Source organism: Bubalus kerabau, chromosome 15 (assembly GCF_029407905.1).
Source record: "Bubalus kerabau isolate K-KA32 ecotype Philippines breed swamp buffalo chromosome 15, PCC_UOA_SB_1v2, whole genome shotgun sequence".
Lineage (NCBI taxonomy): Eukaryota > Metazoa > Chordata > Mammalia > Artiodactyla > Bovidae > Bubalus > Bubalus kerabau.
In genome coordinates this window covers 70559085-70631173 of record NC_073638.1, presented here as the reverse complement: position 1 = coordinate 70631173, position 72089 = coordinate 70559085, and positions in this window count along the sequence as shown.

The window sequence follows — 72089 nt, the reverse complement described above, 5'->3', positions numbered from 1 at the left end:
CAATATAACTATATGTTTATATATCATAGAGCTTTGGTTTCAGTAATAATATGAAGTTAATTTAGTCCAGTCCTCCAAGAAATACATGAATCATTTGTATCTTTGATATGGTTTTCGTATTTGTAAGTAAATGTTTCCACAAGTCAATATCCAAATGGTTGATATGAAACACAAACATGAAAATTTGGAAAAATAAATCTTTTTTTTTTAATCTAGTGTAGTCTAGTTTTCTTCATGTTAGTAAAGTCACATGTTCTTCAAATATATTTTTTGAAAAATCACATAGTGATTTCAAGCTATCACCATAGCAACTATTTGCATCAGAGTACTATTTTTTCCCAGAGCTATTTCTGTATCATTAAATCCTTGATAATGCTTTATTATTTGGTATCTGTTAAGTCCAAATGCATTTTAACATCTAATTTACTTAACGAATTATGTCTGAAAAAAGGGAAAACTTATAGAACAATAAACAACACTATTAATTACCTCATGAAACAGGAAACCACTATATTTCTCAGCAGCATTATGTCTTCAAACATAATGCTACCAAGTAATTAAGTATGAACATATTCCATTATTGGTATATGTATCCTATTTCAAATGTATTCATTATAATGAAGCCAAATGATAAACTGGGATAGTGAAATTGCAAAACTGCAGTTATTAGAGAGGCTCTTATCCTATTAAAGCAAAGCAAAGGAGATGGAAAAGAAAGGGAAAAACAATTGTCTAACTGTATGTAAGATAAAACATGTTGCTGTGGTAACCAGATGCCATTTGCTATAGTTTCTTCATTAGACGACTGAAGATGATTCCATGGAGAAGACAATACCACTTACATTTCAGATAGTAATTTGATGGAGTCATAGATTTCTATTCCATCCCTTGCATATTATTGGAGTGCTATTTTTACTTGAGAACTATCCATATTATTTTGTTATTTATAAAGGCTTAAAGGAGATATGGGATTTCCATAGACCTGAGACGATTGTGGTTGACTGTCAACTTTCACTCTTTTTTCCCATTCGGAAACAAAGATATAAGTAAGGAAAACCTTGCAAGACAGCAATAAAGTTGTCTCCATGGCCTTTAGGGATCCGTAAGTTTAATGTTCCATATCCTAGGTGAGTCATGTTATCTTATTTTTTTATCACTGCCATACACCTGTGCAATGGCGTATAGTATGCCCTGCTGAATCTGATGGTTTGGGTGGTAGTTGCAAAAATACTGAACTTATACTGTTTCACCTAAATTTATCTTCCAACCATATATCCTAGCTGCTCCATGGACCTACTGGATAGTCAAAGGTTGACTTAGTAATGGAAATAGGAAGTTACCACTTCTCACTATTTCTCAGACTCCTCCAACCACTTCTCCTGGTTACTCTTATGGCTACTGTGTCCTGATAGTTTCATTACAAATGCTACAGCCTGTTAAAGTAAAAAAAAAGTATATCAACTCTAATAAGGCTTTAATTTAGATAATTATTTTATATATTTATCAATAAATTCACCTTTTAAAATCACTGCTTCACTTGGATTCTGGAATAGAATTTGCTTTTCATATATTAAACTTTCACAAAATAAATAATTTAAACATGTGAACATATGTCCTTTACATACTTGATATATTTTTATTCTAATAGCAACACCTGGAAAAACCACTTATCCCTGTAGGCTTTTACATTTTGAAGCAGTTAAATTGTTGAAACATTTTCAGGGTTACAAATTTTTAGAAAACTATTGGAGGGATAAAATGAGCTTAATCTTGAGGCTATAGGGATCTTTCCAATAATATGTAAATACTAAATATTCTTAGGTGAGCATGCTTCTCTTCCTAAAGCACAATTATTTTCTTCTCTGATGCCATATGTGGCAACATGTCATTTAGAATTCAGTGACTTCCATGGGAGTTGCTAAAGCATGTTCAGTTTACACTGAGCTGCTGAAATCATCTTTGTCTCAGTCCAGTGGCTACTAAAATGACAGTGTTAAGCAGTACTGAAGAAAATAACTCTGAAAATAAAACTTTTAAATGAAGCTTTGCCACTGCCTCTAGCTTCATGCCTGCCTGAAGATCACTCAGGAGCTCAACTTGTGTTTCTCAAGCTTTCTTTTTTTTCTTTATTCTACCTTCATGGGCTTCATAATTTTAGTCCCTAATGTATATGTCAACCTAAAGATTCAGTTGTTGATTCCTGTTCACTTGACATCTTTATGACCCTCAATTACTGACCAACACTTCTTTGCTATCAGCATGGATTCCCTGCAAGGGTCTGAATAGCATGATTGCAGTTTTTTAATAAGCTTCACATTTCCCTTTTTCCCTAAGACTCATGAATTTGTAGAGCAATGCATTTTCACACTAAGTACTAAGAACCCATGGGAGACTGGTAAACAAATGCTTGTGAGTTTATGTGCATTTGTGGATTCAGGGAGTAGTTATAAAATATTACTCTTCAACTGGTAGTAAAAAGGAACAAAAGGGAGCTATAAAAGTGATCACTTTTCTCTACTTACTTCTCCTTCCATCTTCACGTATCATCTTAATACAACACACCCAGTAATACACACGTTGAACAGCTCTATTGATAGAGATACGAATAAAAGAGATGCAGAGCTGAACGTGCACATGGACTTGAATACATTGATATAAACCAGAGTTCAAAAAGAGGTGAGTTCTATTTTTTTCCCCCATTTTCTGAGTTCCCATCTTTGTACAAGATGACAGCATGTACTTTTCTGGAAAAAGCAGTGACATTTATTATTTAGTTAATTATGGCAAATGAATAACAATAATGGAATATTGTTAAATTACTCAATATGGGGACTCAAGCAGGGTAACAATAGATATAATGCGCTTATTTTAAAAAGATAGAGAAAAACAAGCTATTGAGAGAATTAAATCAAAGTGGCTGAGTGAACTCTGATGTCAATCAAACCTTAACATTAGAGTTTAGATTACAAGTTAGTTCCTGTCTAACTCGTAATACTTTTCAGCTGTATGATTTCTGGCATGTTATTTTATCTTCTCTGAACCTACTTTTCTCATTTTTAATATTGAAATAATAAAAATTACATTATCAGAAGACTTCTGAGAGTAGTATAAGGATAAAATACACATTAGACACCTAAAATGAGGGCATCAACATTAAAAATTGATAGTATCATCATATTTTTTATCATTGTTATTATTATTTGCATTATCATTGTGGCTTTGACCAGAAAAATTAGCTTTAAATATTGCATAGGGTAGTGGTTGAGAGTGAGGACTCATAAGTTAGACTGCTTTAATTTTCTCTTAAATATTTTTGACATGAATCATTTTAAAATCTTTATTGAATTTGTTACAGTATTGCTTGTTTTATGTGTTGGATTTTTGGCCGCAAGGCATGTAGTATCTTATCTCCCCAATCAGGGATTGAACCAGCAACCCCTACATTGGAGGTCAAAGTCTTAAACCACTGGATCACCTGAGAAGTCCCTAGACTGTCTGCTTTTAAATCACTCCTCAGCACAAAAAAGTTTAATGACCTTATATACTTCTCTTAATCTTCTAAACCTAACTAATCATATACCCATTTGGTAGACTTATAGTAAAGTTTGATAGAAACTATTTTCTGACACACAGTGGGAACCTAAGAGTGTTAGTTTTCATCTCATTATTATTATTGTTATTAATATGATTGCATAGGATATTATTTGAATATTTTCCCTTCTCTTACATCCTCTTATCTCAAATAGTACATTCCACAAATAAAGCAGTGGTAAAGGTATTCTCTACTGCTTGCCTGAGAGAAAATAACAAACAAATAGAGATTAATTTTAACTAAATTTTTAGTTTTTATTGTCTTTTTAAAAATTAATTTTATTGACATGTAAATACATCATCCAATGAGTTTTGACAAATTTATGTATCTTTGGAACCATCACCATAGATGTGGGAGTTTTTAAGTAAAATTTTGAAAGTAATGGCAGGACAATCATTTTTAGCAGAAAAATAACTTGAGATGCACAAATTTGAAACACTGGAATTCACTTTCTTAAATCTTACAGGATTTGGAACATTTTATTTTTGCCCTTCATAATAGGTATCAAAAATTGTCTGACCCACATTAGATAAACATTTTTTAGGCTATCTGGAGGAGTAAGAAGAATTGGAGGATGCACCCTGTGCCCTGCCTTCCAACCAAGATACAAGTGAGACATTAAGAGAGATGGTAACACGTGTGCGCCCGTGGGTGATTCATGTCGATGTTTGGCAAAAACCAGTACAATATTGTAAAGTAATTAGCTTCCAATTAAAATAAATTAATTAAAAAAAGAGAGAGAGAGATGGTAAAAACTCCGTGTAGGTTTGGAGGCTGTAAGAGCAGGGGGCACCAGGGAGAACCAGGAAGATAGCCAGCCTCACAGAGTGCCTGCATTCGCAGCATGGTATAAGAGCAGGAAAAGAGAGATGGCCACATTAGATACACAGGCAATGGGTCTGTGACATGTCAGCATTCCCTGAACTCCAGTGGGGTGTAAAACCATTGATGTGTTATCTGAATGATCAAGAAAAGCTGTACTTGAGAGAGAGCCAGAGCTGAGAGGCCTGTGGTCAGAGTTGTATCTATTTATCCGTGATTAAAGGCCAGATGGAACTTAGGTTGTCTCAGTGGATGAACAAATGTTTATTAAAGAGCCAGTACTTATTTCAGCATGGAGAGGTGGCAGTGACTGAGGTCCAGGTAGATATCTTCCTATCTAATGCTCTAGCAATCAAATAGCTCCCAAACAAGCTTTAGAATGAAAGACAGGATGAGTCAAGAGGAACAACTCCCAAATCATTGTGTCCTTGAATTGGTCAAACCTAAATTTTCAAATCCTGCTGGAATTGGGGATTAAAATAGAAATTAAGTTTTATTATGAGTGAATGATAGTTGCTCAGTCAGGCCTGACTCTTTGCAACGCCTGCCAGGCTCCTCTGTCCATGGAATTCTCCTGGCAAGATTACTGGGGTGGACTGCCATTTCCTTCTCCAAAGTTTTATTATAGGGGGAAATAATTGTATTTGTACACATGGTTTGAGGCATGAGATTTATTATACCTGATATATTGTTTGTAAATGGAAACACAATTCTAGGAAAGGAGAGGGTAGGGGCAAGAATAGGGTAGGTTTCTCTCAACTCTGGGAAGCTTTTTTGTATCCTAAAGTCCTGGGTAAAAGGTAGAGTATTTTTAAAGTGGCAAGAGGAATGCTTTGCTTTGTTCATTACACAGTATAATATTTTTGTGCCCATCATCCAGTTTGACTTTGCTGATTGCATTTCATGTACTCATCACATGGCAAACATTAATTTTCTGGCCACTGTTAACCCTGGGTTTCTATCCCTGCTCCTTTTTTCCTTTTTTTTTTTTTTTTCCAGTTCATATATCTGTCTATCCATTAAACCGAAATTGTTGATGAAAGACTTTTAAACAAAGACAGAATCATTCTTCCAGAATGGCTCCTTTGAATATCAGTGTTTTGGAAATAAGCACTTAGACTTAAAGGTTAATTACACCAGAAAAGACTCACTCAGGATTGTAAAATTTCAGAGGATACATAGTCAAAGAAGAAACATACAAATAATACTAAAATTCTTATTTACTCAAGTGAATAAGGTAAACAATACCTTCTAAGCTTTCTTCTGTTTAGTAAAATAATGATTTTGTATTGTGGCTTAGGGGTTTAGAATGTGTCATCCCAAAATATGCTACCTTGGAATATTGATTACTTTGAAATAAAGGTACTTGAGAAACAGCCAGTATAATAAGTATTTCATGACGTTTGGCAAAGGTAGACTTTAAAACTGATTTTGACACAGAAGAGTTGTAAAATCTTTTATTAAGTCAACCACAAAATGCTTCAGTTTCATCCTTGATAAAATAGTGAAAATGATACCCACCTTCCAGAAAGTCAAATGGTTGTCTTCCAAAATATATGTCCATGATCTAATTTCTAGTGTCTGTATAAGAGTGTGGAAAAGAAAGATTTTATACACATAAAAGAGGAAGTGGCAGTATGACTACAGAAGCAGAGATTGGAGTGATTGGACCGTGAACCAAGGAATGAGGGCAACTACCAGAGCTTAACAGGCAAAGAGTATATTCTTCTCTATAGCCTCAAGAGGTGTAAGACCCTGCTGAAAACTTGAGACTTAGTCTATCACTTCAGTTCAGTTCAGTTCAGTTGCTCAGTCATGTCCGACTCTTTGCAACTCCATGAATTGAAGCACACCAGGCCTCCCTGTCCATCACCAACTCCGGGAGTTCACCCAAACTCATGTCCATTGAGTCGGTGATGCCATCCAGCCATCTCATCCTCTGTCATCCACCTCTCCTCCTGCCTCCAATCCCTCCCAGCATCAGAGTCTTTTCCAATGAGTCGACTCTTCGCATGAGGTGGCCAAAGTACTGGAGTTTCAGCTTTAGCATCAGTCCTTCCAAAGAACACCCAGGACTGATCTCCTTTAGAATGGACTGGTTGGATCTCCTTGCACTCCAAGGGACTCTCAAGAGTCTTCTCCAAAACCACACTTCAAAAGCATCAATTCTTCGGCGCTCAGCTTTCTTCACAGTCCAACTTTCACATCCATACATGACCACTGGAAAAACCATAGCCTTGACTAGACATTACTTTGTTGCCAAAGTAACATCTCTGCTTTTCAATATGCTATCTAGGTTGGTCATAACTTATCTTCGAAGGAGTAAATGTCTTTTAATTTCATGGCTGCAATCAGCATCTGCAGTGATTTTGGAGCCCAAAAAATAAAGTCTGACACTGTTTCCACTGTTTCCCCACCTATTTCCCATGGAGTGATGGGACCAGATGCCATGATCTTCGTTTTCTGAATGTTGAGCTTTAAGCCAACTTTTTCTCTCTCCTCTTTCACTTTCATCAAGAGGCTTTTTAGTTCCTCTTCACTTTCTGCCATAAAGGTACTCTATAGAGCTGTGAAAATAAAATTCTGCTGCTTTAAGCCACTCAGATTGTAGTACTCTGTTATAGCAGCCCTATGAAACTAATACACAGAGTTGCTATGAGGATTGAATGAGACAATGGAGAATTCTTGGAAAAGCAAGTCTTAGCAATGATATACATACAAGACACATATATAATTCCCTGATGGCTCAATTGCTAAAGAACCTGCCTGCAAAGCTAAAGAGTTTCTGCCATTCAGGAGACCCAGATTCGACCCTTGGGTCGGGAAGATCCTCTGGAGAAGGAAATGGCAACCCCTCCAGTATTCTTGCCTGGAGAATTCCAAGGACAGAGGAGCCTGGTGGGCTACAGTCCATGCCATCACAAACAGTAGGACACGACTGAGCAACTAACACACACACACACATACACATAGATTCAAAGGGCTCCCCTGGTGGTACAGTGGTGAAGAACCCACCTGCCAATGCAGGAGATGCAAAAGACACAAGTTTAGTCCCTGGCCTGGGAAGATCCCATGGAGTAGGAAATAGCAACCTGCTCCAGTATTCTTGCCTAGGAAATACCAGAGACAGAGGAGACGTGGGCTACAAAGAGTAGACACAACTGCTTAACTGAGCAGGCACATATATACAAAAACAATTCCAATAGTTTTTCACTGGTTTTGTTTACACTACCATGACTAAAAGGTTTATTTCTATGCTTCATCCAGTTTATTTTCATCTATCAGTCTGTTACTGCTTGCTTTGCAGCTTTTTAAAAAAATTTAATTGGTGGAAAATTGCTTTACAGCTTGTGTTGGTTTCTGCCTATAACAATGATAATCAGTCATAATTTTATCTATTTGTCCCATTCCTTTTGAGCCTCCCTTCTCTCCCCCAATCCCACCACTCAGGTCATCACAGAGTACTAGGCTGGGGTCCCTGTTTTGCACAGCAACTTCTTTCTAGCTGTCCATTTTACACATGATATTGTAAATATGTCAGTGCTACTTTCTCAGTTCATCCCACTGTAACCTTCCCCTGCTCTGTAAAGAAGCCCATTCTCTACTAGGTTTATCAGCACCACTTTCTGGATTCCATGAAACTGAAAGTGTTAGTTACTCAGTCATGTCTGCCTCTTTGTGACTGTAGCCCAACAGGCTTCTCCTCTGTCCGTGGAATTCTCCAGGCAAGAATTCTGGAGTGTATAGAAATTCCCTTCTCCAGGGGATATTCTTGACCCAGGGATCGAACCCAGGTCTCCTGCATTGCAGATTCTTCTCAGTCTGAGACACCAAAGAAGCACCTAGATTCCATATCTATATCTATATATAAATATGCATTAATATATGATGATTGCTTTCTTTTTCTGACTTACTTCACTGTGTATGAGAGGCTCTAGATTCATCCACCTCAATAGAACTGACTCAAATTCATTCCTTTTTATGGCTGGATGATATTCGATTGTATATATGTATTACTTCTTCACTATCCATTCATCTGCTGATGGAAATTTAAGTTGTTTTCTTTTGTTTATTTGTTTTTTTTTGCTGTTTCTGTTTTTCAGTTCAGTTCAGTGGCTCAGATCAGTTCAGTTCAGTCGCTCAATCATGTCCGACTCTTTAGGACCCCATGAATCGCAACACACCAGGCTTCCCTGTCCATCACCATCTCCCAGAGTAGACTCAAACTCACGTCCATCAACTCAGTGATGCCATCCAGCTATCTCATCCTCCATCGTCCTCTTCTCCTCCTGCCCCCACCCCTCCCAGCATCAGAGTCTCTTCCAATGAGTCAACTCTTCTCGAGGTGGCCAAACTACTGGAGTTTCAGCTTTAGCATCATTCCCTCCAAAGAACACCCAGGGCTGATCTCCTTTAGAATGGAAAAACCATAGCTTTGACTAGACGGACCTTTGTTGGCAAAGTAATGTCTCTGCTTTTTAATATGCTGTCTAGGTTGGTCATAACTTATCTTCCAAGGAGTAAGCGTCTTTTAATTTCATGGCTGCATTACCCATCTGCAGTGATTTTGGAGCCCCCAAAAAAATAATGTCTGCCACTGTTTCCACTGTTTCTCCATCTATTTGCCATGAAATGATGGGACCGGATACCATGATCTTAGTTTTCTGAATGTAGAGCTTTAAGCTAATGTTTTCAATCTTCTCTTTCATTTTCTTCAAGAGCCTCTTTAGTTCTTCTTTGCTTTCTACCATAAAGGTGGTGTAATCTGCATATCTGAGGTTATTGATATTTCTCCCAGCAATCTTAATTCCAGCTTGTGCTTCATTCAAGCCCAGCATTTCTCATGATGTACTCTGCATGTAAGTTAAATTAGCAGGGTGACAATATACAGTCTTGACATACTCCTTTTCCTTTTTGGAACCAGTCTGTTGTTTCATGTCCAGTTCTAACTCTTGCATCCTGACTTGCATAAAGATTTCTCAAGAGGAAAGTTAGGCAGTCTGGTATTCTCATCTCTTTCAGAATTTTCCACAGTTTATAGTGATCCACTCAGTCAACACAGAGTTCCCTGGTGGCCCAGAAAGTAAAGCATCTGTCTACAATGTGGGAGACCTGGGTTCAATCCCTGGGTCGGGAAGATCTCCTGGAGAAGGAAATAGCAGCCCACTCCAGTATTCTTGCCTGGAGAATTCCATGGACAGAGGAGCCTGGTAGGCTACAGTCCATGGGGTCATAAAGAGTCAGACACGACTGAACAACTTCACTTTCTATACTACACAGTTAAAGGCTTTAGCATAGTCAATAAAGCAGAAGTAGATATTTTTCTGGAACTCCCTTGCTTTTTCGATGATCCAACGGATGTTGGAAATTTCATCTCTGATTCCTCTGCCTTTTCTAAAACCAGCCTGAATATCTGGAAGTTGATGTATTATTGAAGTATGATGTATTATTGATGTATGTATTATTGAAGCCTAGCTTGGAGAATATGGAGTATTACATTGCTGGCGTGTGAGATGAGTGCAATTGTACAGTAGTTTGAGCATTTTTTGGCATTGCCTTTCTTTGGGACTGGAACGAAAACTGACAGTCCTGTGGCCACTGCTGAGTTTTCCAAATTTGCTGGCATATTGAGTGCAGCACTTTCACAGCATCATCTTTTAGGATTTGAAATAGCTCAACTGGGAGTCCATCACCTCCAATATCTTTGTTCATAGTGATGCTTTCTAAGGCCCACTTGACTTCACTTTCCAGGACGTCTGGCTCTAGGTGAGTAATCACACCTTCATCATTATCTGGGTCATGAAAATCTTTTTGTACAGTTCTTTTGTGTATTCTTGCCACCTCTTCTAAGTATCTTCTGCTTCTGTTAGGTTTATACCATTTCTGTCATTTATTGAGCTTGTCTTTGCATGAAATGTTCTCTTGGTAACTCTAATTTTCTTGAAGACATCTCTAGTCTTTCCCATGCTACTATTTTCCTCTATTTCTTTGCACTGATCACTGAGGCAGGCTTTCTTATCTCTGCTTGCTAGTCTATGGAACTGTGCATTCAGATGGGTCTATATTTCCTTTTCTCCTTTATTTTTTGCTTATCTTCTTTTCAAATCTATTTGTATGTCCTCCTCAGACAGTCATTTTGCTTTTTTGCATTTCTTTTTCTTGGGGATTTTACCTGTCTCCTGTCTCCTGTACAATGTCATGAACCTCCGTTAGAGTTCATCAGGCTCTCTGTCTATCAGATCTAGTCCCTTAAATCTATTTCTCACTTCCACTGTATAATCATAAAGGATTTGATTTAGGTCATACCTGAATCATCTAGTGGTTTTCTGTACTTTCTTCAATTTAAGTCTGAATTTGGCAATAAGCAGTTCATGATCTGAGCCACAGTCAGCTCCTGGTCTTGTTCTTGCTGACTGTATGGAGCTTCTCCACCTTTGGCTGCAAAGAATATAATCAATCTGATTTTGGTGATTACCATTTGTTGACCATCAGATGGTTTTTTAGTTTAGTTCTCAATTTTATTTTTTTATTTTTTTTATTTTTTAACTTTACAATATTGTATTGGTTTTGCCATATATCAACATGAATCTGCCACAGGTATACAAGTGTTCCCCATCCTGAACCCTCCTCCCTCCTCCCTCCCCATACCATCCCTCTGGATCGTCCCAGTGCACCAGCCCCAAGCATCCAGTACCGTGCATGGAACCTGGACTGGTGACTCATTTCATATATGATTTTATACATGTTTCAATGCCATTCTCCCAAATCATCCCACCCTCTCCCTCTCCCACAGAGTCCAAAAGACTGTTCTATACATCAGTATCTCTTTTGCTGTCTTGTATACAGGGTTATTGTTACCATCTTTCTAAATTCCGTATATATGCATTAGTATACTGTATTGATGTTTTTCTTTCTGGCTTACTTCACTCCGTATAATAGGCTCCAGTTTCATCCACTTCATTAGAACTGATTCAAATGTATTCTTTTTAATAGCTGAGTGACACTCCATTGTGTATATGTACCATAGCTTTCTTATCCATTCATCTGCTGATGGACATCTAGGTTGCCTCCATGTCCTGGCTATTATAAACAATGCTGTGATGAACATTGGGGTACACGTGTCTCTTTCAATTCTGGTTTCCTCAATGCATGCTAAGACTTTTAAACCAAGTAGCAATTTGGTTTAGTGGAGTGGATGTGAGAGTTTGATTAGGAATCAGACTGAATTGAAGTCTCATTTCAATATTTTCTGTGGCCAGACAGGTTTTTGGAGCAAGTATCATATTTATTTTCTAACTCATTTCTCATCTAAGAATGAGCAGAATAACATCCCTCTTATAGGGTTGCCTGAGGATTAGTGAAAATGACATTCAGGTGCCTACAACATGATAAATAATCAATAAATTTGGATGTTATTATTCTTAGCATCCATGTATACATTTCCCCAGGATTTTGGTTTTTAATGAATCATAATCAGAATATATAATATCAGAATTTTGTTCATTCCAGCTGAAACACATGCTTCAAAGTGGTCTCAAACTCTTTTCTGAAGGCACTGTGTATGTGCTTTTACTCTTTCCTCTCTATAAAAAACAGAACGATGGTATCTCATGATGGTTACTGTTTCATTTGTTTGTTTCGGTTTGTTTTTATTTTTTGTACTTGGTGGCTTGTGTTTGGACATGAAAATTCCTCCTTTGTTTTTCTTCCGGTTTTGTGGGGAATAGAAGTCTGGAAACTACATTTCCCAGAATCTCTTGCTAATAGAGGTCAGTTGTAGAATCTGTCAGGGAGACAATCTCCTGTGAGATCTGGACAACAGTGATGAAATATAAACCACTGTAGCTTCTCTGTCATTGTCTGGGAGGTGACGCTGCAAATGGCTAATGCCTGGTTTTCCAGTGGCTCTGGAAAATTCTCGCATGATTCACTTACTTTAGTGATGCAAGAAATGATTTCATGTGATTTCTACAACTGCCAGATTTCCATAGATCAATGGCTTTACCAGACGTATGCTCCCCAGCATCTCCAAAGAACCTGTGAAAGTGTAAGCCACAAAACCCTGAATTAAACTTCTTCCTGCCTGAAATTCAGTTTTCCATTTTCCTGACAAAACCTAAACTGATAAGTTGAATAAGATGTCATTTTTATAAAAATTTGGAAAATTGCAAACAAGAAAAGTTATTCAAATTTTATCCTCAAGAAGCAATATTAATAATATTTTAGTAGCCTAGTTTCTTACCTATTTTTTACTAAAAAATAAAATGGTGTGCAATAAAACTAATATCTTTTTGCCAAAGCTTACCTCTTCACATTTTCAGAGGGAGGTAATAGTATGAGTTTGATTGTATTCTTCAAGACCATTTTTTATGTTTCACATAAAAATATTTGTATTCATTTGTAGATAATCATATTCCTTTTTATGCAATTGGTATGAAGCGAATGGATAACAGTTTGTTGCTAATTTCTATGCATTTGTTGTTGTTAGTCACCAAGTCATGTCCAAATCTTTGTGACCCCATGGACTGTAGCCTGCCAGGCTTCTGTCCCTCACCATACGCCAGAGTTGCCCAAGTTTTTGTCCATTGAATCAGTGATGCCATCCAACCATCTCATCCTCTGTCACCCTATTCTTTTTCTCCCTTCAATCTTTCCCAGTATCAGGATCTTTTCCAGTGAATTGGCTGTTCGCATCAGGTGACCAAAGTATTGGAGCTTCAGCATCAGTCCTTCCAATGAGGATTCAGGATTGATTTCCTTTAAGATTGACTAGTTTGATCTCTTTGCCGTCCAGGGGACTCTCGAGAGTGAGGTTTAGTGATTATTTCCCAGCCCTATCCGCAATTTCCATGGAAAGAATTTTCAATTGCCACTTCAGCTTTAGTTCAACACTTCTAACCCTGTCCTGTAAGACTGGGCTTCTTTTATTCTTTCTCCTTGACTTCTACAGTATTTTTTCTTTCATTAACTTCAAGTCATTCTGGTGCCCTTTTTATTCCTGAGACTTTCAAAGTTCATTCTTGAATCACAACACTTAGAAATGCTCTTCTCCTGGATCTTTGAGCCTGGATATATGATTCTTTGAGCTATCTGAATCACTGTTCAGATATGATCTCCACAGAGAAACTTGGCTACACCCCCTATTTAATGTTTTCTGCCACACATTCTCTCTTCTATTATCAAGTTTTAATACCTTCATAATACAGATAATTTTCTGAAAATAACTGATTTACTCCTATGTTGTTTATTTTCTGGTTCCTCTAGTGTAATATGAAAACTGGGAGAGCATAAACTGTGTTTTGTTAACTATTTCAGAAGCAGCTCATAGGACATTTATTTAAAATCTAGTAAATTCATTGGTGTAAAATGATTATTAATTTTGATTTTAAAGCAACAAATTGAGTTTTCAAGACAATAATAGGTGAAATGGAATTAGATAGGAGGTCACGGTCCATAGGAGATGAAACTGAAGAACATTCGATAAGTAATTTTAAAACACCTGGATTTGTTAGAATAGAGGTTTTTTGTCTTTTGTTTTTACATTATGGGATCCATTGTGAGGATCAAGGTATGCTCAGTCTTCCTGGATCAAAGACCTCTCAGATTTGTGATTCACCCAGTTGAAGAAAAGGAAACCTAAAACACTCAGTTTTTCTTGCTGTTTTAAGTTATCTGTTTTTTGAGAATCAGGCACCTTGAAAAAGAAATATCCTATGTGAGTGTGTTTTCTTTTTCTTCTTCTTGGTCTTCATTTAAAAAATTGATGCAAAATACACATAACAAAAGTTAAGCATTTTAATATACACAATTCAGTGACATTTAGTACATTCACAATGTTGTGCAAATAAAACCTATGTTTAATTCAAAAATGTTTTCATCCCTGCAAAATGAAACCCCACAGTTATGAAGCAGTTACTCCACATTCTCCCATTTCTCCAGCCTGTTGCAACTATCAATCTCTTTTCTGTGTCTATTGATTTACCTGTTCTGGATAGTTCATGTATTGGGTTAGCTATCCATAGCATCTTATGGACATGAATGAACTTCTAAATAGAAAGAAGTCATACAATATATGACCTTCTCTGTTTGACTCTTTTTAATAAGAATCACATTATTGAGGTTCATTCACACTGTAGCATACAACAATACTCCATTCTTCAGCACTGCAAAATAATATTCTATTGTATATATATATATATATATACCACAATTATTTTTTTCCATTTATTTGTTGACTGACATTTGGATTGCTTTCACTTTTTTGGCCATAGTGAATGGCACTGCTATGTCCTTAGGTATGGCTTTATAAGGATGATAATTATATCCCATATTCTACTCAAAAATAAAATTTTAGTGCTAATGGTAAGGAAATTTTAGCAAGAACTATTAACCATAATTTTATTGCTATTTCCATATATCTTCAGTAATTTTAAAAATTCTTTTTATTATCATTAATTGACTGATCGGAGCCCTATATTAGGGCACAAAGATCAATCCAGAGGGCTTCCCAGGTGGCAATAGTGGTAAAGAACTCGACTGCCAGTGCAGGAGACTTAAGAGATTTGCATTTTATCCCTGGGTGGGGAAGATCCCTTGGAGGAGGGCATGGCAACCCACTTCAGTATTCTTGTCTGGAGAATCCCATGGACAGAGAAGCCTGATGGGCTGTGGTCCATAGGGTTGCAAAAAGTTGGACATAACTAAAGTGACTTAGCACATCAGTTCAGAAGGAAAACAGGTTACCAAGCTGGGAACCCATGTTACAAAACTTTGTAAGTTATTACCTGTTTAATTTTTATTATGTATGTAGTTACCTATTTAGAGCAAATTTGGGGGAGAAGAAAGAGATTATGATAGGTTATATTGACTCCACTTTAATGTTCTTGATGAACTTTGAATATAGAATAGCATTTCATGATTTGAAAAAAAAATACTAACCCCTTTTATATATGGGCAAAGGAAGTCATCTTGGGGCACATGTTTTTATTATAGGAAAACTTCTTTGAGAATCTTTCATTATATATATTAACATAAAACCCATAGGCAAACCTTGCCTTTAGAAGAGGGCATAAAAATGGCATTTCTGTATCATTTGGTTTGTTTCCTCTGTATCCTTACCCTTGGTATGTAGCCATATAGAGAAGTGGGTAGCCCAGTTAAGGAGTTCAAGCATTGAAAAGAAGGTTGAAATCCAACTCTGTTCTTCCATGAGCTTCAGAGATTAGGGAAACCCTCAGGAGTGAACTGTGGGGTCCATGACCAAGATCTTTCCTTTAGAAATAATATCATCATGTTGGGGGTCCTCAAGACCACCTTCAGGCTTGATGATTTTCTGAAAGACTCAAAAGAACTCACAAAAGCTGTTATGCTTAAGCTATGGTTTATAACAACAAATCAATACTGATTAAAATGAGCAATGGAAAAAAGATGAGTTAAGACAAACCAAGGCAAATCAGGGATAAGTCTTCAATTGTCCTTTTCAAATGGAAATATATGGAATGTCTGTGTATTTTATATTTGATATTTAACGTCCGGGTCTCCAGAGTCAAACTCAGATAACTGGCCTAGAACTCCAAGTGAACAAAAACAGGCATTAACCATCAATCACATTGTTAGTATAATTTTTCTGCCATGACCCAAACACTCAAGTATACAGAGATCCTCTTAACAGTCAGGATATCCTAAGAGCTCAGAAGTTATCTCCCAGGAGTTAGTCAGTGTCTAGGCCTGAAGACTTAGAATCTGTAGAATTTGGGGGCAATTCAGATCTATTAATTAACTCTTTACCGAACTATCCTTTTGAAAGTTGCCATGAATAAAAAGGGAATCTGGACCCTGAGAAGAAGGTGCTTAGAGCAAAGATCTCAGGAGGCACAGAAGAAAAGAAAAGATAGACTGGCTTACTGTGTTTGAATCCCCACAGGGTCCAGCTTTGTTCTGTTGGGAAAAGACTTGAACATTTACTCTCAAATTTAAAAAAGCTTTGCAATAGATTAATCATGTTATGAAGTTCCTCATCCCCTCTCACATCTGTTCCTGAATTCATATTTTAGTATTTTTTCTTTATTTAAAAAAAAAATAAGGCATCTAATTCTAGTATCTGAATCTAGCAAGGAAAGAAAAAAAAAATTTTTAAAGGACAGATTTCTAACTGTAGTGGGATCCCAGTGTCCACTTTGTCAGATAAGAGTTTGGTAGCATAGAGCTTCAATTCCAATTTGAAGTTAGTAAGAATCTCCTGCTCTTGAAATCAAGGGGAAAAAAAATACAATATGAGAAACTTTGATGAAGCTGTCATGCTCTAAAAGTCACAGACTACTTTGGAGACAAAGGTAATATTATGGATGAGAACAGGTCTTCATTGGTAAAGAAAGAACTCATTCTCTTAGACAAGTAGAAAAGGGGAATAAAAGTTGTTAAAATGATTATTCAGTAACCAAAGCTACTCTCGCAATAGTTCTTCTTGCCAATTTAACCAAATCGAGTTTGCCTTCAAAATGAAGTCAATCATTACTGCCTAGTTGTCAGTGAAAGTGAACACTAACTCTTAAATAGAGTTTTTTATGTTGACCACATTTCTAGAAACATCTTCCATGTTAAGTGTGTTCACTTAAGGAGACCACAATAATCCTGAATTTTCTTCAGGAAATCAGTTCCAAGAGAAAGAATACTGTTACTTGAAACTAACTAATCTGCAATGAAAAGAAGAGTTGGTTTAAACTATTGTTGACACAGTTAAGTTAGCTTTTGGTGCTCAGTCATGTCCAACTCTCTGTAGCTCCTCTGTCCATGGAATTTTCCAGGCAAGGGCACAGGAGCAAGTTGTCATCTCCCACTCCAGGGATCTTCCTGACTCAGGGATCTAACCCATGTCAACTGCATCTACTACAGAGGGAGGCAGATTCTTTACCATTAGTGCCACCTGGGACTACTCATTTAAAAGTTCATTGACTCCACGTAACAATAAGTGCTTATTCAGATGTTGCTGCTGCTAAGTCACTTCAGTCGTGCCTGACTCTGTGTGACCCCATAGATGGCAGCCCACCAGGCTCCCCCATCCCTGGGATTCTTCAGGCAAGAACACTGGAGTGGGTTGCCCTTTCCTTCTCCAATGCATGAAAGTGAAAAGTGAAAGTGAAGTCACTCAGTCGTGTCCGACCCTCAGCGACCCAAGGACTGCAGCCTTCCAGGCTCCTCTGTCCGTGGGATTTTCTAGACAAGAGTACTGGAGTGGGGTGCCATTGCCTTCTCTGTATTCAGATGTTACAACCACACAAATGTCGCATGCTTGCTCATACATTACTGGTCAGTATTTTGCAAGCATGAATGGTGCAACTGTTAAGTCTTTATCTACTAGTGGAATCAGCTTCCTATTGCAGAGAAATACTATTCTTTTCTTTCTGTCCATTATTGATGGAAAATGGCTTCTTGTCTTCAGGAGAGTAATCTCCTTTGTTATTGTAAGATTCTAACATTTGTTTCTTAAGAAAATTTTTTTTCTGCAGATATTTAATAAGAACCAAATTTATTTATTTTAATTGGAGGCTAATTACTTTACAATATTGTGGTGGTTTTTGCCATACATTCACATGAATCAGCCATGGGTGTCCACGTTTTCCCCATCCTGAACCCCCCTCCCACCTCCCTCTCCATTCCATCCCTCAGGGTCATTCCAGTGCACCAGTCCTGAGCACCCTGTCTCATGCATCGAACCTGGACTGGTCATCTGTTTGACATATGATAATATACATGTTTCAATAATATTCTCTCAAATCATCCCACCCTCACCTTCTCCCACAGAGTCCAAAAGTCTGTTATTTACATCTGTGTCTCTTTTGCTGTCTCGCATATAGGGTCATCGTTACCATCTTTCTAAATTCCATATATATACATTAATATACTGTATTGGTGTTTTTCTTTTTGACTTGCTTCACTCTGTATAATAGGCTCCAGTTTCATCTACCTCATTAGAACTGATTCAAATGTATTCTTTTTAATAGCTGAGTAATATTCCATTGTGTATATGTACCACTGCTTTCTTATCCATTCGTCTGCCTATGGACATCTAGGTTGCTTCCATGTCCTGGCTATTATAAACAGTGCTGCAATGAACATTGGGGTACACGTGTCTCTTTCCCTTCTGGTTTCCTCAGTGTGTATGCCCAGCAGTGGGATTTCTGGATCACAAGGCAGGTCTATTTCCAGTTTTTTAAGGAATCTCCACACTGTCCTCCATAGTGGCTGTACTAGTTTGCATTCCCACCAGCAGTGTAAGAGGGTTCCTTTTTCTCCGCTTCCTCTCCAGCATTTATGGTTTGTAGGCTTTTTGATAGCAGCCATTCTGACCAGCGTGAGATGGAACCTCATTGTGGTTTTGATTTGCATTTCTCTGATAATGAGTGATGTTGAGCATCTTTTCTTGTGTTTGTTAGCCAACTGTATGTCTTCTTTGGAGAAATGTCTGTTTAGTTCTTTAGTCCATTTTTTGATTGGGTCACTTATTTTTCTGGAACTGAGCTTCAGGAGTTGCTTGTATATTTTTGAGACTAATTCTTTGTCAGTTGCTTCATTTGCTATTATTTTCTCCCATTCTGAAGGCTGTCTTTTCACCTTGCTTATAGTTTCCTTCGTTGTGCAAAAGTTTTTAAGTTTAATTAGGTCCCATTTGTTTATTTTTGCTTTTATTTCCTTTACTCTGGGAATTGGGTCATAGAGGATCCTGCTATGATTTACATTAGAGAGTGTTTTGCCTATGTCATGGAGTTGTTTGATTTGTCTCCAAGAAACAGCATGTCTTGGAAATCTTTATATCCTTGAATATATTTCAAAGTTCTTTTGGCCCTACCATTTTTTCAGGATCTTCTTTTATTCAACATTCTCTCTCTCTCTCCATCCTATTTATATATCACGCACGCACTCTGTTTTCTATCTCCAACTTCTTAGAATTACCTACTCCAAATCAGAAATGATAGTCTCAATAACATTATTGCTGGATACATTAACACACCAACTATTCATAGTTCTTTAGGCTTCCTTCATGGCTCCGAGAGTAAAGATTCTGCCTCCAATCCAGGAGACCCAGGTTCAATCCCTGAGTCAGGAAGATCCCGTGGAGAACAGAATGGCTACCCATTCCAGTATTCTTGGCTGGAGAATCCATGGACAGAGGAGCCTGCCAGACTACACTTCGTGGGGCCATAAAGAGTCAGATACCACTGAGAAACTAACAGACCCCAATGTGCAAAGATTCTTGCATGTCACCTAGCATCTGTGCTCTCATTCTGAGTCTAAGGGACCTAGTAGAACCACCTAAATAAGCAAATGGCATTGGCCTGTCTTGTCAGAAGATTTTCTTTTCTTTTTTCTTTTTAGAGGTTCTTGATGGAAGAGATAACTCTGTTATGAGACTTTAAGTCTGATCAGCAGGGACACCCTTCCTTGCTGCTGCCAGTCAGGTACCCTTCATTAGCTTCTTAACCTATTAGTATTCCTTTAGAGAATAGACTTATTCTGTATACAATGATCTCTCACTCTTCACCATCCCAAAAGTTAGCTTCCAACATATTGTTTGTACCTTCAGCAGATGTTAGAGTCAGTAAATAATGATACTCCATTCAGCAAAACATTTGTAGGAAAGATGCACATACATTTACACATTCAAAGTCTTCTGATTTAAAAGACTAATTAGTAATGTCACTTTTTGTAGAAATTAACATATCAGTTATTTTATTAACATTAACTGGTTTGAATAGCAATGCATTCTCTTCCCACCATGTAACACATATCTCTGAAGTATTGTTCTGACATTTCAGGTTCATCTCTGATAGGCAGGCAGACATAATCTGTCAGGTTTTTAACATGGTTGAAAATCTAGGATTGGGCTCCTTGAATGCTTGAACTGGCCAAAGCTGCTGGTTAATTTTGAGGGTAAATCTTAGCTGCTTATAATTATTTGTACTCATTTGAGTAGATAAGATAGTTGTTTTGTTTTGTTTTGTTTTTTGGTCAAGTATGATCAAGTCAAATAGATGTGTTCATGGGAATGACTGATTTCAGAAGTCCCAAGGCACTTGGATGAACTCATTCTATATTTTGACTTTATGGACTTCAGGGAGATAAACTTGCCTTTGGAAAATACTTTTGTAAGGCAAGTGTATATATTAATCAGAGTCCACAAAAATGGTGGAAACAAGAAAAATAAAGTTTTAAATCTGAATGTCAGTTAGTGAAATGATTAACCAAATCCAAATAAGATTTTGTTTGTATACACAAAATCTGGATCAGTTCTGCAAGAGCGGGCCTTCTTTCAAGAGAAATATTCTTTTTCCTGTCATCATTAAAATTAAAATATATTAATCACAAGCATAAGGATTAGTCTCCTCTATTTAGAGAAGCCAATGATTAGTTATTGGTGGTATGATGAAGCCAGCTAATGAGTAATGCTTTAAGAGAATTACCATTTCTCTTTGTGAAGGGTTAAGTATCATAACAAAAAACAGAATAATAGAAGACAAACTAGTCCATTGGGAAGTCTGATGGCATGGCATTTGTAATTTGAAGATGTGTAGATCTTGTTGTGAGATAAATGCTATAAAATCTACAAGAATATGGAAGGAATCGGGACTACAAAGTTGTCAACCTAGAGAAATCCATGGTCCGTAGGTACTGCACATGTAGAGAGATTATAATTGTAGAGACGCTGTGTCATTCTGTTTTTCTAGAGAAAGATAACAAAACCCAGCTTCCTCAGCCCTGCATTTTATGGTCAGCTACTTTGATACAACTGTTTCTCTGATCCTAACCTTCTGTAATAAATGGAATTTCTTTAGATTGATAAACCTAGAGAACTATTTCATCTTATTTTCTGAGCATTGAATAATATCTGATCCAAAAGGCTCTAACAACTTTTAAGCTCTTGCAGCCAACTATTAGTTTTCATTCCAGTGATGGTGACTTCTAGGGAAAGTATATAAGAACTGAATTTGGTTTCTACTTCAAGTTGGATGGTTAGGTGTATGAGTTTAGGCATGACCTCTCCACTTGTAAATCCCACTGGATAATAGTAAAAATGTAAACAACAGAACAAAATCTTAAAGATATAAATTGGATGTTGGAAGATCAGAATATTGGAAATTTTGGTGACTCCTGAAAACAACAAACAGATGAAATATATCAAAGATTAAACAAAAGTTTCTGTCAGCCAGCATCTACAGAATATTCATATCAAATGGCCTGTGACTACCCTATTTTCACTTTTGTAATTGCAACAGCAGCATTCACCATCAGTTTAAAATTAGCAATATACTTTAAAAATTGAATGATTTATCTTGATCAGGCAACAATTTCTAGTAAAGATTTAAGCTTCTGAGAATAAAATCACTCACATTTTGGTCTACCTTCCTCCTACTTGGATCTGAAAATTAATTCTGACAGTTATATAATACTCTTTAAATAAAAGATGTACAGATCCGCAGAGAAAACACAGAAAGAAAATCCAGTGGAGTGTTGTATTGCTTGGTGGATTAAAATAACACAACTTTATTATTATCATATAATTCTGGGTCCCTGGGTCGGGACCCCTGGATCCCTGGGTCAGAAATATCCCCTGGAGAAGGAAAAGGCAACCCATTCCAGTATTCTTGCCCAAAGAATCCCATGGACAGAGGCGCCTGACAGGTTGCACTCCATGGGATCCCAAGAGTCAGAGACGACTTAGTAACTAAACTACACCACAATTCTAGAGGTCAGAAGTCTAAAGTGAATCTTGATAATCTAAAACCAAGATGTTAATAGGCTGCATTTCTTCTGGAGGCTCTAGAGGAGAATTTGATTCTTATTTTATTGTTGTTTTTCTGGCTTTTAGAGGTCACCTGCATTCCAGGTCTTATGAAAGCCTTACATTTTTACAGTCATCAGTGGTCAGTGGAGTACTTCTCACACCGCAACACTCTGATCTGCCTTTTCTACTTGAAAGGACCCTTGTAATTACATTTGACAAACCATATAATCCAGGATTAACTCTGTTAGAAACTCAGTTGATTAGCAATCTTATTTCTATTTGTTATTTTAGTTTCCTTTGCTATGTGATATCACTTATTCAAGGTTCCATGGATTAGTACCTGAACATTTTTCAGGAAAGATTATTCTACCTAATTCAAAATCCAAATGTTTAAATCAACTGAGTATTTTGTCCATAAATATGAATTCAGTTCAGTTCAGTCGCTCAGTGGTGTCCGACTCTTTGCGACCCCATGAATTGCAGCACGCCAGGCCTCCCTGTCCATCACCAACTCCCGGAGTTCACTCAAACTCACGTCCATTGAGTCATTGATGCCATCCAGCCATCTCATCCTCTGTCGTCCTCTTTTCCTCCTGCCCCCAACCCCTCCCAGCATCAGAGTCTTTTCCAATGAGTCAACTCCTCACATGAGGTGGACAGAGTACTGGAGTTTCAGCTTTAGCATCATTCCTTCCAAAGAACACCCAGGGCTGATCTCCTTTAGAATGGACTGGTTGGATCTCCTTGCAATCCAAGGGACTCTCAGGAGTCTTCTCCAACACCAGAGTACAAAAGCATCAATTCTTCAGCGTTCAGCTTTCTTCACAGTCCTACTCTCACATCCATACATGATCACTGGAAAAACCATAACCTTGACTAGATGGATCTTTGTTTGCAAAGTAACATCTCTGTTTTTGAATATGCTATCTAGGTTGGTCATAACTTTCCTTCCAAGGAGTAAGCGTCTTTTAATTTCATGGCTGCAGTCACCATCTGCTGTGATTTTGGAGCCCAAAAATGTAAAGTCTGACAGTGTTTCCACTGTTTCCCCATCTATTTCCCATGAAGTGGTGGGACCAGATGCCATGATCTTTGTTTTCTGAATGTTGAGCTTTAAGCCAAATTTTTCACTCTCCACTTTCACTTTCATCAAGAGGCTTTTGAGTTCCTCTTCACTTTCTGCCATAAGGGTGGTGTCATCTGCATATCTGAGGTTATTGATATTTCTCCTGGCAATCTTGATTCCAGCTTGTGCTTCATCCAGCCCAGCGTTTCTCATGATGTACTCTGCATACAAGTTAAATGAGCAGGGTGACAATATACAGCCTTGATGTAATCCTTTTCCTATTTGGAACCAGTCTGTTGTTCCATGTCCGGTTTTAACTGTTGCTTCCTGACCTGCATATAGGTTTCTCAAGAGGCAGGTCAGGTGGTCTGGTATTCCAATCATGATTCTTTTGGACAAAAGAGAAAAAACATCAAGATTAAAATAAACAAATGAAACTTTTGGTGCCAAATGAAACAGTAATTATTCAGAAAGTGCAACTTAAATATATTCTCATTAATGCATATAATTTACATTCTCAGGAAATATTTGAGAAGATATTACAGTCTTAAAGCAGTAGAAGACTGAAAAGAAAAAGAAGTGATCACAAATTGAAATGATGTCATTAATAATTAACAATTTGACAAACAATGATGAAAGGAAAATTGGAAAAGCAGGTTAAGAAATTTCCCAAAACATAAATAAAATGACACAACTAAGGAAAATAAGATCCACAGACTTAGAAAACTAGTGAGTTAATTCATGAGGAATAAGCCATCTAATTACAATTTATAGGAGAAGAAATACAGATATAAGAAATACAGAATAATAAAAGAAATTTCCTTTGGCTTCATTCTATTCCTCTTCTTACCTTCAATCCTTCTTTCATTTTTCTTTGCTCGATAGCATTAATTGTCACCTGTGATTTTATGTAGTATTCTGATTATGTTCTCTGTGAGTCAGCTATGGTGTAAGCACCAAGAACAGGGAATTGGCTTATTTTGTAGATTACTGTAAGCTCTTACATAGAATGATGTTTATCACACAATAGATGCTCAACAAATATCTGTTAAATGAAAGAATTTTTCAATTTTGCATGATAGTGTGTATCTGCTGAAATAAGACATTCTCTGTCTCCTTTCTGCTTCTCAGTTCCCCAACCTTCATCTTAGAGAATCCATAATCCTTTTTGAAGTTGACCAGGTTAATACCTATTATTATGAAGTTGACATTTGGCTTGGCTGTTAAGTCTTGAGATTTCTTGCTGCTATTCTTAATATTTAATAGACTCCATATATATTAGAACCAACACCCCAAAAGATGTCCTTTGCATTATAGGGGACTGGAATGCAAAAGTAGGAAGTCAAGAAACACCTGGAGTAACAGGCAAATTTGGCCTTGGAGTTCCGAATGAAGCAGGGCAAAGGCTTATAGAGTTCTGCCAAGAGAATGCAGTGGTCATAGCAAACACCCTCTTCCAACAACACAAGAGAAGACTCTACACATGGACATCACCAGATTGTCAACATCGAAATCAGATTGATTATATTCTTTGCAGCCAAAGATGGAGAAGCTCTCTACAGTCAGCAAAAACAAGACCGGGAGCTGACTGTGGCTCAGATCATAAACTCCTTATTGCCAAATTCAGACTTAAATTGAAGAAAGTAGGAAAACCACTAGACCATTCAGGTATGACCTAAATCAAATCCCTTGTGATTATACAATGGAAGTGAGAAATAGATTTAAGTGACTAGATCTGATAGACAGAGTACCTCATGAACTATGGATGGAGGTTCGTGACATTGTACAGGAGACAGGGATCAAGACCATCCCCATTGAAAAGAAATGCAAAAACGCAAAATGGCAGTCTGAGGAGGCCTTACAAATAGCTGTGAAAAGAAGAGAAGTGAAAAGCAAAGGAGAAAAGGAAAGAAATAAGCATCTGAATGCAGAGTTCCAAAGAAAAACAAGGAGAGATAAGAAAGCCGTCCTCAGTGATCAATGCAAAGAAATAGAGGAAAACAAGAGAATGGGAAGGAGTAGAGATATCTTTAGGAAAATTAGAAATAACAAGGGAACATTTCATGCAAAGATGGGCTCGATAAAGAACACAAAAGGTATAGAGCTAACAGAAGAAGAAGATATTAATAAGATGTATCACAAATACACAGAAGAACTGTACAAAAAAGATCTTCACGACCCAGATAAGCATGATGGTGTGATCACTCACCTAGAGCCAGACATCCTGGAATGTGAAGTCAAGTGGGGCTTAGGAAGCATCACTACGAACAAAGCTAGTGGAGGTGATGGAATTCCAGTTGAGCTATTTCAAATCCTGAAAGATGATGCTGTGAAAGTGCTGCACTCAATATGCCAGCAAATTTGGAAAACGCAGCAGTGGCCACAGGACTGGAAAAGGTCAGTTTTCATTCCAATCCCAAAGAAAGGCAATGCCAAAGAATGCTCAAACTACCACACAATTGCACTCATCTCACACCCTACTAAAGTAATGCTCAAAATTCTCCAAGCCAGGCTTCAACAATACATGAACCATGAACTTCCAGATGTTCAAGCTGGTTTTAGAAAAGGCAGAGGAAACAGAGATCAAATTGCCAACATCTGCTGGATCATGGAAAAAGCAAGAGAGGTCCAGAAAAGCATCTACTTCTGCTTTATTGACTATGCCAAAGCCTTTGACTGTGTGGATCACAATAAACTGTGGACAATTCTGAAAGAGATGGGAATACCAGACCACCTGACCTGCCTCTTGAGAAACCTATATGCAGGTCAGGAAGCAACAGTTAGAACTGGACATGGAACAACAGACTGGTTCCAAATAGGAAAAGGAGTATGTCAAGGCTGTTTATTATCACCCTGCTTATTTAACATATATGTAGAGTACATCATGAGAAATGCTGGGCTGGATGAAGCACAAGCTGGAATCAAGATTGCCAGGGGAAATATCTATAAGCTCAGAAATGCAGATGACACCACCCTTATGGCAGAAAGTGAAGAGGAACTAAAAAGCCTCTTGATGAAAGTGAAAGTGGAGAGTGAAAAAGTTGACTTAAAGCTCAACATTCAGAAAACAAAGATCATGGCATCTGGTCCCACCACTTCATGGGAAATAGATGGGGAAACAGTGGAAACAGTATCAGACTTTATTTTTTGGGGCTCCAAAATCACTGCAGATGGCGACTGCAGCCATGAAATTTAAAGACACTTACTCCTCGGAAGGAAAGCTATGACTGACCTAGATAGCATATTCAAAAGCAGAGATATTACTTTGTCAACAAAGGTCTGTCTAGTCAAGGTTATGGTTTTTCTAGCAGTCATGTATGGATATAAGAGTTGGACTGTGAGAAAGCTTGAGCGCTGAAGAATTGATATTTTTGTACTGTGGTGTTGGAGAAGACTCTTGCAAATCCCTTGGACTGCAAGGAGTTCCTACCAGTCCATCCTAAAGGAGACCAGTCCTGGGTGTTCATTGGAAGGACTGATGCTGAGGCTGAAACTCCAATACTTTGGCCACCTCATGCAAAGAGTTGTCTCATTGAAAAAGACCTTGAATTTGGGAGGGATTGGGGGCAGGAGGATAAGGGATGACAGAGGATGAGATGGCTGGATGGCATCACTGGCTCAATGCACATGAGTATGGGTGAACTCTGGGAATTGGTGATGGACAGGGAGGCCTGGCTTGCTGCAAATCATGGGGTCACAAAGAGTTGGACATGACTGAGAGGCTGAACTGAACTGAGCTGATATTTTAAATTAAAGATATTGGCATGCTTGTTCTGAGGTTCAAATGAAAAGTTATCTGGACACATGATTTCCATGGGTCCCCAATCCTCAACTATGTCTTAGAAGGGGAAATGAAGGAAATATTGTTCCTAGTGAATTTAGGGTCCATGATGTCTCATTGCAGAAAGAATTCAATGAGAGACAAAGTGATAGGTAAGAAGTATATTTAAGAGAAACACACTCCACAGACAGAATGTGACAGAATGTTATAACCATACCCCAGATAGGGTATGGTTAGATTAATGGGCTGGTAATTTCACAGGGTAATGTGTAAGAGGATTATTCCAATTATTTCAGGGAAGGGGTGGAGATTTCTAGGATTTGGGCCACCACCCACTTTTTGGTCTTTGTTGGTCAGCCTCAGAGGTATCATGGCACTGGTAGGTGTGTCACTTGACTCATTCTAATATATTACAATTAGTGCATAATAAGACTCAAGTCCACTGAAAGTTGAAATGTCTACCGTTTTGGACCTAGTTGGTTCTAACTACTTTTTGTCATGTCATATTGCCATGTCATTCTTTTAAAAGTATGGCAAAACCAATACAATATTGTAAAGTAATTAGCCTCCAATTAAAATAAATAAATTTAAATTAAAAAAAAATAAAGGTGAAAAAATAAATAAATAAAAGTTGTGCTCTACCCCCTTCCTTCCTGTTTCGGCATCTAAATCCTTAGCCCCAGATTCAGAATTTTCATAACTTTCCAAGAATAAAATCTTGTTAATATTTTACAATACTATGTAATTAAAACAAACAAACAAATACCCTATACCTTTCTAAGTTCTTGACTGAGAAACCCCCTGTAATAAAAAAAGACAGATTAACAAGAGAAAAACAAACAAAAAGTTTAATAACATGTGGGATACCCAGGAAAATTGAGTATGGCCCCCAACAATGGCCCAAGCCATCTGCTTAAAGGTCATTACCAGGTAAAAGCAAAAGAAGATCCTGGATGACAGGGAAGCCAATTATGGAAGGCTTTCAGGAAAATCATAGTAAAGAAGATAAAGTTGTTGTGCAGATTTAGGTTTTTGCTTTCTCCATTAATAAGAGTTTCTAGAGATTTAGTCATCCTCCTATTCCTGGTACCAGGGAGAAATCCTTGCAAATAAAAATTTCCATCATCAATGTAATTTTCTCTTACAAGCGGGTAACTTCTACTTGATTTTCAAAGCTTCTCCTCTGTCTGTTGTTTCTTATAAATAGTTAGATCAGATAAATCTTATGCCAAAGAGGCATATTTGGGTGGCAGAATCTACCCTGCTTCAACACTTATAGTGAAATAATGGGAAAGAATTATAAAAATTCCAATGCCATTAAAATATTTTCTGAAGTTATCAGAGTCTTGCATACTATCTTTTAGTACTATAAGCCAAAGCATCACTACTACTACTACTAAGTCACGTCAGTCGTGTCTGACTCTGTGCGACCCCATAGACGGCAGCCCACCAGGCTCCCCCATCCCTGGGATTCTCCAGGCAAGAACACTGGAGTGGGTTGCTATTTCCTTCTCCAATGCATGAAAGTGAAAAGTGAAAGTGAAGTCACTCAGTCGTGTTCGACTCTTAGCTACCCCATGGACTGCAGCCTACCAAGCTTCTTCATCCATGGGATTTTCCAGGCAAGAGTACTGGAGTGGGGTGCCATTGCCTTCTCCGAAAGCATCACTAAATGAGTATAAATGGAATGTATACAACCTCAAAAGCCTGAACCACTAACAAATATATTATCTACATTTTTCTAATGAAAAATTTGGGTTTGTAGAGCTGTGGGAAATAATATAATACAGATTTTTTATTCTTTCCCACAATATTAGCTAAGCCTAAATTGTAATAAAAACTGCACTTTCCTTCTACTTTTGACTGTTCATTAGTGAGATTGTTTAGTTAGGATAGAAAATATAAAATATATATTATCACTGTTGATCATGTATTTATTTATTTTTTTGCTTATTTGTATTTTTTTAAGCAGTATAAGTGTAGAATTTGAGAAGACATCACCCAGGAATGTTATAATACTGATCTGTATAGAAATTATGGGATAGTTCTACTAATGGGAATAAAATGCACTGCTTGTTTCAGGAACTTTTCAAAAATCCATTTATTTGAACACCATACAAATCAATTTGCTCTTATTACAGTAAATATCCCCTTCCCAGAACAATAACTAGTATTAAAATCCATTTAATTAAGACTCACTTACAAATCCTGACTTATTCTGTTCACTAATCCTTACTCTTCAACATTCAGAAATCGAAGATCATGGAATCTGGTCCCATCACTTCATGGGAAATAGATGGGGAAACAGTGGAAACAGTGTCAGACTTTATTTTTTGGGGTTCCAAAATCACTGCAGATGGTGACTGCAGCCATGAAGTTAAAAGACGCTTACTCCTTGGAAGAAAAGTTATGACCAACCTAGATAGCATATTCAAAAGCAGAAACAACAAAGGTCTGTCTAATCAAGGCTATGGTTTTTCCAGTGGTCATGTATGGATGTGAGAGTTGGACTGTGAAGAAAGCTGGACGCGAAAGAATTGATGCTTTTGAACTGTGGTGTTGGAGAAGACTCTTGAGAATCCCTTGGACTGCAAGGAGATCCAATCAGCCCATTCTGAAGGAGATCAGCCTTGGGATTTCTTTGGAGGGAATGGTGCTAAAGCTGAAACTCCAGTACTTTGGCCACCTCATGTGAAGAGTTGACTCATTGGAAAAGACTCTGATGCTGGGAGGGATTGGGGGTAGGAGGAGAAGGGGATGACAGAGGATGAGATGGCTGGATGGCATCACTGACTCGATGGATATGAGTCTGAGTGAACTCCGGGAGTTGGTGATGGACAGGGAGGCCTGGTGTGCTGAGATTCATGGGGTCGCAAAGAGTTGGACATGACCAAGCGACTGAACTGAACTGAATCCTTACTCTTATTCACTAATCTTCTCAAGCCTGATCTAATCTCTACCTAAAACCAGACTCTAAAATGTATATTGCATGCTCCCTCTCCCCTCTTCAGTTCAGTTCACTTCAGTTCAGTCCCTCAGTCGTGTCTGACTCTTTGCAACCCCATGAACCGCAGCATGCCAGGCCTCCCTGTCCATCACCAACTGCCGGAATCTACACAAAACCATGTCCATTAAGTCGGTGATGCCATCCAACCATCTGATCCTCTGTCGTCCCCTTCTCCTCCTGACCTCAATCTTTCCCAGCATCAGGGTCTTTTCAAATGAGTCAGCTCTTTGCATCAGGTGGCCAAAGTATTGGAGTTTCAGCTTCAACATCAGTCCTTCCAATGAACACCCAGGACTGATCTCCTTTAGGATGGACTTCTTGAATTTCCTTGCAGTCCAAGGGACTCTCAAGAGTCTTCTCCAACACCACAGTTCAAAAGCATCAATTCTTCAGTGCTCAGCTTTCTTCACAGTCCAACTCTCACATCCATACATGACTACTGGAAAAACCATAGCCTTGACTAGATGGAACTTTGTTGACAAAGTAATGTCTCTGCTTCTCCTGTTTTAGATCAAGACAATACTAAGATTGCCAGTAGGCTCACAGCTTTGCTTTAACAACATTTTGTTTTTGTGGTTGTTCCATAAAGTCAACATTTGACAATTCAAAACACCTGACATTATTATTTTGATTACAAATGATAATGAGAAATTGGCCAATAAGTACACTATAGAAGAAATTCTCATTATAACTTAGAATTTCTATTTTATTGTTATAAAATCAGCTATTTCAGATTTACCTAGATATAGATTTATCATGCTTACACATAAAAGAAAGTAGCAAAGGTAACTAAGGTAAATAGATTAGTGTATTCCTAAATCCTTTTACATTGGTACATTGGATTTTTACATATGGAAAAATATAAACAAAGTGCCTCTTAGATTTGAACAAAAGTCTCCCCAAATCTCTCAGTCGCCAATCTGTCTCTTAGTGATGAGACATTCGTTATAAAAGCCCCCTAAAGAGATCTCCTTTGCTTCAATCGAAAGGACCCAGTCACATGGACAAAGCTTTGTGTCTGGGACAGGGAGGTCTTGTCTGAAGAGTTCCTTAAGAGGGGCTCATGTTCTCTAAAGTCTTTCAAGGAAGAATTGACTTGTTGAGTTCTCAGAATTGGGAGGCTGATCTACCTCATCATCCTGCCCTTATTCTATTAATTCCTGAGAGCTAAAATAAAAGTATGCTATCCTCTAACCTCACAGTTCCTTTAACAAGAACTAAGAGAGGGCAGGAAGAAGCATACTTCTTGAGTAAGTGTGCTTGAATATTTTTTTTCATGTAAATCATTGTCTTGTGATAATAAAAAGAAACTCTGCAGGAACATTCAGAAGATAAGACAAAGTACATTTGGCAGGATCCAGAGAAAAATGGAATCATCAGGTGATTTTTCATCTTTCTCTCTCCCCTCCCTGCCAGAGAAATGATTTAAAATACTATTTTCCTTTCCTCTCATTAAGTGTCTAAAGAGCTTTTTGAGGTATAGTGTTTCATTACTTGAATAAACTTCCAGTCTTGGGATTGTGCCACAGCCAGCCTTACATATTTAAAAAAAGCCCTCCATTGAGAAACCAGTACAGACCTGTTCAATAATTCTGACAGATGTTCCCTGGAAGATCATTGCATTACAAGTTAGAAATGATCACAATGTATAAATATAAAAACATAAGACTTCAGTTGCCTTTGAAAGAGTATAAACACGACCCAGAAATAGGCTGAGTATCTTTCACACAATTTGTGTACTTTTTGAAATATGTATTTAATATATTTTGAGCATTTCATTTTACAGTGATTGCACTTTGACCTTTCTATGGAACAGATCTGAATCACTAGGCAGAGAGTTGAATTTGAAAGTTTAATGTTAAGCCTATGTCCATCTCCAGTCACCATTACTCCTCTTACAAGAAGGATAAACCAGAACATGGCAGAAGAGACAGGAGATAAAACAATCCATTGCATACTCAGCAAAAAGATGATAAGCATTTTCTGGCAGGGCCTTGAAAGCACACCAGGTTCCCTTATATATATATCAGCAATATCCATATCTATATCTATATCTAATATATATCTATATCTATGCATGCATGCAAAGTCACTTCAGACATGTCCAACCCTGTGCAACCCTATAGACCATAACCCACCAGGCTCCTCTGTCCATGGGATTCTCCAGGCAAAAGTACTGGAGTGGGTTGCCATGCCCTTTTCCAGGGGATCTACCAACCCAGGGATCAAACTCATGTCTCTTAAATCACCTGCATTGGCAGGCAAGTTCTTTACCACTAGCACCACCTGGGAAGCCTTATAGTTCCAGCAGAACATACGAAAATGAGAAAAATAGGAAGCGTTATTAAAGGACAATTTTTTTCCTACTGTAAGAGATTTCCTTAAAACTGGATGTGCAATTTTTCTTCCATTTGACAGAGAAGCCAGGATCTTCCTATTCAATGCATAATTTCTTTGGGAGCACAAATGCAAACATAATCTTGAAGAGAGAGACATCTTCTCTGATACAGGAAGATTATTGACCACAAAACCATAAGATATGATCCGGTACCTCTTCCTGGAAGTCCATAGAAAATGTATGCTCAAGGAGAGGATAAGAAATATAACCTCATTAAGATGGAGTGCAAAAGAAAGTAATTGTTGAGTGGAGACTGAAGCAGCAAGCAAGATAGTGTAACAAAAGGAAAGAGAATAATAAAGGAAAGAAAAAAAAATACTGTTTAAGAACAACAAACAAAATTCAAGTGTATAAGGATTTGCAGTCAAGGGACAAAATTCCTAGTAAACTATAACTGGAATAGAGTAAATGCAGACTACGCTGATATGGCCTATAAAGGCTGTAAGAATGGACCAAAAAGGTTAGCAGTCAGTTCAGTTCAGTTCAGTCACTCAGTCGTGTCCAACTCTTAGTGACCCCATGGACTCCAGCCTACCAGGCTCCTCCATCCATGGGATTTTCCAGGCAAGAGTACTGGAGTGGGTGTATACCAGCTAGACTACTCAAAGAATTCAGTTATAGGTGCAGATTTATTGCTCCCAATTCAACTTGAGATGGCATGCATTCAGTTCTTGTGTTCACACTGAGAAGTATACTGACTTTGTCAATGATGTTTTGGTGATTAATGGTAATAAAATATATTGATGAGAAAACTAGCTCGTTTACCAGTGGCCTGCTATTTATAATAGGCATTTTGTTTTCTTCTTCAAAACTTTACTCCATAATTCATAATTTGTTTTCATGTCTACCACCTAACAAAAATTCTCCTTTAATCCTATCTCTAAACACTTTTCCAGCCATCCTCCAGTTGTTTATTTCTACATATACATACTCACCTTCTCAACAGAATTGTCTATGTATAGCTTCTTCAATTGATAATCTCTTAATCACTCTTTAGCCCACTCCCATTTGATGCACATCCTTACTATTCAACTAATATCACCTCATTTATGCGACAACAGCTACTTTATTGACAAACCAATAATTAATTTAATAGATTTTCCTTTTACTCAACTTTTCAGGAGTATTTAAAATAGTTTCCCCCCCCTCCCCCTTAGGAGCATACTCTTATATAGAACTTCCTATGTACCAAACATGTTCTAACATCTCTAAATATATTAGTTAATTTAATACAAAACACACTGAGGGTAATGAGATTGTAATCACCTTTTACTGAAGGAGAAATTAAGTATCACAAAGAGAACGGGTAGCTTTCTCATGACCATCAATTTGATTGGTGGAGATTGGATTAGAGTCCAGTAATTTGGTTTGCAGTCTATCCTTTTAATCTCTACATTGCATTTTCTTTTTATTTCTCTTGTACTAACTTTCTAAATACACTTTCGTCTTCTGGTTTTTGATGTTAGACAACTTTATGATTTTTTTTTTTTTGCCAGATATTCCTTCTCTATTTCTTTGTCCCTCTCCCTTTCTGTGGTTCTTGTCTAAATTTTGGAATTTTCTGGAGCTCAGTTTGAATCACTCCCCTCTATATAGTTCCCTCAGTCAATCTCATCTAGTTGTATGTTTAGAATATTAACAGTTTACTGTGTGTGTTCAATAGTGTCCTCCACCCATGGGATTTTTCATCAAGAATTCTGGAGTAGGTGGCTATTTCCTCCTTCAGGGGATCTTCCAGACCCAGGGATCTGACTTGTGTCTCCTGCATTGGCAGGTGGATTCCTTATGGAGATCTTCCAGAGTATCATGGGTATCTTCTCTCTGAAGTATAGCATCACAAATATAATCTATGTCTTCAAAACCACAAATCCCCATTAAAAGGAAATACATAAAATAAAGCCATGTTCCTTCCGTAGGTTTATCCACCTTTGTAAATGACAGCATTACCCACTGAGACTGTTACATTAAAAAAAAAATTAGAGCCCCTTTATTTCCTTTTTCTAGTCTTTCACAGACAACCTATATATCCCTGCTGGTTTTACTTCCAAAATATCCCTTTACATTTCTCTATCTCTAGTGCTAGCCCACCATACGTTAGTACTAGGCTCCTAACCAGAAGCCTTCTTGCTTCTGTGCTTCTTGACAATGCATTCTCTTCATAGTAGCCGGTGATTTTTAAAAAGAAAATAAAATATGTCACTCACCACTGTCACATAAAGTCCTCAATTACTCCCTTTAAACTTAGAATAAATGCCAAACTCTGTACAAGACTCATATATGCTCTAACTTCTGCCTACATTTCCCATCTAATCTCTTTTGCTACTCACTTCATTTCAGCCATATTTATTTCTCTGTTGATTTTCAATATGTCAAATGTGTCCCACATTCAGAGACTTTGCACTTTCTATTTTCCTCCCCAGATAGCATTTACTCCTGATTTAAGTCCCAGCTCAAATGGCACCTCCTCAGAGATGCCTTCCGTGACAGTCTTTATCAGCTAAATTTGTTTATTTTCTTCTTAGCATTGCTACAGTTTGTAATTGCATTATTTATTTTATGCTTAGTTATTTATTCTCTATCTTCTAAACATAAGAATGAGAACTCCACAGGGGCAATGTCTATCTTTTTCATAACTTGATCTCCTGTACCTAGAATAACACCTCCATAAAATAATTACTTTTTAATGAATAAAGGGATAGAAATGATTTTATGAATTTAATTTAATTAACTTTCATAATAGGCCTATGAGACAGAAACAAAGGTTCTGAGAACTTTTTATTTATTTATGAATTTATTTCAACAAGGCACAGACCTCAAGATGGTTAAAGCTATGATTACAACTCTAACCTTGATGATTTTTGTTAAATAGTTGTATTTCCATTTGAGATATATATTTTTAATATGTTTAAATAGAGAATTTGGCAGCTTGCTAGGGGAAAGCTGTGATATTGTAGAATATGTGCAATCTATACGTTTTTAAGTTTTCTGATTTTGTGGGATACCTCTTCCTAAATATCCCCCCCAAAAAAAGCAAAAGCTAAAATTCACCATTCTATGTGAATGCAGGAATAAAAATAATAATAGCAATAATAATAATAACTGTCAACACATACATACATAGGTATTGCCTATGAGTCAAATGTTATTCTAAGAACTATATGTGCTTAAATACTCACGCAACTTAAATCTAGTCTCTCTCAAAATTTTCAAACCCTTCGTGAAAAGTGTCAATATATTTTATTTGCCATTATCCATTTTATTCTGAATAGCTTTTCTAGGTCTTTTCTCTAATTCTCTCTCTCCTTCCCAACATCCTGCCACATATTCCTTCAGCGATTTCCAAATGCATTGCTCTGAAGCAGCAATATATCTTCCATGCTCATTTCTTCAAAATATGTTACAAAAGGTTATGTGGCTATGACAAATTTCACAAAGAATCTAGAATACTTGGAAGACAAGTAACAGAAAAGAAAAAAGAAAAAATAGAGAGAGAGAGAGAGAGAGAAGAGCATTTAAACTGATTATCTATCATTGCTCCAAACTCCATGAGCCAAAATGCCTGTTTAAGAGGTCATGTTTGTTCTCTCTCTTTTCTGTGTGCTGCTGAGCACATCTCTATTCATTTCAATTTGGGGGGTTTAATTTTCAGGTAATACTTGAAACTGGAATTTAAAACCAATAATTATATAAGCATTATGTTGTTGTTCAGTTGCTCAGTTGTGTCTGACTCCTTGCAACTCCATGGACTGCAACACTCCAGACTTCTCTTTCCTTCACTGTCTCCTGGAGTTTGCTCAAACTCATGTCTGTTGAGTTGATGATGCCATCCAGCCATCCCACCCTCTGTTGCCCTCTTCTCTTTCTGCCCTCAATCTTTCCCAGCATCAGGGTCTTTTCCAGTGAGTCGGTCCTTGGCATCAGGTGGCCAAAGTATTGCAGCTTCAGCTTCGGCTTCATTCTTTCCAATGAATATTCAGGGTTGATTTCCTTTAGGATTTCCTTTAGGATTTCCTTTAGGACTGGTTTGATCTCCTTGCTCTGCAAAGGACTCTCAAGAGTTTCATCCAGCACCACAATTTAAAAACATCAATTCTTAGGCACTCAGCCTTCCTTATGGTCCATCTCTCATAACTGTACATGACTATCAGATGTAGTCATGGAAAAACCATCAGATCAAATCAGATCAGATCAGTCACTCAGTCGTGTCCGACTCTTTGCGACCCCATGAATCGCAGCAGGCCAGGCCTCCCTGTCCATCACCGACTCCCAGAATTCACTGAGACTCACGTCCATCGAGTCAGTGATGCCATCCAGCCATCTCATCCTCTGTCGTCCCCTTCTCCTCTTGCCCTCAATCCCTCCCAGCATCAGAGTCTTTTCCAATGAGTCAACTCTTCGCATGAGGTGGCCAAAGTACTGGAGTTCAGATGGTGACTGCAGCCATGAAATTAAAAGATGCTTACTCCTTGGAAGGAAAGTTATGACCAACCTAGATAGCATATTCAAAAGCAGAGACATTACTTTGCCAGCAAAGGTTTGTCTAGTCAAGGCTATGGTTTTTCCTGTGGTCATGTATGGATGTGAGAGTTGGACTGTGAAGAAGGCTGAGTGCCGAAGAATTGATACTTTTGAACTGTGGTGTTGGAGAAGACTCTTGAGAGTCCCTTGGACTGCAAGGAGATCCAACCAGTCCATTCTGAAGGAAAAACCATAGCTTTTACTATATGTACCTTTGTCAGCAAAGTGATGTCTCTGTTTTTTAATATGCTGTCTAGGTTTGTCATAGCTTTTCTTCCAAGGACCAAGCATCTTTTAATTTCTTGGCTGCAGTCACCATCTGAAGTTAATTTGGAGCCCAAGAAAATAAAGTCTGTTACTGTTTCCATTTTTTCCCTGTTTGTCATGAAGTGATAAGCATTATGACTGATTGTTTATTTCTTGAAGAATGGATGCAGGTTTTGGACTTGCCTTGTCTGTTCAGTAAGAAATTTCAATCTTGTGGAGGAATGTGTTTCTTCAGATTTAGAAGAAAAAAATCAGTTGTACAGATGGGCACATGTTGATGGGTGGTGCATAGCCAACACATAGTTAATCCTGAGGTCTTAGCTAGGTCTTCGGAAGGAGACTGAGTAGTGTTTCCACTTGTTTGGGTACATGACATATCATTTACATGAATTATACTACATTGAAGAAATTTAGACATGTAAGGATAAGCATGAGCAACTTGAATCAAATGTTCTAATTAAACATTTTCAAATGGTTTGCAAACTCTTGTCCCTTATTTGTCATTCAAGGAAGTTTCTTGATTCAGTTTACAAACTAGAGGTTATTGCTTGTTCACTCCTCCAGAAGAAGTTGTCATCTTAATACAAATATTCATCTTTGAACTATTTTGCTTCAAAGCTTACATCATTCTATGCCACTTCTTGAACCTACCAATAAACACCATCCTGGGAAAAGCAACACATTTTAGAGCAATTAATGGGCACTAATAATTTGTACTGACATGGAAAGCTTTGTGAAACTTATGAAGACCTGGTATTTTATTCTGCATTGACCTATTTAATGGTGATCAAGTGAGTTACATGTTAAAGGCAAGTCAACTTTAGAGAAATTCAGGTGATTTAGATAAATATGAGGAATTAGACACTATGGAAGTGACTTAGCATGGAGAAGCACAGATGAATTGTAATCTGAACCTGTGGGCTTTCCTAGTGGCTCAGGTAGTAAGGAATCTGCCTGCAATGCAGGAGACTTGGGTTAAGTCCTTGGGTCAAGAAGACCCCCTGGAGAAGGAAATGGCAACTTACTCCAGTATTCTTGCCTGTAGAATCCCATGGACAGAGGAGTCTGGTGCATTATAGTCCATGGGGTTGCAAAGAGTCTGACATGACTAAGTGAATATCACACTATAAAACAAAGATTATTTAAAATGAGTCCTTGACTAACAAGTTATAATGTATTTTATAATCTTTAACTTGGTGTGAAAACCAACATTTGACATATTAAATATAAATTCTGAAGAGATTCATAATTGTTTAGAATTCTTAAATTCTTCACGAAAAGTCCCATTGAACTACTCTTGACCACAAGGTCAGGGACTAGACTGCTATATGATCTGAGTCATCATCTGCACAGATTGGTTCCAATAAATATTTATGGATTTATGTTTGAGAAAATGTGTCATTTTTTATGGCATTAAAACTTCAGATAAAGTTAGACTTCAGACATAAACAAATAAAACCTCTAAGTAATTTTTTGGAAGTTGAAGGAATTAAAGCAAGATATTTACTGGTAGTGGGCTTTGCTAGCAGCTCAGATGGTAAAGAATCTGCCTGTAATGAGGGAGACCCAGGTTCAATCCCTGTGTTGCAAAGATACCCTGGAGATGAGAATGGCTACCCACTCCAATACTCTTGCCTAGAGAATCCCATAGTCAGAGGAGACTGGTGGGCTACAGTCCATGGGATCTCAAAGAGTTGGACTCAATGTATCACTAACATTCACTGATAATAGCACTATATGAGTAGTTTCTGAAAAAATTGAACTAGTTACTATGCTGGTTGAAAAATATATAACCTTTTAATGAAAATTTGATTTATTTATTCAATTTATTTGTTTTATTCAGTTATTTATAAACTTTGATCTTAGGAATTTTTTTTTTACAATAATTCAGCAGCACCTACCCTTTGTCTCAGTGTATAGGTTAAGTGTTCAGCTTAGATTTAATTTACTTCTAAATCTTCTATATTTAGGGCAGAGTTTCCTTTGCAGTCATATAGCCTAGACTTCCAAAGAAGTTGGAATCATGAATATTGTCATTTAAAAAGATTAATTCTGATATATTCTCACAGATCTTTGAGCCTCTGATATATACTTTTTTCATTCATTTATTGATTCAAAAATCTTAGAAAGTGTGTACTATATTAAGCCTCCGTGTTTCTTTTTGTGAAAGATCAAAGACTTGAAAATCCCTACCTTAAAGGAATTTACTTAAATCAAAAAATATGGTGTGGATGAACAATGTAGCTGAATTTGAATGAGTTCAAAATTCTTTAATGAAGCATGAGTTTGTGATATGATCAAATTAATACTAAGTGGAAAGGAAATGGAATACATTTATGATGCTTGAATTTGTATATACCTAAAATATGCAGTCTATGGGGTTGCTGAGGGTTGGACACGACTGAGCGACTTCACTTTCACTTTTCACTTTCATGCATTGGAGAAGGAAATGGCAACCCACTCCAGTGTTCTTGCCTGGAGAATCCTAGGGACAGGGGAGCCTGGTGGGCTGCTGTCTATGGGGTTGCACAGAGTCGGACATGACTGAAGTGACTTAGCAGCAAAATATTAGAAATATTGAAGTTTGCCAGTTAGGTATTTCAAACTAAGTTGACCTTAGCTAGAAAAAAAAAAAAAAAAAGACTCTAAAAGCCATTTTGCATATAATTTTATATCATTAAAATTGTATATTTTGCAAGTTTTTCTATTTATGTATCTATTTAAACAAACAAAAACTTTCAGTTTTCTAAGATAAAAGTGTTCAAGTCAAACTATTTCCTTCAGGAATTTTGGTTTATGTCTTTTAAAGATATAAGCAAAATTCAAGGATACAAAAAAATGTGTCCAGATTTTCTTTCATAAAGTAATAAAAATACTGTTCCACTTTGTGTGTGTTAAATGCTCCAAGTCAAGAAGAACTATGTAATTTAGTCTGTACGTTATCAACTAGCTGGCCTCTACATGGTTAAAATTTACTTATTCATTACCAAAATTTTACTTAATTTTGTGATAAACCTTCTTTCAGCTTTATACATATTAATGACCTTAAGATCATCCATTGTGGTTCTCAGCCTAATAAATAAAAATGAGTAACTAATAAAACTTGATATATTAATCAATTTCATTTGTTTTCTTTATGAAAATATCAGAATAAAAAGTTATGGCTTCACTATTCTTTTTTTTTTAATTTTATTTTATTTTTAAACTTTACATAACTGTATTAGTTTTGCCAAATATCAAAATGAATCTGCCACAGGTATACATTGGAAGATTTGGGAGAATGGCATTGAAACATGTAAAATATCATGTATGAAACGAGTTGGCTTCACTATTCTTGTAAGGAGATATATTCTTCTCTGTTAAGCAGTCATTGAATTAGAAAACATGTTTACACAGAATCTAGGTATCTCAGGAATGAAATTTTGGTACAGAGGAAAGAGAAATAGACTTGGTATTAGAACGAATCTAACTGCATAGTTTTGCTCTGCCATTACCAGCCGTGCATGTCAGGAACAATTATGCCTCTCTCAGAGCCTTCGCTTCATCCATGGAACCTGGTTCCAAGTTAAGAAATTAACTATTTTTTTTAGCAATCAAGAGACCAAGAAGTTACAATATAAATAGGAGAAAGGTAAAGGGGAGATGCTGCAGTCCATGGGATCGCAAAGAGTTGAACACGACTGAACTGAACTGAAAAGGGAGATGGGGGAGTCTCATGTAGCAAATATCATAACAAATTCAGGGATAATCTAGTCTGCACATTGGCACACAATTGCAGTAATTGATCATCAATTCTCCCCATGTTCTTGCACAAAATTTCCTAGAGATTTCATATGGTTTGCCTACATACAGCATGAGAGGAAAGAATCTCAGCTTTCCACAGAGATTACAGAAAATGGGAGTTTCCCAAAAGGGAAAGGAGAGAGCTCCCAGGAAGAATGCCTCTTGGGATTGAGTGTCATCATCTATAAAATCAGGTTTGTAATACCTAGCTAGAAGAATTACCAATAATGGTGAAAGAAAACACACCAAGTGCAGAATATGATGTATAATATGTTTGAGTCTGTATCGATTAATGGACAAATGGAGAGAATTTTAAATCTGATAGCAAATAGTCACTTTATGCAAGGAATATATGGGAAAAAAGTGATGAGTAGCACATGATCGAGTTTGGTCTCTCTGGTGTATAGGCTTTACTTTAAATCAAAGAATGATGCAGATCCAGGGAGATTTATTACAGAATAATATGCTAAATCTGAAGTTTTTCTGTCAAGCTACTTATTCATGAGGTTTTTTTCTCCCAAAGCTGACTCAAGTGCCTCCCTTCATCAAATGGAAAGGGAATGTCAAAAGCATATAAGGTCACCATTACAAAAAGATATGCTATTGGCATACACAAAGTCTTTTTGCTTGACAATGGTAAAATATATAATCCTGTGACAGAGAAAGGAAATCTGCTTGTTTGTCTCAGAGCTTATATTTATATGGTCACAGCTTGATCTGAAGTCATTCCTTGAGCTCATTTGAAATCTCAAGTAGGAATAAATGTCATCCAGTGCTGAAAAGTTGTAAAGATAATTTAATTCAGTGCTTGTTTATAAATATGACAGGCAGGAAACTTGCAAACCTTCTCTAAAGAATTGTTAAAGAAGTAGTGATTTCAACAATAATATATTAGCATTTTAAAATATTGCTATAATGGGGGGTAGTATATAGTAAGCTGTTCAGAGACTTTTTTAAATCAGTTATCTAACTGAAAAACTTCAGGTTAATCTCAAAAAACTTGCATTGGATATCTTTATTTTATTCTAATATGAAAATAAAATGTTGAAAAATATGTTCTTTTTAAAGATTACTCGTTTATATACTTATTTTGTCACTCATTAATTATATGTGTCCAAAAATCTTTTATTAGTAATTTTCTAATTCATTTTCTAGATTACAGCATAATGGAAATCCATGAACACTGTTGAATAATGTCATGATTTTAGGACATGTCAAGAGACATTTGTATTGACAAAAGTGGAGCTAACATTTAGTTTAGAATTCTTGTTAAAATTCCTTCTCTCTCTTGTACTTTTGCTCTTGTAGCATCAATAGAAATAGAACCAAATGATAGTGATTTGGGAATTCAGTAGAGGTTGTGTAGATATGAAACTGACAAATAATTTAACTGAGAATAATTATCCAGGGGCATAATTTATCTTCAGTTCAGTTCAGTTCAGTTCAGTCGCTCAGTCATGTCTGACTCTTTGCGACTCCATGAATTGCAGCAAGCCAGACCTCCCTGTCCATCACCAACTCCCAGAGTTCACCCAAACTCATATCCATTGAGTCGGTGATGCCATCCAGCCATCTTATCCTCTGTCGTCCCCTCTCTTCCTGACCCCAATCCCTCCTAGCATCAGGGTCTTTTCCGATGAGTCAACTCTTCTCATGAGGTGGCCAAAGCATTGGAGTTTCAGCTTCAGCATCAGTCCTTCCAATGAACACCCAGGACTGGTCTCCTTTAGGATGGACTGGTTGGATCTCCTTGCAGTCCAAGGGACTAGCAAGAGCTTTCTCCAACACCATAGTTCAAAAGCATCAATTCTTTGGTGCTCAGCTTTCTTCACAGTCCAATTTTCACATCCATACATGACCACTGGAAAAACCATAGCCTTGACTAGATGGACCTTTGTTGGCAAAGTAATGTCTCCGCTTTTGAATATGCTATCTAGGTTGGTCATAACTTTCCTTCCAAGAAGTAAATGTCTTTTAATTCCATAGCTGAAATCACCATATGCAGTGATTTTGGAGCCCCCCCAAAATAAAGTCTGACACTGTTTCCACTGTTTCCCCATCTATTTCCCATGATGTGATGGGACCAGATGCCATGATCTTCGTTTTCTGAATGTTGAGCTTTAAGCCAACTTTTCCACTCTCCTCTTTCACTTTCATCAAGAGGCTTTTTAGTTCCTCTTCACCTTCTGCCATAAGGGTGGTGTCATCTACATATCTGAGATTATTGATATTTCTCCTGGCAATCTTGATTCCAGCTTGTGCTTCTTCCAACTCAGCGTTTCTCATGATGTACTCTGCATATAAGTTTTTAGAATGTTCTTAAGTTAAATAGAAAAGTAAATGTTTGAATCTGTTGAGGAAAAAATAAAACAATAAAATTGAATAAAAACTTTAAGGAATGTCTTCTTGAGTTGTATATAATTAGCTCAATATTGATTAAATTATAAAGAAGAGAAATCATGATGTATTTTTAGATTCAATTTCTAAATGATTACAGAGTCTCCCTTTGCTTTAAATTACAAGTTAATTAATGACATGTGAAAAATGCTGATGCTTATTAATCATGAGTTCAAACAACACACAAAATGCACTTCTATATCAAAACCTTAAGCCTACTCTTTTACTAGTAACTACAGAAATGAGTAATTAAGGCACAGTGATTCACCAAAATAAATAATTAGCTTTGTTGTTTGAGGTATAGAAGAAAAGGAGATTCTTGAAGCTTCTAACTATCTTTTCAACTGATACATTTAAGCTTTAGTATGGCACACAAGGTTAGATCTTTCTGAATTCACACTTAATTTTGATTTTGGGTGGAGGGAAGAATAGAAAAAATAACTTTATTTAAGGAAGTTTATTGCCAATTTAGTAAATATTACTGAAATTATACATATCTTTGGATTGATGCCTAGGATAAATCATAATGAAAAAGAAAATAAAAAGAGCATATATATATATATATATATATATATTTGAGTAACTTTGCTGAATAGCATAAGTTAACACAGCATTGTAAATAAACATAAATAAAAATATAAAAACATAAGCATTTGGATTGATGGATGAATCTATGTATTTAATAACACTAATTTGTAGTCTATATTTGGGAAGATATTTTGTTGAGTAAAGGAAACAATATCTTTTTGTTTTTTAATATAAATTTATTTATTTTAATTGGAGGCTAATTACTTTACAATATTGTATTGGTTTTGCCATACATTGACATGAATCCGCCATGGGTGTACATGGTTCCCCATCCCTCTGGGTAATCCTAGTGCACCAGCCCTGAGAACCCTGTCTCATGCATTGAACCTGGACTGGCGATTCATTTCACATATGATAATATACATGTTTCAACGCCATTCTCCGAAATCATCCCACCCTTGCCCTCTCCCACAGAGTCCAAAAGATTGTTTTATACATCTGTATCTTTTTTGCTGTCTCACATACAGGGTTATTGTTACCATCTTTCTAAATTCCATATATATGTGTTATTATATTGCATTGGTGTTTTTTTTTTTTTCTGGCTTACTTCACTCTGTATAATAGACTCCAGTTTCATCCACCTCATTAGAACAGATTCAAATGTATTATTTTTAATGGCTGAGTATTACTCCATTATGTATATGTACCACAGCTTTCTTATCCATTCGTCTGTTGATGGACATCTAGGTTACTTCCATGTCCTGGCTATTATAAACAGTGCTGCGATGAACATTGGGGTACACATGTCTCTTTCAATTCTGGTTTCCTTGGTGTGAATGCCAAGCATTGGGATTGATGGGTCGTCTGGCAGTTTTATTTCCAGTTTTTTAAGGAATCTCCACTCTGTTTTCAATCGTGGCTGTACTTGTTTGCATTCCCATCAACAGTGAAAGAGGGTTCCCTTCCTGCTCCCTCTCCAGCATTTATATCCCTCTCCAGCTTGTAGACTTTTGGATAGAAGCCATTCTGACTGGCATGAAACAGCACCTCATTGTGGTTTTGATTTGCATTTCTCTGATAATGAGTGATGTTGAGCATTTTTCATGTGTTTGTTATCCATCTGCATGTCTTTTTTGGAGAAATGTCTGTTTAGTTCTTTGGCCCATTTTTTGATTGGGTCATTTACTTTTCTGGGATTGAGCTCTAGGAGTTGCTTGTATATTTTTGAGATTAATTCTTGGTCAGTTGCTTCATTTGCTATTATTTTCTCCCATTATGAAGGCTGTCTTTTCACCTTGATTATAGTTTTCTTTATTGTGCAGAAGCTTTTAATTTCAATTAAGTCCCATTTATTTATCTTTGCTTTTATTTCCCATTTTTTGGGAAGTGGATCACAGAGGATCCTGCTGTGCTTTATGTCGGAGAGTGTTTTGTCTGTGTTCTCTAAGAGTTTTATAGTTTCTGGTCTTATGTTTAGATCTTCAATCCATTTTGAGTTTATTTTTGTATATGGTGCTGGAAAGTGTTTTAGTTTCATTCTTTTAAAAGTGGTTGACCAATTTTCCCAGCACCACTTGTTAAACAGATTGTCTTTAGTCCATTTTATATCCTTGCCTCTGTCAAAGATAAGGTGTCCATCAGTTCAGTTCAGTTCACTTCAGTCGATCAGTCGTGTCTGACTCTTTGCAACCCCATGAATTGCAGCATGCCAAGCCTGCCTGTCCATCACCAACTCCTGGAGTTCACTCAAACTCAGGTCCATCGAGTTGGTGATGCCATCCAGCCATCTTATCCTCTGTCGTCCCCTATCCTCCTGCCCCCAATCCCTCCCAGCATCAGAGCCTTTTCCAATGAGTTAACTCTTTGCATGAGGTGACAAAAGTATTGGAGTTTCAGCTTTAGCATCAGTCCTTCCAAAGAACACGCAGGACTGATCTCCTTTAGAATAGAATGGTTGGATCTCCTTGCAATCCAAGGGACTGGCAAGAGTCTTCTCCAACACCAGAGTTCAAAAGCATCAATTCTTCGGAGCTCAGCTTTCTTCACAGTCCAACTTTCACATCCATACATGACCACTGGAAAAACCATAGCCTTGACTAGATGGACCTTTTTTGGCAAAGTAAGGTCTCTGTTTTTGAATATGCTATCTATGTTGGTCATAACTTTCCTTCCAAGGAGTAAGTGTCTTTTAATTCCATGGCTGTAATAACCATCTGCTGTGATTTTGAAGCTCCCAAAAATAAAGTCTGACACTATTTCCACTGTTTCCCCATCTATTTCCCATGAAGTGATGGGACCAGATGCCATGATCTTCGTTTTCTAAATGTTGAGCTTTAAGCCAACTTTTTCACTCTCCTCTTTCCCTTTCATCAAGAGGCTTTTTAGTTCCTCTTCACTTTCTGCCATAAGGGTGGTGTCATCTGCATATCTGAGATTATTGATATTTCTCCTGGCAATCTTGATTCCAGCTTGTGCTTCTTCCAGCCCAGCATTTCTCATGATGTACTCTGCAAATAAGTTAAATAAGCAGGATGACAATATACAGCCTTGATGTACTCTTTTTCCTATTTGGAACCAGTCTGTTGTCCCATGTTCAGTTCTAACTGTTGCTTCCTGACGTGTATGTAGGTTTCTCAAGAGGCACGTCAGGTGGTCTGGTATCCCCATCTGTTGAAGAATTTTCCACAGTTTATTGTGGTCCACAGAGTCCAAGGCTTTGGCATAGTCAATAAAGCAGAAATAGATGTTTTTCTGGAACTCTCTTGCTTTTTCAATGATCTAGCAGATGTTGGCAATTTGATCTCTGGTTCCTCTGACATTTCTTAAACCAGCTTGAACATCTGGAAGTTCATGGTTCACATATTGCAGAAGCCTGGCTTGGAGAATTTTGAACATTATATTACTAGCGTGTGAGGTAAGTACAACTTTGGGTAGTTTGAGCATTCTTTTGCTTTGCCTTTCTTTGGGATTGGAGTGAAAACTGACCTTTTCCAGTCCTGTGGCCACTGCTGAGTTTTCCAAATTTGCTGGCATATTGAGTGCAGCACTTTAACAGCATCATCTTTCAGGATTTGCAACAGCTCAACTGGAATTCCATCACCTCCACTAGCTTTGTTCTTAGTGATGCTTTCTAAGGCCCACTTAGCTTCACATTCCAGGATGTGTGGCTCTAGGTCATTGATCACACCATCGTGATTATCTGGGTCGTGAAGATCTTTTTTGTACAGTTCTTCTGTGTATTCTTGCCATCTCTTCTTAATATCTTCTGCTTCTGTTAGGTCTATACCATTTCTGTCCTTTATCGAGCCCATCTTTACATGAAATGTTCCCTTGGTATCTCTAATTTTCTTGAGGAGATCTCTAGTCTTTCCCATTCTGTTGTTTTCCTCTATTTCTTTGCATTGATCACTGAGGATGGCTTTTTGATCTCTCCTTGCTATTCTTTGGAACTCTGCATCAGATTCTTATATCTTTCCCTTTCTCCTTTGCTTTTTGCTTCTCTTCTCTTCACAGCTATTTGTAAGACCTCCTCAGAAAGCCATTTTGCTTTTCTGCATTTCTTTTCCATGGGGATGGTCTTGATCCCTGTCTCCTGTACAATGTCACAATCCTCCACCCATATTTCATCAATTACTCTATCAGATCTAGTCCCTTAAATCCTTTTCTCACTTCCAGTGTATGATCATAAGGGATTTGATTTAGGTCATACCTGAATGGTCTAGTGGTTTTCCCTACTTTCTTTAATTTCAGTCTGAATTTGGCAATAAGGAGTTCATGATCTGAGCCACAGTCAGCTTCTGGTCTTGTTTTTGCTGACCTTATAGAGCTTCTCCATGTTTGGCTGCAAAGACTATAATCTGATTTTGGTGTTGACCATCTGGTGATGTCCATGTGTAGAGTCTTCTCTTGTGTTGTTGGAAGATAATGTATTTTTATGACCAGTGAGTTCTCTTGGCAAAACTCTATTAGCCTTTGCCCTGCTTCATTCCGTACTCCATGGTCAAATTTTCCCTTTACCCCAGGTGTTTTTTGACTTCCTACTTTTGCATTCCAGTCCCCTATAATGAAAAGGACATCTTTTTTGGGAGTTAGTTCTAAAATGTCTTGTAGGTCTTCATAGAACCATTCAACTTCAGCTTCTTCAGCGTTACTGGTTGGGGCATAGGCTTGGATTATGGTGATAGTCAATGGTTTGCCTTGGAAACGAACAGAGATCATTCTGTCATTTTTGAAATTGCATCCAAGTACTGCATTTCGGACTCTTTGGTTGACCATGATGGCTACTCCATTTCTTCTAAGGGATTCCTGCCCACAGTAGTAGATATAATGGTCATCTGAATTAAATTCACCCATTCCAGTCCATTTTAGTCTGCTGATTCCTGGAATGTCGACGTTCACTCTTGCCATCTCTTGTTTGACCACTTCAGATTTGCCTTGATTCATTTACCTGACAATCCAGGTTCCTATGCAATATTGCTCTTTATAGCATCGGACCTTGCTTCTATCACCAGTCACATCCACAACTGGGTATTGTTTTTGCTTTGGCTCCATCCCTTCATTCTTTCTGGAGTTCATTGATTAGCTCTAGTAATTTTTCTGGTGGAGTCTTTAGGGTTTTTTATGTAGAGGATGATGTCATCTGCAAACAGTGAGAGTTTTACTTCTTTTCCAATTTGGATTCCTTTTATTTTTTTTATGCTCTGATTGGTGTGGCCAAAAGTTCCAAAACTATTCTGAATAGTAGTGGTGAGAGTGGGCACACTTGTCTTGTTCCTGACTTTAGGGGAAATGCTTTCAATTTTTCACCATTGCTGTGGGTTTGTCATATATAGCTTTTATTATGTTGAGGTATGTTCCTTCTATACCTGCTTTCTGGAGGGTTTTTATCATAAATGGATGTTGAATTTTGTCAAAGGCTTTCTCTGTATCTATTGAGAATATCATATGGTTTTTATTTTTCAATTTGTTAATGTGGTGTATTACATTTATTTATTTGCAGTTAATGAAGAATCCTTGCATCCCTGGGATAACCAGGGATTATCAGCCCTGGTAATGACCAACCAGCCCACTTGGTCATGATGTATGATCTTTTTAATGTGTTGTTGAATTCTGTTTACCAGAATTTTGTTAAGTATTTTTGTATCTATGTTAATCAGTGATATTGGCCTGTAGTTTTCTTTTTTTGTGGCATCTTTGTTAGGTTTTGGTATTAGGGTGATGTGGGCCTCATAGAATGAATTTGGAAGTTTACCTTCCTCTGCAATTTTCTGGAAGAGTTTGAATGGGATAGGTGTTGGTTCTTCTCTAAATTTTTGGTAGAATTCAGCTGTGAAGCCCTCTGGTCCTGGGCTTTCGTTTGCTAGAAGATTTCTGATTACAGTTCAATTTCCGTGCTTGTGATGGGTCTATTAAGATTTTCTATTTCTTCCTGGTTCAGTTTTGGAAAGTTGTACCTTTCTAAGAATTTGTCCATTTCTTCCAAGTTGTCCATTTTATTGGCGTATAATTGTTGATAGTAGTCTCTTATGATCCTTTGTATTTCTGTGTTGTCTGTTGTGATCTCTCCATTTTCATTTCTAATTTTGTTGATTTGATTTTTCTCCCTTTGTTTCTTGATGAGTCTGGCTAATGGTTTGTCAATTTTATTTATGTTCTCAAAGAGCCAGCTTTTGGCTTTGTTGATTTTTGCTATGGTCTCTTTTATTTCTTTTGCATTTATTTCTGCCCTAGTTTTTAAGATTTCTTTCCTTCTACTAACCCTGGGGTTCTTCATTTCTTCCTTTTCTAGTGGCTTTAGGTGTAGAGTTAGGTTATTTATTTGACTTTTTTCTTGTTTCTTGAAGTATGGCTGTATTGCTATGAACCTTCCCCTTAGCACTGCTTTTACAGTGTCCCACAGGTTTTGGGTTGTTGTGTTTTCATTTTCATTCATTTCTATCCATATTTGGATTTCTTTTTTGATTTCTTTTGTGATTTGTTAGTTATTCAGCAGCGTGTTGTTCAGCCTCCATATGTTGGAATTTTTAATAGTTTTTCTCCTGTAATTGATATCTAATCTTACTTCATTGTGGTCAGAAAAGATACTTGGAATGATTTCAATTTTTTATAATTTACCAAGGCTAGATTTATGGCCCAGGATGTGATCTATCCTGGAGAAGGTTCTGTGTGCACTTGAGAAAAAGGTTAAATTCATTGTTTTGGGGTGAAGTGTCATATACATATCAATTAGGTCTAACTGGCCTATTGTATCATTTAAAGTTTGTGTTTCCTTGTTAATTTTCTGTTTAGTTGATCTATCCATAGGTGTGAGTGGGGTATTAAAGTCTCCCACTATTATTGTATTACTATTAATTTCATCTTTCATACTCGTTAGCATTTGTCTTACATATTGTGGTGCTCCTATGTTGGGTGCATATATATTTATAATTGTTATATCTTCTTGGATTGATCCTTTGATCATTATGTAGTGCCCTTCTTTGTCTCTTTTCACAGCCTTTGTTTTAAAGTCTATTTTGTCTGATATGAGTATTGCTACTCCTGCTTTCTTTTGGTTTGTATTTGCATGGAATATCTTTTTCCAGCCCTTCACTTTCAGTCTGTATGTGTCCTTGTTTTGAGGTGGGCCTCTTGTAGACAACATATATAGGGGTCTTGTTTTAGTATCCATTCAGCCAGTCTTTGTTTTTTGGTTGGGTCATTCAACCCATTTACATTTAAGGTAATTATTGATAAGTATGAAACCATTGCCATTTAATTTATTGTTTTGGATTTGAGTGTATACACCCTTTCTGTGTTTTCTGTCTAGAGAAGATCCTTTAGCATTTGTTGAAGAGCTGGTTTCATGGTGCCGAATTCTCTCAGCTTTTGCTTGTCTGTAAAGCTTTTGATTTCTCCTTAATATTTGAATGAGATCCTTACTGGGTACAGTAATCTGGGCTGTAGGTTATTTTATTTCATCACTCTAAGTATGTCCTACCATTCCCTCCTGGCCTGAAGAGTTTCTATTGAATGATCAACTGTTATCCTTATGGGAATCCCTTTGTGTGTTATTTGTTGTTTTTCCCTTGCTGCTTTTAATATTTGTTCTTTGAGTTTGATCTTCGTTAATTTGAGTAATATGTGTCTTGGGTGTTTCGCCTTGGGTTTATCCTGTTTGCGACTCTCTGGGTTTCTTGGCCTTGGGTGATTATTTCCTTCTCCATTTTAGGGAAGTTTTCAACTATTATCTCCTCAAGTATTTTCTTCTGGTCTTTCTTTTGTCTTCTTCTTCTGAGACTACTATGATTCGAATGTTGGGGACTATGATTCGAATTCGAATTGTCCCAGAGGTCTCTGAGACTGTCCTAATTTCTTTTAATTCATTTTTCTTTTTTCCTCTCTGTATCATTTATTTGTACCATTCTATCTTCTTCCTTATTTATCCTATCTTCTGCCTCTGTTATTCTACTGTTGATTTCCTCCAGAGTGTTTTTGATCTCATTTATTGCATTATTCATTATATATTGACTCTTTTTTATTCTTCTTAGTTCAGTTCAGTTCATTTGCTCAGTCGTGTCCGACGCTTTGCGACCCCATGACTCGCAGCACGCCAGGACTCCCTGTCCATCAACAACTCCTGGAGTTCACCCAGACTCACATCCATCGAGTCAGTGATGCCTTCCAGCCGTCTCATCCTCTGTTGTCCCCTTCTCCTCTTGCCCCCAATCCCTTCCAGCATCAGAGTCTTTTCCAATGAGTCAACTCTTTGCATGAGGTGGCCAAAGTACTGGAGTTTCAGCTATAGCATCATTCCTTCCAAAGAAATCCCAGGGCTGATCTCCTTCAGAATGGACTGGTTGGATCTCCTTGCAATCCAAGGGACTCTCAAGAGTCTTTTCTAATGCTACATTTCAAAAGCATCAATCCTTTTGTGCTCAGCCTTCTTCACAGTCCAACTCTCAAATCCATACATGACCAAAGGAAAAACCATAACCTTGACTAGATGGACCTTGTTGACAAAGCAATGTCTCTGATTTTGAATATGCTATCTAGGTTGGACATAACTTTCCTTCCAAGGATTAAGCATCTTTTAATTTCATGGCTTCAGTGACCATCTGCAGTGATTTTGGAGCCCCCAACCAAAAAAAGTCTGACACTGTTTCCACTGTTTCCCCATCTATTTCTCATGAAGTGATGGGACTGGATGCCATGATCTTCGTTTTCTGAATGTTGAGCTTTAAGCCAACCTTTTCACTCTCCACTTTCACTTTCATCAAGAGGCTTTTGAGTTCCTCTTCACTTTCTGCCATAAGGGTGGTGTCATCTGCATATCTGAGGTTATTGATATTTCTCCCAGCAATCTTGATTCCAGCTTGTGTTTCTTCCAGTCGAGTGTTTCTCATGATGTATTCTGCAGACTTTAAATAAGCAGGGTGACAATATATAGCCTTGATGTACTCCTTTTCCTATTTGGAACCAGTCTGTTGTTCCATGTCCAGTTCTAACTATTGTTTCCTGACCTGCATACAGATTTCTCAAGAGGCAGGTCAGGTGGTCTGGTATTCCCATCTCTTTCAGAATTGTCCACAGTTTATTGTGATCCACACAGTCAAAGGCTTTGGCATAGTCAATAAAGCAGAAATAGATGCTTTTCTGGAACTCTCTTGCTTTTTCCATGATCCAGTGGATGTTGGCAATTTGATCTTTGGTTCCTCTGTCTTTTCTAAAACCAACTTGTACATCAGGAAGTTCACAGTTTACATATTGCTAAGGCCTGGCTTGGAGAATTTTGAGCATTACTTTATTAGCATGTGAGATGAGTGCCATTGTGCAGTAGTTTGAGCATTCTTTGGCATTGCCTTTCTTTGGGATTGGAATGGAAACTGACCTTTTCCAGTCCTGTGGCCACTGCTAAGTTTTCCAAATGTGCTGGAATATTGAGTGCAGCACTTTCACAGCATCATCTTTCAGGATTTGAAATAGCTCACCTGGAATTCCATCACCTCCACTAGCCTTGTTTGTAGTAATGCTTTCTAAGGCCCACTTGACTTCACATTCCTGGATGTCTAGCTCTAGGTGACTGATCACACCATCATGATTATCTGGGTGGTGAAGATCTTTTTTTGTACAGTTCTGTGTATTCTTGCCACCTCTTCTTGATATTTTCTGCTTCTGTTAGGCCCATACCATTTCTGTCCTTTATCGAGCCCATCTTTACATGAAATATTCCCTTGGTATATCTAAATTTCCTGAAGAGATCTCTAGTCTTTCCCATTCTGTTGTTTTCCTCTATTTCTTTGCATTGATCGCTGAAGAAGACTTTCTTATCTCTTCTTGCTATTCTTTGGAACTCTGCATCAGATGCTTATATCTTTCCCTTTCTCCTTTGCTTTTTGCTTCTCTTCTTTTCACAGCTATTTTTAAGGCCTCCCCAGAGAGCCGTTTTGCTTTTTTGCATTTCTTTTCCATGGGGACGGTCTTGATCCCTGTCTCCTGTACAACGTCATAAGCCTCATTCCATAGATTATCAGGCACTCTATCTATCAGATCTAGGCCCTTAAATCTATTTCTCACCTCCACTGTATAATCATAAGGGATTTGATTTAGGTCATACCTAAATGGTGTAGTGGTTTTCCCTACTTTCTTCCACTTCACTCTGAATTTGGCAATAAGGAGTTCATGATCTGAGCCACAGTCAGCTCCTGGTCTTGTTTTTGTTGACTGTATAGAGTTTCTCCATCTTTGGCTGCAAAGAATATAATCAATCTGATTGCAGTGTTGACCATCTGGTGATGTCCATGTGTAGAGTCTTCTCTTGTGTTGTTGGAAGAGGGTGTTTGCTATGACCAGTGCATTTTCTTGGCAAAACACTATTAGTCTTTGCCCTGCTACATTCCATATTCCAAGGCCAAATTTGCCTGTTACTCCAGGTGTTTCTTGACTTCCTACTTTTGCATTCCTGTCCCCTATAATGAAAAGGACATCTTTTTGGGGGTGTTAGTTCTAAAAGGTCTTGTAGGTCTTCATAGAACCGTTCAACTTCAGCTTCTTCAGCGTTACTGGTTGGGGCATAGACTTGGATTACCGTGATATTGAATGGTTTGCCTTGGAAATGAACAGAGATCATTCTGTCTTTTTTGAGATTGCATCCAAGTACTGCATTTCAGACTCTTTTGTTGACCATGATGACTACTCCATTTCTTCTTAGGGATTCCTGCCCACAGTAGTAGATATAGTGGTCATCTGAGTTAAATTCACCCATTCCAGTCCATATTAGTTTGCTGATTCCTAGAATGTCGACATTCACTCTTGCCATCTCTTGTTTGATCACTTCCAATTTGCCTTGATTCATGGACCCGACATTCCAGGTTCCTATGCAATATTGCTCTTTACAGCATCAGACCTTGCTTATATCACCAGTCACATCCACAGCTGGGTATTCTTTTTGCTTTGGCTCCATCCCTTTATTCTTTCTGAAGTTATTTCTCCACTGATCTCCAGTAGCATATTGGGCACCTGCCGACCTGGGGAGTTCCCCTTTCAGTATCCTATCATTTTGCCTTTTCATACTGTTCATGGGGTTCAAGGCAAGAATCCTGAAGTGGTTTGCCATTCCCTTCTCCAGTGGACCACATTCTGTCAGACCTCTCCACCATGACCCGCCCATCTTTGGTTCCCCACGGGCATGGCTTAGTTTCACTGAGTTAGACAAGGCTGTGGTCCATGTTATCAGATTGGCTAGTTTTCTGTAAGTATGGTTTCAGTGTGTCTGCCCTCTGATGCCCTCTTGCAACACCTACCATCTTACTTGGGTTTCTCTTACCTTGGGCGTGGGGTATCCCTTCACAGCTGCTCCAGCAAAGCACAGCTGTTGCTTCTTACCTTGGATGAGGGGTATCTCCTCACCACCACCCTTCCTGACCTTCAACGTGGGATAGCTCCTCTAGGCCCTCCTGTGCCTGCACAGCCATGGCTCCTTGGACGTGGGGTTGGTCCTCCCGGCCGCCACCCCTGGCCTCGGGTGTGGGGACATGGGATAGCTCCTCCCAGCCACCGCCCCTGGCCTTGGACTTGGGTAGCTCCTCTCGGCTGCAGCCCCTGGCCTCGGGTGTGGGGGTGTGGGGTAGCTCCTCTCCGCTGTCACCCCTGACCTCGGACGCTTCAAGGTCCTTGTTAAACCTTTCTTGCATCTTCTCAATCCTTGTCTCCAGGCTATTTATCTGTAATTCCATTTTGTTTTCAAGATTTTGGATCATTTTCACTATCATTTTTTGGAATTCTTGACTAATAGAGTTTTGCCAAGAAAATGCACTGATCATAACAAACATCCTCTTCCAACAACACAAGAGAAGACTCCATACATGGACATCACAAGATGGTCAACGCTGAAATCAGATTGATTATATTCTTTGCAGCCAAGATGGAGAAGCTCTGTACAGTCAGAAAAAAAACAAGATCAGGAGCTGACTGTGGCTCAGACCATGAACTCCTTATTGCCAAATTCAGTCTTAAATTGAAGAAAGTAGGGAAAACCACTATGACCTAAATCAAATAACCTTATGATTATACAGTGGAATTGAGAAATAGATTTAAGGGCTTAGATCTGATAGATAGAGTGGAATGTGAAGTCAAGTGGGCCTTAGAAAGCATCACTATGAATAAAGCTAGTGGAGGTGATGGAATTCCAGTTGAGCTACTTCAAATCCTGAAAGATGATGCTGTGAAAGTGCTGCACTCAATATGCCAGCAAATTTGGAAAACTCAGCAGTGGCCACAGGACTGGAAAAGGGCAGGTATGACCCAAATCAAATCCCTTATGATTATACAGTGGAAGTGAGAAATAGATTTAAGGGCCTAGATCTGATAGATAGAGTGCCTGATGAACTATGAAATGAGGTTCATGACATTGTAGAGGAAACAGGGATCAAGACCATTCCCATGGGAAAGAAATGCAAAAAAGCAAAATGGCTGTCTGGGGAGGCCTTACAAATAGCTGTGAAAAGAAGAGAAGTGAAAAGCAAAGGAGAAAGGGAAAGATATAAGCATCTGAATGCAGAGTTCCAAAGAATAGCAAGAAGAGATAAGAAAGCTTTCTTCAGCAATCAATGCAAAGAAATAGAGGAAAACAATAGAATGGGAAAGACTAGGGATCTCTTCAAGAAAATCAGAGATGCCAAAGGAACATTTCATGCAAAGATGGGCTCGATAAAGGAAAGAAATGGTATGGACCTAACAGAAGCAGAAGATATTAAGAGATGGCAAGAATACACAGAAGAACTGTACAAAAAAGATCTTCATGACCCAGATAATCATGATGGTGTGTTCACTGACCTAGAGCCAGACATCCTGGAATGTGAAGTCAAGTGGGCCTTAGAAAGCATCACTACGAACAAAGCTAGTGGAGGTGATAGAATTCCAGGTGAGCTATTTCAAATCCTGAAAGATGATGCTGTGAAAGTGCTGCACTCAATATGCCAGCACATTTGGAAAACACAGCAGTGGCCACAGGACTGGAAAAGGTCAGTTTTCATTCCAATCCCAAAGAAAGGCAATGCCAAAGAATGCTCAAACTACCACAAAATTGCACTCATCTCACACGCTAGTAAAGTAATGCTCAAAATTCTCCAAGCCAGGCTTCAGCAATATGTGAACCACGAACTTCCTGATGTTCAAGCTGGTTTTAGAAAAGGCAGAGGAACCAGAGATCAAATTGCCAACATCTGCTGGATCATGGAAAAAGCAAGAGAGTTCCAGAAAAGCATCTATTTCTGCTTTATTGACTATGCCAAAGCCTTTGACTGTGTGGATCACAATAAACTGTGGACAATTCTGAAAGAGATGGGAATACCAGACCACCTGATCTGCCTCTTGAGAAATTTGTATGCAGGTCAGGAAACAACAGTTAGAACTGGACATGGAACAACAGACTGGTTGCAAATAGAAAAAGGAGTCCATCAAGTCTATGTTGTCACCCTGCTTATTTAACTTATATGCAGTCATCATGAGCAAAGCTGGACTGGAAGAAACACAAGCTGGAATCAAGATTGCTGGGAGAAATATCAATAACCCCAGATATGCAGATGACACCACCCTTATGGCAGAAAGTGAAGAGGAACTCAAAAGCCTCTTGATGAAAGTGAAAGTGGAGAGTGAAAAAGTTGGCTTAAATTTCAACATTCAGAAAATGAAGATCATGGCATCCAGTCCCATCACTTCATGGGAAATAGATGGGGAAACAGTGGAAACTGTCAGACTTTATTTTTCTGGGCTCCAAAATCATTGCAGATAGTGATTGCAGCCATGAAATTAAAAGATGCTTACTCCTTGGAAGGAAAGTTATGACCAACCTAGATAGCATATTCAAAAGCAGAGACATTACTTTGCAAACAAAGGTTCATCTAGTCAAGGCTATGGTTTTTCCAGTGGTCATGTATGGATGTGAGAGTTGGACTGTGAAGAAGGCTGAGCGCCAAAGAATTGATGCTTTTGAACTGTGGTGTTGGAGACGATTCTTGGGAGTCCCTTGGATTGCAAGGAGATCCAACCAGTCCATTCTGAAGGAGATCAGCCCTGGGATTTCTTCAGAAGGCATGATGCTAAAGCTGAAACTCCAGTACTTTGGCCACCTTATGTGAAGAGTTGACTCATTGGAAAAGACTCTGATGCTGGGAGGGATTGGGGGCAAGAGGAGAAGGGGACGACAGATAATGAGATGGTTGGATGGCTTCATTGACTCATTGGACGTGAGTCTCAGTGAACTCTGAGAGTTGGTGATGGACAGGGAGGCCTGGCGTGCTGCGATTCATGGGGTCACAAAGAGTCGGACATGACTGAGTGACTAATCTGATCTGATCAGGTAGATTTCCTATCTCTTTCTCTTTTTTTGTTTGGTGGGCATTTATCCTGTTCCTTTAACTGCTGGATATTTCTCTGCCTTTTCATCTTGTTTATATTGCTGTGTTTGGGGTGGCCTTTCAATATTCTGGCAATTTTTGGAGTTCTCTTTATTGTGCTTTCCTCACTGTGGGTGGGGTTGAACAGGTGGCTTGTCAAGGTTTCCTGGTTAGGGAAGCTTATGTCAGTGTTCTGGTGGGTCGAGCTGGATTTCTTCTCTCTGGGGTGCAATGAAGTGTCCACTAATGAGTTATGAGATGTCCGTGGGTTTGGTGTTACTTTAGGCAGCCTGCATATTGAAGCTCAGGGCTATGTTCCTGTGTTGCTGGAGAATTTGCATGGTATGTCATGCTCTGGAACTTGTTGGCCCTTGGGTGGTGCTTCGTTTCAGTATAGGCATGGAGGCATTTGATGAGCCCCTATCGATTAATGTTCCCTGGAGTCAGGAGTTCTCTAGTGTTCTCAGGATTTTGACTTAAGCCTCCTGCCTCTGGTTTTCAGTCTTATTCTTACAGTAGCCTCAAGACTTCTCCATCTATACGGCACCAATGATAAAACATCTAAGTTAATGATGGAAAGTTTCTCCACAGTGAGGGACACCCAAAGAGGTACACAGAGTTACATGGAGAAGAGAAGAGAGAGATAGAGGTGACCAGGAGGAAATGAGGTGGAATCAAAAGAGGAGAGAGCTAGCTAGTCAGTAATCACTTCCTTATGTGCTCTCCACAGTTTGGATCCCTCAGAGATGTTCACGGAGTTACACAGAGAAGAGAAGAGGGAGGAAGGAGACAGAGGTGGCCAGGAGGATAAAGGGGGGAATCAAAAGGAGCGAGACAGATCCAGCCAGTAATCAATTCCCTAAGTATTCTCCACTATCTGGAACACACAAAGAGATTCACAGAGTTGGGTAGAGAAGAGATGGGGGAGGGAGGAGATAGAGGCAACCTGGTGGAGAAAAAGGAGAGTCCAAAGGGGGAGAGAGCAATCAAGCCAGTAATCTCGCTCCCAGGTAAAAATTGGCACTGAAGATTGGGTTCTTAAAGGTACAAAATTGATAACAAATACCAAAAAGCAAAGATTAAAAATCTAGAGTAGAGAATGGATTCTCAAAAATACAATATTAAAGAAAAAAAAGTCACAAAAATTATAAAAAATATATATATGAAATTTGCTTTAAAAATAGGGTCTTTTTTTGCAAAGTAATAGTCAGTTACAAAAATGAAAATTAATGGAGTAATAGAGGACTTAAAAATAAAAAAATAATTTAAAAAATGATAATAGTAAAAATATATCTAGGACTTTCTCTGGTGTTGTTGTGGACAGTGTGCAGTCAGTTAATTTTCAGATAGTTCCTTGATCCAGCTTATACTTCTCAAGATCTGTAGGCCACTTCCTATGTAGTTGGTGCTAACTACAGGGTTTTAATCTATTGCACCTGTCCCTTCCAAGGCGGTTCCCTCTGTTTTAGCTTCTTCTGTTTGCTGGTCTCTCCAGTGTCTAATTTCCACCCTGACACAAGGGGGCAGTGGCGGACACTTTTTTAGGCTCACTTGCTCAGTCGTGCTGTGGGGAGGGAGGAACACTACAAACAAATAACACGGGTGTGTGCTCTCAGTGTCTCGGCCACACTGGGTTTGTCCCTGCTCGTGACGTGTGTGCTTTCCCTGTCTACAGTGCTTAGGCTCTAGTTTGCTCTGCCGGGAACTGTCTGAGGCCAGCCCTGGGTTCTATGCATTTCCCAGGTCTAAGCCGCTTAGGTTCAGGTACTTGGGCACTCCACAAAAGCAGACTTGGTTGGGCCTGCATTTAGTACCCTTCCCAGGTCCGAGCAGCTCAGGTGACCAGGTGCTTGGCGAGGGTGGTTGCCGCTACTTATTGACTCCCCAATCCCTGCCTCTCAGTTTTCTGGGTGTACAACCTGCACACCTTCTCAGATGTGCTGTGTGTCTCTTCTGGGGAGCTGATCTCTGGCTGCGACCCTTCTGGGGATGTTGACCGTCCAGAATCCCAAGAAGTCTTGGTTAGCAAGGAAGCCTGCTTGCAGTTTGGTAGATGATGCCTCTCTGGGGCCGTGATTGCCCCCTTCTGGCTCTGGCTGCCCTTGCCTGCCTATCTCTGGTGGGGGGATGGGCCAGTCCACAGCAGGCTAGCTCTACTCAATTCTTTGTTTTGTGAGCGGGCCTGGCAGTGTCTTAGGTTGGGGCTTTTCATGGGATAGCTATCCCACAGTCTGGTTTGCTATCTCAAGTTAGTTCCCTCAGATTGCCCTTGGGGCATTCAGGCCAGGTCCTTACTCTAAGCAATGCAGCCTGCGCCTCCCTGCCCAGCCCCCGCTTGCTAGTGGCAGATGCAGGAGTCTACTGCTGCTCCGCTGGGCATGTAATCTGTAGGTTTTAATTATTTATTTTTTCTCCTGGTTATGTTGCCCTCTGAGGTTCCAAGGCTTGCCACAGACTCGCCAGTGAGAGTGTTTCCTGGTGTTTGGAAACTTCTCTCTTTTTAAAAACTCCCTTCCCAGGATGGATCTCTGTCCCTACCTCTTTTGTCTCTCTTTTTATCTTTTATATTTTTTTCTACCTCCTTTCGAAGACAATGGGCTGCTTTTCTGGGTACCTGATGTCCTCTGCCAGCATTTAGAAGTTGTTCTGTGGAATTTACTCAGCGTTCAAGTGTTCTTTTGATGAATTTGTAGGGGAGAAAGTGTTCTCCCCATCCTATTCCTCCTCCATCTTAGGACCGCCCCCTAAAGAAACCATATCTTTTTGAAATAATACTTATTTTGTATAACATACCTCGCTATCATTTCCTATCCCTAATGCTCAGTTTGGTTATATATTTATATATTCAGTTGATTATAATTATATCTTTAAGATTATATATATATGTTTTATATACATATATATATACACACACACACACACACATATGCATACACAAAGAAACTTTGCCATTTGTGTGGTTTGTAAAAGATCAAATACTGATTAAGTACTGTTACAGAAGAGAGCAAGAAATTAAACTTTATTATCCTCTATTTTTCCTTGGAAGGAAAGCTATGACAAACCTACATAGCATATAAAATAAAGCAGAGACATTACTTTCCCAACAAAAGTCCATCTTGTGAAAGCCATGGTTTTTCCAGTAGTCATGTGTGGATGTGAGAGATGGACTATAAAGAAAACTGAGCACTGAAGAATTGATGCTTTTGAATGTGATGTTGGAGAAGACTCTTCAGAGTCCCTTCGACTGCAAGGAGTCAGTCCTAACAGAAATCAGTCCTGAATATTCATTGGAAGGACTGATGGCTGAAGCTGAAGATCCAATACTTTGGTCACCTGATGTGAAGAACTGAGTCATTGGAAAAGACCCTGATGCTGGGGAAGATTGTAGGCAGGAGGAGAAGGGGACGACAGAGGATGAGATGGTGGGATGGCATCACCGACTTGATGGACATGAGTTTGGGAAGTTGGTGATAGACAGGGAAGCCTGGCAGTGCTGCAGTCCATGGGGTCTCAAAGAGTTGGAAATGACTGAGCGACTGAACTGACTGATTGATACCCAGGCTTTAAGACTTTTTATTTCTATAATATTTTCTTCTTTGAAGATTTTACTTATGTAAGAAAATAGATCACATCTGAAGTAGAAATTTTCAAATTTAACATGGAATCGTAGGCTCTGAAATTTTTATTATTCATTACATGTAATTGTGGTGTAAACTACTAATGAAAAAACAATAAAACAGTTTCTGTTTTGGTAAAAAGCTATTAGTCTTTCATACCTGTTGTAAATATGCCTGATGCTAGTATTCTCTTTTTAAAAATTTTAAAATACAATTTGTAGTAGTTATATGACATTTATATCTATTACAAAATTTTGGCTGTATTTCTTGTGTTGTACAATGCATCTTTGTAGCTTATCTTACACCCAGTAGTTTGAAACTCCTACCTCCTCACCGTTATATTGCCTCTGCCCCCTCTCCCCACTGGTAACCACTAGTTTGTTCTCTGTATCTGTGAATCTGCTTTTTTTGTTGTTGTATTTACTGGTTTGTTGTATTTTTAGATTCTACAAATAACTGAAAGTCTAAAAGTGTGACATATTTTATTTATTGTTGCTCATTCATATTGGTTTTAAATGATATTGTGATAAATCAATTTAAGTTAGTATTTTTAGCTCAGAGAAAAATCAGTCTAACCAATAATTAGTCTATTAGTCAACAAATAATTCTTAGCATTTATTAAATACTATATGCACAGACATTTGCATCTAGTTATTTGCTATTCTATAGAACTGAATGAGATATTCTGTATTTTGAAGATAAATCTATAACAATATAAAATAAATTATGTATATTGTTTTGTTTACTTAGCAAATAATTCATTTTGTAATTGAAATACAACAATTTTAGGGTTACTTTTGGACATTACCTTTATCAGAGAAACATACAAAGTAAATTCTCAAGTTTATTCTTAGGGAAAGGGAAATACAATTAGGTACCTAAGTTACTTCTGCAAAGTCAAAATACTACAGTCTAAGGAACCTATTATCTTGATAACATTTATGGAATATGCAATCCAACTTCAATTTATATAATTATCCAGATAAAATATGAAAGAATCCTTATATATCTATCAGTGTGCTGGCACTCATGAGATTTCTGACTTCAGATTTGCCAAACCAAAAATGAGCAGTTATAATAAATAATCCTTCCCTGTTGAATAAGAGCAGTCAAGGGCACCACCAGTATGAGATGCATCAAACATGAGAAATGCCAAAATGTCAGGAAAAGAAAACAAACAAGCACAAGAGCATGAATCAAGGTGATAACAGTAGCAGTGGGGAGATCTCCCCAAATGCTAAAGTACAAGTTTCTCAGGCCTTGGCTGAGGAAGTTTCTCAAAGTGATAGTTTATATGAACCCAGATTTCTATGAAACTGTAGCTCCAAGAATTTCTCTTCCCATGACTTTTTCACTCCTCATACCAATTCTTATTAATAAGATAAATAAGAGCAAGCATTTTTATCTGATAAGCCAGTACTTTCATTCAGTTCAGTTCAATCGCTCAGTCATATCCAACTCTTGGAACCCCATGGACTACAGCATATCAGGCTTCCCTGTCCATCACCAATTCCCAGAGCCTACACAAACTCATGTCCATTGAGTCCGTGATGCCATCCAACCATTTCATCCTCTGTCATCCCCTTCTCCTCCTGCCTTCAATCTTTCCCAGCATCAGGGTCTTTTCAAATGAATCAGTTGTTCGTATCAGGTGGCTAAAGTATTGGAGCTTCACCTTCAGCATCAGTCCTTCCAATGAATATTCAGGACTGATTTCCTTTGAATATTCAAGACTGAGATCCAACCATAGACTGGTTGGATCTCCTTGCAGTCCAAGGGACTCTGAAGAGTCTTCTCCAACACCACATTCAAAAGCATCAATTCTTCAGTGCTCAGCTTTCTTTATAGTCCAGCTCTCTCATCCATACATGACTACTGGAAATATCAAAGCTTTGACTAGATGTACCTTTGTCGGCAAAGTAATGTCTCTGCCTTTTAATATTCTGTCTAGCTTGGTCACAGCTTTTCTCCCAAGGGCATGCGTCTTTCAATTTCATGGTTGCAATCATCATCTGCAGTGATTTTGGAGCCCAAGAAAATAAAATCTGGCACTGTTTCCATTGTTTCCCCATCTATTTGCCATGAAGTGATGGGACCGGATGCCATGATATTGGTTTTTTGAAGGTTGAGTTTTAAGCCAGCATTTTCACTCTCCTCTTTTACCTTCATCAAGAAGCTCTTTAGTTCCTCTTTGCTTTCTGCTATAAAGGTGGTGTCATCTGCATATCTGAGGTCATCGATATTTCTCCTGGCAATCTTGATTCCAGCTTGTGCTTCATCCAGTTTGGCATTTCGCATGATGTACTCTGCATGTAAGTTAAATAAGCAAGGTGACAATATACAGCCTTGATGCACTCCTTTCCCGTTCTTTGATCCATGTTTGGTTCTGACTGTTGCTTCCTTATCTGCATACAGATTTCTCAGGAGGCAGGTAAGGTGGTCTGGTATTCCCATCTCTTGAAGAATTTTCCGCAGTTTGTTGTCATCCACACAGTCAATGGCTTTAGTGTAATCAGTGTACGAAATGTATGAAAGTCAATGAAATGTGTGAAACTCAGTACTTCATACATCACTTAAATTCATTCAAACATTATATTATGCATATTATAAGTTTAGTTTTTAGATGAGGAAACTGAAACTTCGAACGTAACTTGTCCGCAGTTCGCTAGCAGTTTAAGTTGCAGAAATAGAATTCAGATCCATATACAAATAGCTTTAGGGTTCTTGCCCTAGAACACCCTATTATGCTTTCTTTTTTTCACGAAGGAAAAGTTCCTTCTCCCTCTCAGTTCCAAGTACAACTCACTTCAACTAGTATAAAGATCTTAGATTATAGAATGAGATTCACTCTTGATGAATCTTACTTTCTAGTATTTTATGCATTTTTTGTAAAAATTATACAAATTTAAAAACAGAAACTCAAGGTTTATGCTTCTAATATTTACTAACAGTACTGCTTTGGGCAAATTTCTCAGTATCCTGAAGCCGCAATTTTTACATAATTATAAATTATAAAAATATAAATCCTCACCTTAAAAGATAGTACTTTAAAGTATTATTAAATGAAATGAAGTATGAATAATCTTCATAAACCCATAAATTATTTGATACAAGCCATCAAGTAGAACTTAGTCTATGACCACTTAGATCTGTCTTCACATACAAAGTGGTTAAGAGAAATTGACTCAGTATTGTGTAGAAGAAGACAAAATAGTTTGCCTTATATGTGCTATGATTTCAGGGATGTTCTTAAAAGTTTATCATTTTGTAAAATAGGAAAAAATCGCCAATGAGAAAAGTCATACTTATAAATCCATCACACATTTTAAATTATTTGGCTCAAGACAAATGAAACACAGTTCCTCAATAAAATTAACACTGTACTTACACTTCCCTGATCTGTAATGATAGTCTATACTTGTCTTTTAATTTTTTTGTTGTTGTGAAATTCTTAATGCTGTTGGATTCAGTTAATTGCTGTTGTTGGTTTGTTTTTTTTTTCTTTCTTTCTTTCTTTTATGGCTTGCCCTCTTGCATCCTTAAAAGTCTTTGTTTATCCATAGATCATAAAATTAGCTTTCCTCTAGAAGCTTTAGAGGAAAGCTTTTGGAGCTTCCTAGGCAGCCATAGTGGTAAAGAATCTGCCTGCCAACATAGGAGATGTGAGAGACATGGGTTGGACCCTTGGGACAGGGAAGATACCCTGGAGTAGGACCCACTCCAGTTTTCTTGCCTGGAAAATAAGGGCAGATGGGCCTGGTGGGCTATAGTCCATGGGGTGGAAAGAGTCAGACACAATTAAGCACATGCACAGAAGCTTTATCAATTTAACTTTTACCTTTGAGTCTATGATTCATCTCATAGATTTTTGTCCTTGTGCACCATATGAGAAAGTATTTATTTAATTTCTTTCCATATACACATCTAGTTATTCCAGAACTATTAAAAGCCCTTCTTTTGGCTAGCAGAATCCCTCTGCCTATAGCTGGCTCACTCCTCAGATGATGTATAGACTTAACAAATGTGTTCCATCCCCACTTTCCTCCCTACTTTCTGCTGCCATGGTGACTGATCTTTGTTTCCTCCAGGAAGGGATCATCATTGCTCTCTGCAATTTAGTTTCTTATATGCCATTATGTCCATAGCTCTCTGAAATCTTTAAACTATAAATATTTTACTTACTTATTGTTGTTTTTTTGTCAGTTGTTACAGTGGAATTAACATTTAAGTATGCACCAACGCATTTTTAAATGTGTTATTTTTAACATTTTCCCAATGTTTTAGATGGTTATAGTTAGAAGCTGGGATGGCGTGTCTATTCCACTGCATCACTAGAAACAGAAGGCCTTATTCTCTCTGATATCATGATTAGTTGTGCTCTTTCTCTCCACCTTGTTCCCTGACCCTTGAAAACTTTGAGCAAGCAGCACTTGGGATATGTTCTGAGTCCTGGTGACTTAAAGATTCTAATTGATTGAATTTCCCAAATTCTATATTTTATTTCATCAAGAACACAAAGTTATTAATATATTACCCTTAGGAAAACTAATTTGAGTAATAAATTGAACCTAGAGATGGCTTAGAGCTTCCCATGTGGCACTAGTGGTAAAGAACCTGCCTGGAAATGCAGCAGACTGAGACACAGGTTTGATCCCTGGATTGGAAAGATCCCCTGGAGGAAGGCACAGCAATCTACTCCAGTAATATTGCCTAGATGATCCCAAGGACAGAGGAACCTCGTGGGTTGCAGTGCATAGAGTCACAAAGAGTCGGACATGACTGAAGTGGCTTAGCATCACACATAACAGAGATGGCTTGTGAATGGTTCCATAATTATCTTCCATTTAGTTTTCCAGAAAGGTAAAAACAAAGTATTATCCACCGAGCTAAATTCTCAGCAGGGGAACAAATTTTTAAGCTGGTTGCCATGGTAATTCAATTCTTGTATGCAATTCCCACTCAACTTAGCTTGATGGCGTTTGGGCTGGGTTACAAAATGGAAAAGAAAGACTGATGATTTTACTTTCTTTGAAAATATCCACAATTAGAAGTGTACATATTTCTCTCCTTCCTTTCATCCTCCCCTCACTTTTTCTTTATTTCTCCAGAAGCTACTATTTTCACAAGTTTCACAACTAGTGTAATAATTCTGGTGGATGTATCCATTTAAATGCCTTCACATCAAGACCAATAGCAGGTCAGAATATTCTACTGAAGGGTTAAATTTCTGAACACCAATTTTTCATGGGCCACATCTAGTAGGTTGTCAACATCTTTCTACTTTTAGTTAATTATGGTCAATTAATCTATATAAGGGTCTATTTTTTATGTCAGAATTAAAATTATCACCTGATCTTTTCCAGCTAAAGCATTTAGGTTCACAATTTGACACCAATACTTAAAGTAAATATTACTTTCAGTTTTATTCCAGAGAATCAGCATAACTGTATATACATATGTATGTATATACATATATTGATTCTAAATATTTTTAGCAAATTATGCATACTGCTGACTTCTTATATAAAATTTTAGTCTCTTTTCACCCTTACAAGAGTTGTTAAAAGGAAATTGCTTTGGTTACATATTGCTTCTCTGTTTCAGTTTTTGTTTATATATATATATGTATATATGTATGTATATATATATATGTATGTATGTATATATGTATGTGTGTATATATATATATATATACATACACACACACATACACCCATCAGTTATGCTGATATATATAAATATATATATAAACTAATATGTGAATATATATGTAAACTGTTAGATATATAAATATATATTTCATATATATATATATTTCTATGTATATTCATTGCAGAAAGATTCTTAACTGTCTGAGCCACTGGGAAACACATATGCATATATATGTTTATATACATATGTGTGTGTGTGTGCATGTATATCATGTGTATTAGAGAAATGTGTCACAGATAGTTATGGTATGTATGAAAGCATGAAGAAACTAACTGATCACCCAAACACCCTTTAAAGGATATAGAAACAAAAATCTAGGTTACTAGCTGTGTGTAGTTTTTGACATGGTCTTTCCCTTTCAACATTCTTTTTTTCTCAAAAATAAAAGTAATCATTCTACATATGCTTTGTGATGCTGGTGTAAGGATTAACTGAAACATGTTTACAAAAGTTTACAAATTCAGCAAATGAATTTTCTTGTGATTGCAAGTGATTGTTGTATTGCACAGAGCTGTCTTTTTGTGCAGTTTCTGAACACTCCAATCCCTAAACACTTTTTGTGTAGTTAAATAGGTGAGAAAAAAGATTCTGTCAATACAACCTCTAATATACAGAGCAAGTAATGATCCTTGTGAAGACCATCCATATTCTCAGAGGATGATATGTATGTGTTTCCCAGCCTCAGAATTATAGCCTTCACTCAAATTGTCAGTTTGGATTCAATCCAGTTAGCTATATTTCACTGAATAGAGGATTTCTTTAATTATTACTCTACAAGATAATTAAAAGTTTAACTGATGACAACTAAACCCATTCCAAGGAATGAGAACCACATACATAATTCTAGAGTTGATTCAAAATATATTTAGCAAATTATGAATACTATCAACTTCTTATATAAAATTTTAGTCTCTTTTCATCATTATCAGAGTTGTTAAAGGGAGATTGTTTTGGTTACATGTTACTTCCCTGTTTCAGCTTTTGTTTCTTCCAGATTCCACTTACTTCTGTTGCAGATTGTTCTTGTACTATTCATTCCACAGAGGAATAGATTGTTCTCTTCCTCAGGGCCCTTATTCTATTTGAGGAAGGCACTCACTCTTTTATTTATTGTGAATTTCTATGAAGAGCTTCTCTCGTCAATATGCTCTGTAAAATGTCTACTGGTGGTTTGCTAAATCTGGAAAGAGATTTTTCTTTTCTTTCAAGAGCTTTGTGCAGCCTCTTCTTTCCATTTCTGTGCTATATTGAGGTACAATATATTCAGGTCTTCGTGTTGAATGAGTTATCCCCTCATTTGATTCTAACATGAAAAATTGTCCAATGTATGTTTAGCACCAAAGCTGTAGTTTTTGGTGGCAAAATGTACTGGGTTGATGTTCAACTTAGTAGTTTATTCCCACCATAATGTGAGGTACATCACTTCCTAGAAGCATGAAAAAAAGACCCATTCTTCAGATGGTAAAATAGTCAAAGACAAATATAATCATCTATCTCAACATTTCCTTCTTTACCCTACTCTTAATTTAAGATCTGATTTCTAACTTTAGCTCTAATTTTTTCTCTACAAACCATTTCTATCAACTCTCAGAGTTATAATTCATGCAACAGAGTAACCTACTGTTTCTTTGTCTCTGATTTTTGTTTTTCAACTCAAGCAGAAATCTGTTGGATATGTCCACAATAACACCCTTCCCATATTTCCAAACAAAGATTTTTATTGAATGATTTTTTCTCCCATGCATATCATTCTGGGTTTCCTACTTTGCCTTCCATGGGTTAGTGTCTAAGTAACCTAGACTCTGGGCTTCCCTGGTGGCTCAGACAGTAAAGAATCCACCTGCAGCACAGGAGCCATGAGTTTGATTCCTGGTTCAGAAAGATCCACTAGAGAAGGAAATGGCAATCCACTCCAGTTTTCTTGCCTAGTAAATTCCATGGACAGAGAAGCCTGGTGGGTTACAGTTCATGGGGTCGCAAAAGAGTCAGATACAACTTAGTGACTGAATAGCAACAAGAACACAACCTAGACTCTAGAACTCAATCAACTTTTTATTTTCTCCATGACATTACTTATTTGGTTTGAGGTTCTATTGCTAAAATTTGTTCTCATATCTATTCCCTCCTTTCCATTTTCTTTTTTCTTTTTTTTGCCAGACTTTTTTCCAGATCCTTGTAACAGTTTTTGTACTCTGATTTTCCCCTAATCTATTGCCTTGCTTCTGGAATGTATTTATTTTCACTTCATATGGCATGCTTCTATGCAGTTAAGTTCCAAAGCACATTTAAGGTTACATTTTGCTCTTTCTAATAAATAAATAAAGTGCTTATAGCAAGGGACAGCAAAAATTTTCTTTAAAGTGCCAGATGGTAAATATTTCAAGTTTTGCATTATGGATCTGATCTCTGTTACATCTGCTCAAATCTGCCATGTGGTACAAAGCATGCTTGTGTACTTTGTCACCTCAGGAGTGTCTGACTTTTTGTGAGTCTATGGACTGTAGCCTGCCAGGCTCCTCTGCCTATGGGATTCTCCAGGCAAGAATACTGGAGTGGGTTGCCATGTCCTCCTCCAGGGGATCTTTCCCACCCAGGGATAGACATCTCTTTTTTCTCCTGCATTGGTAGGTGGGCTTTTTACCATCTGGTGCAAAGGCAGTCATCCTCGAGGTGTGTGCTCAGTGGTGTTTGATTCTTTGTGACTGCATGAACTGTAGCCACCAGACTCCTCTGTTCATGGAATTTTCCAAGCAAGAATACTGGAGTGCCATTTTCTACTTCAGGGGAGCTTCCTGAACCAGGGATGGAGTCTCCTGAGTCTCCTGCATTGGTGGGTGGACTCTACCACTGTGCCACCTGGCAATATCTAAAATTAATGCATATATTCCAGTAAACTGTCTTCACAAAATTAAGAAAGATTTGATCTGTGAACAATTTTGCTGATTGCTATTTGGCATTACTTTAAAATTTTTTTCCACTAAAATATCCTGAAGTAAATTGCCATGATCTAAACATATATATATATTTAAATTTCATGTCTAATTTTCATATTTAATGCATGTTTAAATGCACATTGCATTTCTTTCCAATAGGAATTTAAAATTAATGTGATATAGAACAATTGATGATAGAAGCTTATATGAAATATATAACATTTGGGTCTTTTATATGCAGTAAATTCAGGAATATAGATACTCCATTTTAAGAAACACTGGCCTATATACTACAGCCTGACTTTTTATCTTTCAATAACATTCATGCTCTTCCTACAATCTTCTTAATACTTTCCTTTCAATCCTAGTTTGCCTATTTGATCTTTAGGTAATCTCTTTTCTCTGTCTGGATCATTGTCATAATCATCTTTTCACTGTTTTCTTTTTGTTTGCTTGTTTGTTTGTTTGTTTGTTTGTTTTTAAGCAAACCTTGGATTCTTTCTTGTACAGAATCTCCTTACCCTCACCCAACCAGAGGCAGAGTCATCCTCTTCTGAAATTTCATGGACAACTTTTATTTCTCTTTTAACACATTATGTGGCAGAATTAGCATATATTGTTTCTTCAACTAGACTGTGTGATCTAACAAGGAAAAGATTTAAGCTCCACAGTGCCTTGTGAAGATTAAGGACTTCCTTATGAGGGAAGAAAATAAAGTTTGTTCTGAGATAAATGATATCAGCACTGTGGTTGCCTTTCCCACCAATAGTAGGATTATCAAAATGAAAGCCTATTTCTATAGAGTCTCTCCTTATTGTTTTTCTCACTTAATCAACATTTATAAAATATATATTGGGCATTTTTCTTAACATTAGATTTAATATGTATGAACAGACTGATGAGTTCTCTACCTTCAAAGAAGACGGGGTGACTGAGTCTTGCTGTGGAAGGGAAAATTGTACATATATACATAGCATCAAACAGTTATATGTATTATAATGAGAAAAAATTGATGTTACGCTATAGATAGTGACTGGGTGGGTGTCTACTGTTAGATACTGTGTGGGTATCTTATCTGAGGAAATGACAACTGAGCTAAGACCTGGTAAGTAAGGAGGAATGAGATATTCAAAGTTTTGAAAAAAGAGGATTCTAAGAAAAGGAATCAAATGAAAATAAACATGATATGTTTGAAGACTAGAGTATGTGAAGATGAGATATATGTATATATACACATACGTGTGTACGTGCATGCACGTGTGAGTGCTAAGTTGCTTCAGTCATGTCTGACTCTTTGCGACCCTAGGTACTGTAGCCCACCAGGCTCCTCTCAGGCAAGAATACTGGAGTGTGTTGCTCTTCCTCCTCCAGACCCAAGGATTGCATCTGCGTCTCCTGGGGTTCCTGCATTGTAGGCAGATTCTTTACCACTGAGCCACTGTAGGATAAACTTAAGGGGTAGCCCTGATTTGGGAGTCCATGGATTTAGCTATTGGGAGAAATATAATGCTGACTTGGAATTAGGAGAGACAATATCATGAGCACGTAGTTATACAAAGAGGAACATTAACTCTGAATAAGCACTTAGATTGTTAGTATCATAAGTTAGTTCATGATTAGGGCAGTCAAAAACCTTTTATATGTATACAACCAAGTCAAAATTGCTTTAAATCCTCTATAGAACCAATCCAGCTCCATTTGGTATCAGAAGAACTGATTCCCCCCCCCCTCCTCAACTGTAATGTTGATGATTCAGGATGATCCTCAAGCTATCAAAGCTCCCTGTTGGTGCTCAACACACATTAAATAATAATGAGAGGAAGTTTGAAGGTGACATCCTTTTAATCCAGTTTACAGAGACAAGTTTGTTCTTGCAATAGCACATTGTGAAACTTTAATAATTTAATAACTTTGTAAAGAAAGAATTTACTTATCTCCAGAGTTCTATCTTTCTCTTTTCCTGACATCTCCTATGGGACTTCTTCAGAAAGGGTATGCTTATTTTAAAGTTAAAATAT